The sequence below is a fragment of the Parasteatoda tepidariorum genome, chromosome 10 (assembly GCF_982258835.1).
Source record: "Parasteatoda tepidariorum strain Cologne lab strain chromosome 10, Ptep-v5.0, whole genome shotgun sequence".
NCBI lineage: Eukaryota > Metazoa > Arthropoda > Arachnida > Araneae > Theridiidae > Parasteatoda > Parasteatoda tepidariorum.
This window is the reverse complement of record NC_141764.1, coordinates 24,812,264-24,884,352: the sequence shown is the minus strand read 5'-3', so window position 1 is coordinate 24,884,352 and position 72,089 is coordinate 24,812,264. Positions and strand designations below refer to the sequence as shown.

At 28.0% G+C, this 72,089-nt stretch overlaps 1 protein-coding gene across 1 annotated transcript; it reads right to left on the bottom strand.

Moving 5' to 3' along the window:
* Positions 1-29,336: 29,336 nt before the first annotated feature.
* Positions 29,337-69,682, bottom strand: LOC107454200 (DENN domain-containing protein 1B). Its single transcript, XM_087154006.1, has 22 exons — positions 69,451-69,682; positions 66,487-66,551; positions 66,357-66,400; positions 64,430-64,479; positions 62,175-62,282; positions 60,613-60,682; positions 60,434-60,523; positions 60,295-60,348; positions 59,553-59,614; positions 58,797-58,895; positions 56,190-56,240; positions 52,373-52,418; positions 50,324-50,425; positions 47,951-48,178; positions 45,729-45,866; positions 43,916-43,954; positions 42,804-42,836; positions 41,585-41,647; positions 41,224-41,340; positions 36,542-36,618; positions 34,207-34,420; positions 29,337-30,294 (listed from the first exon to the last, which is right to left on the bottom strand). The coding sequence occupies exons 1-22, from the start codon at positions 69,465-69,467 to the stop codon at positions 29,488-29,490; spliced, it is 2,574 nt and encodes an 857-aa protein (XP_087010132.1). The 5' UTR covers positions 69,468-69,682; the 3' UTR covers positions 29,337-29,487.
* Between the last annotated feature and the right edge of the window lie 2,407 nt (positions 69,683-72,089).

The window sequence follows — 72,089 nt, the reverse complement described above, 5'->3', positions numbered from 1 at the left end:
GAAAAACTTGGGGAAAAAAAATTTGTTGACAAATAATTTAGCTTTAAAAACAACAAGTGTATTTTGCACAAAATTATGAAGATACAAATAAAAATATAATATTTTACGGTAATAAATTATTTTGCAGAATCTTATGATCTAATATATTACTTTTTTGCGATTTTTGGATTCAACGAAATCTTGTATTATGCTGTCGAATTCCAAACTAAGCAAAATGTCGGATTCAATAGACATAAGTGCGAGCGATGCCAAACGATCTTGATTCATTGTTGAAAGCAAATAATTTTTTATCAATTTTAATCTGGAGAAAGATCTTTCTCCTTCTGCATTTGATCCAAGAATCGACAAATATATTCTTAATGCAATGTGAACGTTAGGAAAAGTATTCACAAGTTTATCTTTAATTTGAGCCTTCAACATTTCTTGTGCAGATTTATGTTCATGCAAATTTGAAAATAGTAAAAATTCATCTACAAAGTTTTCCTCTAAATCGGATGAGTAAATTTTCACCAAATTTTGCGCTTTTAGTTTAATCTCAGATTCTGACAAATTTTTGTGAACAAGAAAACCGAAATTATCGTACAAATCATTGTAGGCTTTACGCCTTTTAGTCATTTCTGAAATTAATACATCTAAAATGGCGTAATACGTTTCCATACGAAGAAAATTTTAGCATATATTTCGAAAAGAGGGGAGGAGTGGGGGAAGGAGGGGAGGGCCCATAAACGGCTGTGCCTAGGGCCTACGAAAGGTATAATCCGGCTCTGCGTGCACCAGTCACCATTTAATACACAAGGTCTCTTCGGCCAGTGGGATTCGAACTCACGTTCTCTCGAACACGAGTTCAACATTCTACCAACCTGGTTATCCCAAACCACGATGCTCAATGTTAAAATACAAAAGGATTTTAAAAACTCCCTTGAGCTCTTGAATTGAACTTTTTATATTTCTAAAAATTTCATTTTAAATGTTAAGATGTTATATTTGGCAAAAACTAATCTATTTTTTTGTTAATTTCAACATAAACTCAAGCGCGAGCATATAAAATAAAGATCTCGGGAGAGACAAATAAAATTTTCTACAACAATAGATAAATAATCATTATTTAAAGCAAAAAGCATTTAAAATATCAATAACTCAAACAAATTGGGATTTCGAAAAAAGTCGTGTAAAAGTTGATGAATAAAAATGGTCTTTTAAGCATATCAAATTTGAACCTTTTAGTTATATGCTTGCTGGTTGTAGAGAGAAAGCCTCAGAATCGCAAAAATAATTTTATTCTTCTCATTCTAAGTTCCATTATATACCTTAATGTTTGTAACCTCATAAACAATTATATAAATAATTTATATTTATTCCCATTTCATGTTGGAAAACTCCTAATCTGCAGAAGGATATATATTATTTGAGTTCGCAATATCTCATACTTCACGATAAAATCGCCTTATTTTGTTACTCGTCCTTTTTTTCCCAACAAAAAAAGTTTTTTCTTTTTCGCTTTTGCACTGAGGAGAAAAAAAGTATTGTCACAACAATCAGAATATTTTAAAATATACCGTGTTTTTTTCGCTTTGGGAATGCAGAAAGGTCGGTAATGTTTACCGAAACGCTTTGGTAATGATTTTTTTGCAATGAATAATAAAATATGGCTTTAAAGTATGTGTGAGGTAAAATTTTGTGAAAGTGATAGAATTTGATAATTTTAGCATGATAGCTTAGATCATGACATAAAAATCATTCATTTGATTAAACTTACTTTTTAGTTTCGTACTTTTTACTTAATTTGTGATAAGAACTGTAATTTTGAAAACCAGAATTTCTGGCAAACCGTTACCATATGAATGAAAAAATTACCAAATGAATGATTTAAATATTGTAAATTTGACTTTAATTATCCAGAATTACGTTTTTTTTTCTTTCTAGATTATATAGTACGGAAACGTCAGGACCATACAGTATGGAAATTTCACCAAAATTTATTTTCTCCGTGAGCAATGGCCATTTTCGTTTACAATCTCATACTTTAATGTAAAATATTAATTGTTTTAGTGTTCTTTTTTTGTACAAGATCCTTCTCCGGAAATTGTTCTTTCGTTTGCAGTTCAGCATTCCAAAGTAAAAATAGATTGTTTTTATTTACATTACTTAGTATTTTTAAATATTAAATTTTGCTATTGTAGTTACGAAAAACTCTCTCACGTACGCCAACTATCCCTATCTATATCCTTAACTACAGCTTTTTGAGGAAATATAAGAAATGGATTATATTTTTAAACCTCTCAGTAACCCTAAATATCACGTTTCACGAATAATACATCAAAAATTATTTATGAATTTAACGTTAAATAAACTTCCTGGTTCATGGAATGGACCGTAAATATTCGATTCTTTTTTTTTTCCTGACAAGAAACATATGAGAATAGTTCTTAACGTATGTTCCCCACAATAGCCACTAAATATTTCTCAAACGATCTCATAATATTACCTTTTTACTCTTGTGCCCACAAAATAGCATAAAACAGGAAACAATGGACAAAAAAGACATTCACAGATGATTTTACTAAGATTAATAAAATTCGAGAATCACATACGAACAAAAATATAATTTCGTAAACGATACTAACCCTTCTTTTAAGGAGTCACGAAATTCCATTTTTGAAAAAAAAAAATTTGTTTTTGTTCGCTTGGATTGATTTTATGATCGCTCCGGAAAATGTTAAATTGGATTTATTTTGTCTTCTTTTGGCTGTATTTTTATGGAATATTTTTTTCCTTCTGGGAAAAGTAAATAGATATTATCGCTAGACTAAATGCTTTTTGAATAAAATAGAATATACTTTATTTTAGCCGATTCCAACCAGTTGAATAATCTCAACCGTGGCTAAAAAAGCTTTATTACGAATTGAATTTAGCGAGATTGAAATATTAAAAGTGTTAATTGTTTTAAAAATTAATATTTTTGGCGATTTTTGAAATAGCTTTTCTAACACTAAAGCACTTCATATGAAATATTGCGCCGTATTTAAGACGTCCAATGATAAAATTAAAAAGCTTTTTGTATTGACAATTCTAAAAAAAAAATAATTTATATTTGACTTAACTTAGCCCATGTTAAAACAAAATATTTTCATATTATTTTGGGAAAAAATGGAGAAATTTAAAATTAAATGGAGTAATTTCTGCTAGAGATTCTAAAATTTATTCCATTTCTTTATTTAAAGTTACTTCATACGTTAATCAAAATGTGAAATGACTATAAATGAAATAATCATTGAATTGGGTATACTATAGCCTACGTCACAGGTTGTGTTATTCCTACTAAATTTAACCCATGAACGGCATTTTCTGCGAGCCTAACTTCAAGCCACAAATAAACAAACGAAGTGTTTGATCGTTTAAATAGCTGCTCGCCAGATTTTATTGCATTATAAAGAAAAGTAATTGATATTCGATTTTTGATTAATAATTGATTTATGTGGATAGTGGCATAGAATTTAGCATTGCGTTATGGTAAATGCTATTCCTACTAAGTGGAAGTAGTTGTGCTTTTTTGTATTATACCCAATTGAAAGCAAACAATTTCTTTACCTTAAATTGAAAACGATTCTTTTTAATTAAACTGAAAAATATTATTTCTTTACGTTGATAACGATTATTTATTATTTAAAACGATTTTTTCTAATTAAATTATTTTCGATGCTAACGACGCCAATCATTTTATTATATGCATTTTTTGTTAACTGTTAACTGTGTAATCACACTGATTTTGACAAATGAGAAACACGTATTTTGATAAATAATGCTGACAATTGCTTTACATTTTCCATGTTATAACACATCTTCATGTTCAACAGACGCAAAGTTATTTACATATATTTTAAATTCTGAAATAATGTTTTTTATATTCATCTAACAAAGCTTTCCTAATCTTTATATTTTTCTAAACCAAACATAAACTTCAAAACAATCGTGCCTACAATTATCAGAAAAAACACTTTCTGGATAATTTTAAGTATGCGTTTTAAAACCTTTTTAAAATGCATTTTTTTTTTCAAAATCAAATATATCCTTTAATACCAAAATACCCAAAGTTTTTTTTTTTTTTTTTTTTTGAAAATAAACGCGTTCTTGATTACTTGGCCCTCAATTTATTTATGGCTTATTTATAAATTTTTCACAAGAAAAACTTAAATTACACATAGAAAAATCTAAATCAATCAAAATACTGAATTTTCAGTTTTCTTCAATTGCATTTCAGAAAACCTTAAATAAAAAAATTTAATTACTTTTCAAAAGAAAAAAAAATTCCTTTTACTAAAAATATGTATTTACTCTTTTTTCATTTTTATTTTTTAAGTCAAAACTTCATGGGAAGATAAAGTTAAAGCATATCGTTAAGCACTACGATCTAAAGAATTAGTTATGAATAAATTTTAAATCGAACCTTATAAAAATGCCATTTCTTTTGTCAGAAACAATCACATCACTCAATACGGCGTTGCATAGTGTTATTGAGAATAAAGGCATAATTGAATATCCTTCGAAAATTCTAAAACTGGTTGCTTTTGTGAGCTTTTTTTTTCATATCGAAAAATGAAATTGCATTTCACTTAAATATGAAAACAGGAAAGTTAGTCCAAATACATCTTCTACTTAACACATGTCACGAACACTCTTTATTTCAGAAAAGGCATTTTCATATTTTCTTCGAACATATTTTTATGTTCGGATATATGTTCTGTAATAACCCTTTCTTATTTTGTAGTCACTTCGAAAACAAGTGTACAAAGTTCGATTTACTTATTCATGTATATATGTCTGTATTTCATACTTTCTTCCCATCCCCTTTTCCTACTTTTCACATTAAAGAGAATTGCAGCTGCTTCTTGCAGACGATTCAAATTTCAAGCACCTGCCCCCTTCCCCTTTTACGTATACATGCATAACTCGTGCATTCTTACCCATATTAAACACGACGCAGCGAAATTTTGATTTTCAAAGTTGGCAGCGATAATACCATTTTCGATATTGGGGAGGGGGAAGAAGAAGGGGGAGTTGAGTTGTGTTTTGTTGTTTACATTTTAAGAGGAGAGTTACTGGGGAAGGCGAAGAAAAAATGCATGGAAGTAAGTGTACTTTATCAGTGAATTCTTTATCATATTCTCGTTACTTTCTCAATCGAAAGGGGTGGGTAGAGATAAAGTTGGGGGTGGAAAGAATTCAATATCATTATTATTATCCGATCTATCTGTCGATGAAGTCGGGATCTACGCGCGGTACAAAGAACGCGTTTGAACGTGCTGGGAGCGTTAGCAAAGGCAGTATTCGTAAAAAAAATTTCCATTTGTCTGTTTTAACTTCATTCTCTTATGATGTAAATATATTCGAAGATATCCTTCTATTTTGCGAAGTGTGTTTTGTTGGAACACAGGAAAATGTTCTATCATTTGCATACTTCCACTAAATACGAAGAAAGTTCGAATGTTTTCGATATTCTTTTTGAAGTTTTAAGGCTTTGTTGAAAGATAAAGAGTTCTATCTGGGATCTGAGTAATTTAGTTTCTGGAGAATGGCAACGTGCGAGATGAGGAAAAAAATGAAGTCGCTTAGTGATAAATGTAGTTTTATCTATTTGGATTTGACGTAAAATTGTTCGGAAGTTTGTGAATAAAAGATATTGTCTCCAAATTTGCATTTTTTAAAATAAAATATTAGTCTCATCTTTTCAGTTGACAAAATTTAACATCTTTAATATTTTTTTTAGTTTTTCAACTTATTATTATTTGTAGATCGTTTGTCAATTAGTGGCAAAGTGAAGGAAAATGTGTTGACATTTTATGTATTTAAAGTATCTTTAAGGTTTTCCTTAAAAGAAAATGTTTTTATTTTTTATCTTATTGACTTTTATTCAAATATATATGTTACTGCAAAAGCCCGAAGCTTGGTAAATACTAGATTTTACAGGTAAAACCTAGGATTTACCAGAGTGACTTGATAACTCCTAGGTTTCATCGCAAAGGCTTAGTAAAAGGCCGAAATGGAATCATACTAAAGCATACTGCGGTTACTTGCCAAGCCACTTTGGTAAAAAGTGGATTTTACCGATAAACCTCTAGGATTTACCGAACTTCAGGTTTATATAACATTTAGTATAGCATACGAAAATGATATTCATTGGCATAAAGCAACGTGGGAACACAAATTATTTTTGTGTCGAAAATTTAAAATAAGGTGTAGATTATTATTTGCATTATATTTTTATATTTATTTGTTTAAGCTGGATGACGCAACATGAAAATCAGGAAGAACAGGAAAAAAAAAAATCAGAGAATTTTAGAATTTAAAGTTTATAGAAAAGTTAATTCAGGTGTACCTACAGTAAACCGTTAAGTTATAAATACTTAATTTTTTTCCTTTCAAAGAATGGAAGGGCAAACAAATTATTACAGGATTACTTAATTATTACAGGATTACTTAATTATTACAGGATCACTTAATTATTACAGGATTACTTAATTATTACAGGATTAATACTTAATTATTACAGGATTACTTATTTATTACAGGATTACTTATTTATTATAGGATCATTGCCTAATCTTGAGCAATTCTGGTATAATTTGTGCGCATTTTGATATTTGGAAAAAGAAATTAAGCATTTGAAACTTAATGGTTTACATTAAGATAACGTAAACTCAACTTTTCCATACTTCAAATTTTAAATTAAATACGTAGATGAAAGAGAATTAGCCCTGAAGGATTTCACCCGCGATATAGCGTCCTTTTAAAAGTGCACCTAAAAAGTTTTGGTTAGCTAATGTCCGTTTTATTCGGAAAATATGTGCATATAACCTCTATCTCACTTAAAAGTTATGTCATAAGAAATACCGATTCTAAGAAAGCATGTTTTTGTTACCAATTTTCTTTCTTTTTTGTTCACGCATCTTGCTTTTTTTTTTACAACCCATGTTGTAATTAGATTGACACAATAAGAAGCAGCAGAAATGCAATGGCCAAAAGGGGAAGAAAAAAAACCCCAAGAAGTTGTAAAGAAGCAACACATAAATGAGTATAATACAATAAAGTAAATTATCACTTACTGTGTGACAGTTGTGATGCGCAGAACACTTAATTGAAATTAGCATCGTTTAAAAAAGGCGCGTGAAAAAAAGGTAGGAGAGCTACCGGGCAGTTTACCTGTCCGCCTAGATCCGATTTGAATTGACGGCCGGTACAGGCATAACCAATTGCCTATTACGAGTGGCGCCGAAAGGTTCAGAACGTGGAATTTCAAAGGCTAATTTCAAAACTTGCGTATCTATTTTTTTTTTTATGGTCGCTACAATGTGGCAAACAACTTATATAAATTGAAAAAGAAATGGCTGCATGCTTGTCGTTCTGTTAATGTCTAATATGAATAATTTATATTCAATTTAGCTACAGTAGCTCCGTGTTATAACGCTCATTCGCACATAAAGACGGAACGAGATCATAAGGAGCTCAATAAGGGGAAGTTATTGTAGTTATATTGAATATAATTATCGTCCTCTGATGTTCTAATATGAAATGAAATTATGTTCAAGTTAGCAACAGTAATGCTAATGACACCCATTACGGCAAAAAGTAAAAAAGATGAGGCGTTATAGCGCAGAACTACTGTATTTAAATTGAACATAATTTAATTTTCCTTATTGTTCAATTAGAAATGAAGTTATATTTAATTTAACAACCATAGCTCCGTGTTATAACGCTCATCTGGACATAAAAAGAAAGAAGTCCGAATGGCGCTATAACGCGGAGTTACAGCAGTTAAATTGAATATAATTTTAATTCCATTACTGTCTAATATGAAATGAAATTAACATTCAATGTAACTACAGTAGATCAGCGTTATGAAACTCTTTCTTGATTCTTTGGGAAAAAAAAGGGGCTTCAAATAATATAATGTCAAGTCACATTTTCAAATGATGCAAAACAGCGTTTTTAGTAAAGATGCTATGATTTCTTTGCAAGCAATAAGATGTCTCTGTGATTGTGCTATTAAAATTAAATTTTTATGCTGCTACGACGGCATGGAAATATATATTAACTCATACTAAAGAGCTGTAAATTCAATGCGATGATATTCCATTCTACCATATTGTGTGGAGCCGAAATAAAAGAACACGGTATGCCAAACGATTTATAGAACAAATCAAAAATTAAAGCTGGCAACGGTAACACGAATTACAGACATAAAAAAAAAATCAAGTTACTGGTTATTTTTCTATCTAAACGTCGAATAATTCAAATAGGTTGAGAAATAGCTCTTTTATTAAAATTTAATTACAATTTTCAGAAATCTTGACAAGCTCGCAAATTCATTAACTTATTATATATCGATAAAAATAGCTATTTCAGAGCCAATTCGAATGAATTTTTTAACAATAGTTATTGGAAAACATATAATTAACTCAAAATTAAGATAATTAAGAAAGTATCTGTGGAAAGGCACATGCACAGGAAGTTCATATCAGTTAAGGACTGACGGTATTCCAACCACGGACTGCTATACAATTCTTTGTGCCAAACTGTAATTAATAATTTGTGTTCACAACCTCAGTACATATTGATAAAAACACCTACTTATGAGTGAAATTTTCGACAATAATTAAAAATTAACATTAACTTAAGGTAAATCAGTAGAAGTACCTGTTCAAAGAAATACCAACAGGAAGTTCATATTAGAGAAACGCTTCGAGTTGCTTACGATGACATTTCCGACTATGGGTTGCTATGTAAATGGGTACTTGCTTGCAACTCGAGAATAAGTTAAGTGATTATGCATAACAATGTCATTTTAAACAGATTTAATTGGATACCTCTAAGCGACGTCACGCGTTACCTTCTGAATCAACAAAAGCCCTTATTTACCTACGATGACGTCACTTTCAGGTAAGCAATGCTACTCTATATCATCTACGGGTTACCTCTAAGCCCTTTGGCAGAATTGTTTTGGGCTATAGGGACAAAACTCTCTAGCACTAATATCTTTCTTCAAGATACTTTTAATAATAACAAACATATATGTTACTAATTTAAAATAACAAAAGCGCTGTGCTTACAACAAAAAAAAAAAAACTATATAATTTTTTTTTTAATTGAACATGTAATAATTTTTTATTCTAATATTATGGGTGATGTTCTCGCATTTTCTTGGGGAGGGGGTGACGTACAAACTATTTCCTTCTTCGAATTTTTTAAATAATCATCATTGTAAAAAAAAGTAATTAAAAATCATGAAATCCAGTAATTGTCCAGTAAAAAGATCGATGACGAAATCACGCGAATCGGACTCCTCAAATGCATGTTTCGTTTTGAGATTAGATTATTGTATTAAATAATATTGTATAAAAAATATCCAAAAACGATTCTATCGAATATGCCAAAAATTCGATAGAATCATTGCCTTAAAAGGCATATACTCAAATGCACGATTCGAATTTTCCATATTGTTTGAAATATATCGGGATATTTGAAATCCACATGGAAAATCAATAACAATAACTGCCTAAAATACAATCGGAACATTACATCGATTTACGATACTATCTGCACATATAGAGTGCATCAAAAAGTGATTACCTAATTGCATGATTCAAATATTACGTGTAAATTTCTGAAGAAAAGTAATTATTGTTACTATGTCGCTCTGATTTTGCCAAGGGGCCTCTAAGTTAGTAACTTCTGTACTAAATCCCCATGAATGTTACTTCCAAGCAATATGGATAATAAATGACTAATATTAAACACTTGGAATTAAAAGGTAATAGACTCTTCTAAAAGTATTAATATTCCATGTCTGAGTAGTATCATAAATTAAAAAAAAACTACGAAAAATTAATGAAGTACTACTACTCCATTGAATTAAGTTGTCAAAATTATTCATCAACTAATCTTCTATCGCCATACATGCCAAATTTGTCCACAGATTTCTTTTAAAAACTTCATTCCGCTATTTTAGAACACAGCGGGATGAAACGAATATTCGACGCTGCTACAAAAATTAATAACTTCTTAGAGAAAAAACGAAAGCTTAGAAACACAGCATGCGCCATTTTTTTCCTACCCACCTTAAGTCTTTTAATTTAGTTCTAAAGTAACAATTCAACCTGTCAATCAAACAGTCCGCAAATCAGTGGGAGTATCTTCGCTACCGGGCATATTCTGTCTGCTTTTATTTATTTCAGTTTTTTGAGTTATTATTTCCTTTCTCACTTTTATACCTAATTTAGCGAGGGAACTTTTTGTACTTTTTTTTTTTACACGATTCTTTTAGTCGAGTTGTGTGAGAATTTAAGAACGTCTTTTGAAATCTTTCTGTAATTGAATATGTTGGTCTATAATTAGTGGGAAACGCCGTCAAACTGCTTTCTTTATCTATTATTTTTGGCGAAAAAGAGGGTTTTTTCTCTTAAGTATTCAATTAATTTAGCACGCACATAGTTATCACAATAGCAAAAAATGTGAGCAAATTATCCATTATATATTTTTTCTTCTGATTTTTGTTAAAAATGTGTCTTTAATGTTTAAAGATAATTTGTGTCAAATTCAGATGGCTTTTTTTTTTTTAAATGTCATTTTTTTTTACAAAAAAGGAAAGAAAAAGGATTTGTTTTAAAAAATTTTTACGGAAAAAAACGTACAAATTTAAGAATAATATAAAAAATTTTTTTTGCTTTTTCTTCAACAATTAACTCTAATTTTTGTGAACACAACTCTTACTTAAGTGTTATTTTTTAAAGCAAACTGTTATTAAGTAATATAATTTTAATTAATTTTTATGAATTGAAAGGATATTTTGTTTTTATAATTAACACGATTTTTGTAACTGCATACAACACTGTTATTCTACTTAACTACATTTATTTTAAGCATTTTTTTCTACATTGTAATTTGATAAGCGACATAAAAAAAAAAGTTTTTGGAATAATTGCTACATTACAGTTTGGACAATGACATACAAAAAATAAAAGCTCTCGGAATTTCATTTATGTATTAATTTATAATTTATTTAATGTGAAAAATTAATATAGTTTTGTTAGTGACTTAAGCAGAATATAAGCTTTGTTTTCTTTTCTTTTTGAGGAATTGCTACATTGTAGTTTTGTTAATTACAAAAAAAAAAAAAAAAAAAAAAAAAAAAAAGACAAACTTTCTCCTTCTCTTTCTCTTCCTCGTATTCTTTCTTTCTTCATCTCTCTCATTCTCTCTCTTCATCTCATTCCCCATTCTTTCTTTCTTCCTCCTTCTCTTCCTCGTATTCCTTATTCTTTCTTTCTCCCTCTTTCTCTTCTCCTCTCTCTCTCTCCCTCTCATTCTTTCAATATCTCCTCTTTCTCTTCCTCTCTCTCTCTCCCTCTCATTCCTCATTCTTTCAATATCTTCCTCTTCCTCTCATTCCTCATTCTTTCAATCTCCCTCTTTCTCTTCCTCTCTTTCTCTCGAATTTTTTATTTATTTATTTACTTACTTATTTCAGGTATAACTGTATAGCAGTTTTGGTTAGTAACATAAACAAAATAAATGTTTTATTTAATTTTTTTATTAAAGTTTTTTTTCTTTTCTTTTTAATTTTTGCATTGGAGTCGGTGTGTAACATAAACAGAATGAAAGATCTTTATTCGTTTTTTTTTTAGAGAAATTAGTTTTACTACATGAATATTTTCCACAAAAGTGACAAAATGAAAATCAAAAATCTGTTTTTCTTTTTATCATTTTATGAGTGACTGAACTACCTGTGGATTAGGCATTGGTTAAACCGGTTTGCTATCCAGAAAAGCAGTCAGGCTGATTTTTTGGAACTAACTCATTTAGGTTGATTATTTTTTCAGTATCTGCCAAATCAGTTAGTTTTAAGTTAAGTAGCCTCAAAAATATAATTATTACCTCTAGTATACATAAAAATATAATTATTACCTCTAGTATACATTATTATAGAAATATAATTATTACCTCTAGTATACATTATTATAGAAATATAATGATACTAGAAAGAAGCACTTATAGATATAAAACTATGTTTCATCAGTGGAAGTTTAATGCTGTTGTTGTTGTCGTTGGTCATTAAGGCAGAGGAGCTGCGATTGCTCTTGTTTTTCAGTGGCGCCATCTATGGCCAAAAATTCGACATCTGCCACACCTGTTTATAGAGCGGACCCATTCATACATCCATCCACAGATCGTAATTTAGACCTGAACCAGAGAACGATCAATCTGAAATTCAGTACTCCCAGAGATATAATTTGTTATGGGAGGATGGAGCACTTTGTGACCCGACAGATTTAACGTGCTCCAGTCACAATTTACTACACGGAGAGTTATCGGCCGGCTGGATTCGAACTCCTGTTCTCACGAACGAGAGTCCAGCGTCCTACCAACCAGGCTATTTCGGATCAGTTTAATGCTTGTTTAATGATATAAGACTGCAGTTGAAATAAGGTACTAAACTAAACTCAGTGGCACGACAGCCCATAGAGGACCAAGGCCTACTATGCTCATCTCAGTTTACTTGACCTTTGACGCTGGGATGCAAGAGCATATGTTCCGGTTAGGTGGTCAGCCGAACGCGAAACCTCCAGTGTTTAGTTCCCAAGCATGCTCGGTACTCATTTATCGACCCACTGAAGGGAGCTGAGTCAACCTTGCCCGGCCTCAGGATCGAACCTAGGACCTGTGGCACGGCAGGAAATAAGATACTCTGTTGGATTAATTTTATCTTAAACTGTTGGTTCAAAATTATTGATACTAAAACAACTTCCTTTTTCCTGAAAAAAACAACAACTTAGGAATTAATGTACAGAGTGCAAAATTAAAAACGAACCACCTTGACTAACTTTTGATCTGATGATCACGTGATCTAATGATCCAAGACTCAATCTTAAAAGTTCAAGGACATGATTTCAAATATGCTAGTTCACTAAAGCAGACGATAATTTAAGTTAAAAATTCAAGCACAAAAACGTACTTTCTCTGAATAAACATAATTTTTTTTAACGGATTCGGATATCTGATCCTCAAAATATTGGGACTAGCCGGAATCCGGGAAATATGCTCTCCATAACTTGGTCAGGAGAGTTGTTCAAAGTTTGGCCCCTTTAAAGTCAATTTTTAAATTTTTTGCGTGTTTCGCCAAGTCGAGAACTTCTTAAGCGAATTAAGATTTTTGTTTACACAAATATAAAAATCGCTGAAAAATTTTGAGTCGTAAAGTATAAAATTTTTTACATCATTTTAAGGAATGCAATTATACACGGCGAAATACATAATTTGAGTGAAATCGGTCGTATAAGTCCTGAGAAATCTAATTTTAAAAATACAGCTTCTTTAAAATTATGAAGAAAAAAAATTTTATAGTTTACAATACAAATTTTTTTCCAAATTATTAAATAAAATAAGAAAATATAATAAATATTAATTAAAATATTTCTTGTAAGGAATTATAATTGGATAACAGAATTTAATAATTGTGTTCAAATTTTTTTTAATTCGCTTAAAAAGCTCTCAAGACATGGAGAAATACGCAAAATTTAAAATTAACATTGAGAAAGTACGTTTTTGTGTCTGATTTCGTAACTTAAAATATCGCCTGTACTAATTAATTAGCACACTTGAGGTCATCCCATCGAACCTTTAAGAATGAGTCCTAGAAGGTAAAGATCCGATCATTAGATCAAAATGTATTTAGGTTGGTCCATTTTTTATTTTGCGCACTGTACTCCTATACATGATTTCTTCAAAATTACCGTTACGAGCCGTGATGGCTCAGGGGATAGAGTGTTCGCCTTCCAATGAGGTGAACCGGGTTTGAATCCCACGATGGCTGGTCGATATGAATCCGCATCCGGCTTGCACCGACCACAGTACTGACATGAAATATTCTCAGTGGCAGACGGTTCATGGGTTAGAGTCACTTTGTCGTCAGGCTAATCGTGGGAGGTTCTCGTGGTTTTCCTCTCCATGTAACGCAAATGCGAGTTAGTTCCATCTTAAAGTTCTCCACGAAGGAAAACTTCTCCCAATGCTTGATCCAGGAGTTCCCTTGTCTTCTGGATTGGGTTCAAAATTACAAGGCTACGGAGTTGAATATTTGTAGTCGTAAATCCAAAAATTGGGACGGCTGTTCAACGACAGTTATAAAATAAAATATAAAATAAAATTACCGTTACAGCGCTGTCTATGCTTATTTTCAAAATGGCGCAAGAAGTCAATGCGGAGAAAAGTCACATTTTTCTTAAAAACGAAAATCGTTTGTGGTCCAATTTTTTAATATTTGAAAACTTACTCCAATGCTGCATTATCTGGGCTCATAAAAAATTTGCGAAAACTAAGAATAAGACAACGATTTTGATCATTTTAATCTAGGTGAAAAAATGTCGCCAAATTTGAGATTTTTTAAAAATATTTAAGTCCGTTCTAAGGCGCAGATTATTCTCCACAGCAAGATGATATATATAGTTTAAAGTCATCGTTTTTCTTTAAGTGTGAGGCAATTAAATTGTGAATTTTTTCTTTTCTTTGGCGAATTTAGTTTGAACTTGGCGAACTTGGTACGTGAAAATCCAATAAAAAATTATAAAGGTTTTGGTCTTTTATTTCGAAAATGCATATAGCTAATTTTTGTCACATTTTTATCAGAAATAAATTGAAATGTCGTTTCTAAAACTTTGATTGAGGTTTGTATTGCGTATAAGTAAAGATAAAAGCTTATATAAAACTGCTTATTAGATAAATAGAGTAGGTAGAAGCTAAAGGTTGAGGTTTTGTTGTATTAGAATAATAATTACATTATTAATTACAAAACGTTCTTATATTACATTACAAAAAAGATGAAATCGCTACTTTCCAGGGATTCGGTGCAACTTTTAATTGAGAAGAAAATTAAAATCGGATCTGAGCTTTCGGAAAAGTGTGGAGTAAAAGTTGGATTCGTACGTTTTTGCTACCGAAACAATAAGGCTACTCTAATCACATGTGTATAACAGCACGCTGTGATATTAGGTTTAACTCCTAATTGGGCTATGGACTCATAGTTTTCCTTCACTATTTAAATATAATTTATAAAATTCGAAGTTAAGTGCCTATTCTTCGTGCGGAGAGCAAAAAATGGTAATAATCAATAAATTAGTACTAAACAACACTACGAACTCATGCACAAAACTGAAACTCATGTATCGAGACAATTAATAAAGCACAGAATTAATATTACCCTTCCCGGCGGCTTTACATTATTAGATTAAGCAAAAATAAAATTTTTTAGAAGTTCATTCCATTAAAATAAAGATTAACTGTAATCAGCATCATTTGTCATGATACTGTTGCTCGAGGCCAACTCATAAATCAAATTTTACCACAACCAGCAATTTTCTCCGGTAAAAAATTGTTACGTCAATATCTACAGTATAGTACCTATATTATATTGATATCTACTAAAAACAGTACTTATTACTATAATTCTAATATTACTACTTACCAAAATAAATTAGTCATCACTAGTGTCAGCATTAGTATGGTTATTATTCTACTGTTTCTCTGAACGACTAAGTACCGTTTGTCATAAAATTTGCTTTCATTTTTACTTTTTCAGAAACGTGCTTTAAAAACACAATTATAAACAAAACGCGTGATTGCAGATTGCTTTAGAAACACTAATTCGGTGACGTAGTCTCACATGCCGTCCTAGATGATCAGTGAGCTCTTGAAAGAAAATAATTATTAAAATTAAAGAGTGAGCAATTTTTGATTGATTATAGAACTGTAAGCTAGCAAACATCTCTGGTATTATCTTTTAAAGATTTGAGAAATAAAATCGAATGCAGTTCAATTCATAACAATGGCTAATGTTAAATCAATATGAAAACATCCCTCCCGAACGGAATAAGTTTTTTTCAAAATTTTATTTTATAACCGTCGTTGAACAGCCGATTTTTTGAGTTTGCGACTACTAATGTTCCGTAGCTTCGAAATTTAAAACTCCTGGATCAAGTATTGTGAGAATTGATACTTGACGGGCTTGGCTTACTCGAAATAGAATGGAAAGAATAGTTGCTAGCGTAAACAAATGCCGAGTTTCAACAACCAATCAGGGTCGAGATACCCACACTATGTCACTTGTAGGTATCCCATTGTTTATTATCTCGTGTTATGATTTCATTAGATTCAATATGAAACTTAAGTAGAATAATTATTCTAGCTATTCTAGTAGAATAATTAAACTTGAATAATTATTCTAGCTCCTCAAAAAAAAGCTTTCTTCAAATAAGTTAGATATTCCGAAGTGTGTTGAACCATAATATCGTTTAAACTTGTCTGAATAAGGTGTTAAATGAAACCATTGATTTTGATAACATTGTATTATAATTTAACATAAGTAGAAACCTGGTACAATTTAACACCTTATCAATTTGATCATATTATGGTTTAACTTGAGCGAAAACATAATTCAATGTAACACCTTATCAATGAGATAACAGATTTCCGCTGTATTATGGTTCAATTTGAACGAAAATCTAGTGCAATTTAACATCTTGCACCTGCTTTGCACCTTATTATAGTTTAACTTGACGGAAACCTGGTTCAATTTTCACCGTATTATGATTCAACTTGAGTGAAAACCTTGTTTAACACCTTATGAATTTGCACCATATTACGGTTCAGTTTGAACAGAAAAATGATTCAGTTTAACACCTTATCAAGGTTGCAACAAATTCAAACTCTAGCATGGCTTAACTTGATTGTTTCAAATTTACAACTTAGCATAGTTGCAACAGATTTGCGCCGTAATATTGTTCAACTTGAATGGTAGTCTGGTTAAATTTTACACCATATCCAGGTTGAAACAGATTTACACCATATTTGGTTTAATATGAATGAAAATCTGGTTCAATTTAACACCTTATCATAGTAGCAAAAGAACTGCAGCCTAATATTGATAACCTTGATTAGAAACTTTTACAATTTAACACATTATTGATGTTGCAACAGATTTTCACCGTAATATGCTTCAAATTAAACGGCCACATGTAGATTGTAACAGATTTGCACCGGATCAAGCAGCAAATAATATGCTTCAACCTTCAATCCATTTTTCTGAAAGTGTACTTGTTAAGAATTATTTTCAAAAACAATTTTTAAAATTAATTTTACAAACATATAGGTAAAAATTAATAAATGCGGTATTGAATATTTTTTTACAACATGTAATTCGTTTTGGTTTGAAAAAAATTAACCCATCAAAAAGTTAATTTGCTTAAATCATAGACATCAGAAAATCTTTTCTGTAAGCGAAAAAATTATCTTTATATCAAACGGACAACATCTTAGACCATTTTTAAACATCATAATTTCCTTTAATACATCCTGTATTGCTCACAATATCAGGAGTAATTATTAAATCAGTTACTTATACATATCAAAATGCAAGTTTTTTCCTCCTGTATCTAGAAGTTTACGATTCCTTCCAAATCATTAATTATACCTTTATAAGAAAGAAAAAACTTCATTAAAAAGATACACGCCAAATGGCAAATAAATGAATACACGCTGAGTTTCTTTAATTCTTTAATATTCCAAATCACATTTGGAAACAAACAGCTGCGATGTCCATTTGAAAACCTAATGAGTATGATCTTTCTCCATCTCTCAAATGTCAATCAAAACGCGCCGTGAAGTTGACATTTTCATTTCAAAATCGTACCTTTCAGTCGCCAAACAACAGCCAAATCATTCAATTCACGCTCAAGTCTTCTAATAGTTTATCTTCAATATTGGATGTGTTCACAGATAATAGTGGATACTTTTTTTTTGTTGCTTGCGAATCAAAGCCAAGGACTTTTAATATATTATCTTGTCATAGTGTCTTAAATAAAGGATTTGTGAAGTAGCGCATTTATATTTCCTCATTATGTTTTTACCTGTTTATACTTATAAACAGGACAATATTTCTGAAGAGGGAAAATTAGAGCTTTTAATAAGGAATCTTCTGGGATGGTGGTATTATATCTGTCAGTCATAATTTGACAGTTATTCATCGTTCTGAAGGGAAGTATAAGACAACATTTATTCAAATTATTGATTGACAACGTCTGTATCTGGTTTTAAAATAGAAATTGTCGTTAATGTAGTATTAAGCAAAGGTTGAAAAGGTTTTCTTTTCTTTTTGTGATTTTTGCAACGACCTAGAAAAATGAAAAAAGAATTTTTTTTTTAATTACCACAAAAAGTTAGGTAATGTTTGTCAGCGATTTCAAGATAAAATGTGGTTTATACTTGAGGAAGTGTCATTAAAAAAATTATATGGCCACAAAAGGTTTCTAAAGAAAATTTTAATATGAAACATCATTCTGATATCAACATTAATAGTTTTGATCTGAACTAGTCAGGAATTGTTATGCAATTTTGATGATATTTTTTCTTAAAATTATAAATTTTTTTAATAATGTGGCAATTGTTTTCATTTTCGGAACTTGACATCTTCAAATATTTTTTCCGATTTAAAACTTATAACATAGGAACTTTAACATACCTAAATCTTAACATAAGAAGATTGGGCAGTTATATAAGTTGTCTCTCCATGAACGTCCATAATATATATATATATATATATATATATATATATATATATATATATATATATATATATATATAGTTATAAGAGATTTGCACATTGGTGATCAAAAATATCAAAATATACACTAACGTGCTTAAGTATTTGACCAAACTCAATATTATTGATTGTTTATATGAAATATAGTAAAATAAGTATAATAAAATGAGCATAGGTTTAGCATATTTATTTACCGAGTCGTAATTGTGATTTTCTAATATATACTATTAGTTTAATATTGACATTTATTTTTGTTGAATTTGTTCTTACATGATTCGAAATAAGAAAAATATTAAACTTAACTGCGTACAAAGGTTAAAATTTTTCCACAAGAAGTTTTACATTTACAATTAAATAGAAAGAAGATTAAAAATTTTGAAATCATGTGTGAGATATATGTTGATACAATTAGGAACAATGGAAAAAAAATAATATTAAAAATTTTTTAAAAATAAATAAATAAAAAGCATCCATGGAGGTTCAGTTGCTTTTCTCAGATTGATCAAAAACTTAATACGCTAATGTAGGAAGAAAAAAAAATAATTGAAATCCAATGAATTATCACTGAGGTCTGAAAATATAAAAATCTATTTGATTTCCGGAAGTAAGGAATATCTTGAAAGGGGATTATTAAAAATTCCACCAAATTCAAATTGGTGTGTCAAACAGGTTTTGCTGTTTTATATCCCGTTTTTCTCAGTAGAAATTCGAGAGATTAAAGTTTTCGTTTCTTTCGCGTTTGAATATTCTTGATGTGCATATTTTTGACCTAATATTTTACAAGGGTTTCAAAAATATACATTAAGGGTGGTATGCAGAACACTAGATATCATAAGATAAAACGCAAAATTCCATGCTTTTTGTAACAAAAATTTTCGACAAGAATCATTCTCGAAAGTGGTGCAATATATATGATATGCACTATATTGAAAAAAATCCTCACAAAAGTTTCGTTTCTTACGCTTTTAAATAGTCTTAATGTGTATGTTTTTGACCAAACATTTTACAAAAATTTTAAAAATATATATTAAGGGTGGTATGCAGAACACTATACATCATAAGATAAAGCTCAAAATCCATGCTTTTTAACACAAAAATCATTCTTGAAAGTTTTGTAATACATATAATATGCGCTATATTCAAAAAATACTCACAAAATATCGAAATTCAAACATATTATTATTGCAGTACTGTTTCCTTACTGCGTAACCTAAGTAATCCTGCCATAATTGATTTGCATTTTCATATTTTGCAAGAAAAAAAAATCAACGCTTGAAACTTCATCGTTTACCTGAACTTGCTTTCCTCTAAACTTTAAATTGCCAATGGAGGTGGAACGGAACTTGACATGAAAAGTTCTTTCAAGTTCAATTATCTGTAGTGCAAATTAATCCTCCAACTTACACGATACTATAATATATGATTCAACCGTAACAGAAACAAGAGTCAAATCAACACCTTTTAATCGTCGCACTGAATTTGTATACGATATGGATTGCTTGTAAGTGTAAACAATAAACAAAAATGATAAAATCGGAACGTAATTTTGAAAACTTCCGGTGTATCTTTCCGCTTATGCTTACGAGACGTGTGAACAGGCTTGATATTCTTGGAAGTTTTATTATTGTGTTAAAATTGCTCATAATTTTACCAGGATAATTAATTTAAAGATTTCAGCTGTGGTGTAGCGTCTTCTAAATTGTCATAGGGATGGAGGCAAAAGGGGAAGAATCTAAATATGCTTTTAATCCTGTTTATTTAATTTTCATAAATAAACTGATGCTGAATATTTATTCCACTAGGTAGTTTCTTTCGAATAGTGTGAATTGTAAGACAGTCTCTCAATCAGTATTTAATAAAAATAGAGCCTGTTATTCTAGCATTTTTATTCATATTTTTTGACGAAATTATCGAAACAAAAGTTTGGAATTTTTGATAGTTAGGTGAATATTATGGGTCATTCTCCATAAAGTGATGTCACTTTTATATTTCTGGCCTTTATTCATTTAATTTTCTATATAATGATTTATATTTTATTTATTTTTGGAAAAAAAAGCTATTAAAATCCTCCAGTTACACGTCTTTAAAGCAATAATTATTTATTACATAAAAAAAATTAATACATATTTAATAATACTTTTGTATAAATTAATTGTTTTATAAATAATATGATCAACAGCTAAATTTGTTAGTAAAATCCTTAAAGTTAGAAAATCCTAGTTAGGAAAATCCTTAAAGTTAGAAAACATACACAATTATAGTGAAAAAACATCCAAAATGATAGGAAAAAAATTAATAAAAATAACAGCATTGTCACACTCAGAAAAAAAAATAGCCTTACTTTGCTGGATTGATTTTATCAAATTTCCCTGATTTTCGTAACCGGTGTCATAAATTTTATTAATAATTTTTCAATTATATTTTATACTGAATTCATAATAATGTTCATAAATTGAATTATAAACATTAAAAAAAATTATTATTACAAGAAAAAATGTTTGTGTACTCAAATTATTTTCCCTGACTTTTCGACTATTTTAATTAAATTCCCCGATTTTTCCATATTGATAAAATTCCTTTTCCTGTGGATACCGTGAGTAAAAAAAATTTCAGGGCATACTGGATAGAAAATATGAATTTTAAGGACTAAATACTTAAAAGGGGGGTAATAGAAATAAAGAGGAAAAATAGGGTGCACTGACAAAAACCCTGCCAGAATTAGGGAATATCAGATTTCACTTTGTCGTATTTCTAAAATAGTGGCTAAACACTATCATTTCCACTTCGATTCACTGACGATTAATGTTAAATAAATAAATAAAATACTACGATTTCTCCTCATTTACAACTTTGACACCAGCACATGCTAGTTGTTGATGTTTGCAAGTTAATGAGAGATAAATAAATACTTCACGCATATTTTGACATACACCAAAGAAATACGTGAGCACAATATTCACAGAAAAAATGTCAATATTTGCCAGATTTGGGTCAGTCACAGAAATTTTTTAGAGTTAAAATAAACTGGGTGTTACGTAATCATCTCCCTTAAGGGACACAGGACCTTGAAATCATAAAATTTTCAAAAAAAAATTTTTTTTTGTTAAAAATGTAAAGATAGTCAGCCTGAATCATGTGTTGTTCAAATTTTTTCGATACGATGATTTTTTATGATTTTATAGCTATTTTTCTGAAAAGTGGGCGTGGCACTTTTGACGTTCCATAAGCTGTCTGTTTGTTTACATTGTAGTTATCAAGCTTATTTTGATTTTTTTTTATGTTCAAATCAATATTTCTATAAAATATCTTTTAAATAGTATAATGTGACACTGTTTGGCAACGCCAAATTAACTTTAACCGTACTTTTGTTTACATTTTCGCATTTGTTTATGTTTATTTTTTGCGACGTTTGCTATCATATTCGATCTCGTATAAAATATCTTATTTGTTGATTTTTTTCGTTGTTTTGTTTTATTTTCATTATATTTTCGTTATCTTTATTATATTAAGAATACATCGGAAGTTCTTTTTATATTTTAAGCATGATATTATAGCTATTACAGTGAGTTTTAGTTAATTTACACAAAAAAAGTAGTTTTTCTGCGTTAACTTTTTTTGCATAATTTACTTCTATAATTTGTCCCTTGTGTCTGAATATTTGAAAATTTTGCCTGAAAATTTTTCATATGCTTCATATGACTGTTATAAAGACAATGTAGCATTGTTTTCACGAAATATTAATTATAAAGTTTTTTATACAACTTTAACTGTAGGAGGAAATGAAAATTTTCGAAAAAAAAGCGTCGGAACTAAAAAAATTTTTTTTTCTCAAAACCTAATGAAGTGAAACAATAACTGATGCTAGAGAGTCTTTATATCATCATTATCTATCTATAGAAAAAATTTTAAATAATTTAGATGAAATTTCAGGCGCAAGGGACAATTTTTGTATTTTTTAAAATTTTCATATTTTATTAAATTTTAAAAAAAATTTTGACCAAAATTGTTTTTACTTGGCCTATTTCCTAAAATATGCTAAAAAATAAATAAATTATGTTCATAATGGTAAAATTAAATTAAAAAACAAGTTTTCATAAATTTTCATTTGAAAGGTCCTGTGTCCCCTTAAGCGGGAAGGAAAAAAAAAAAAAAACACACAAACATCACCATCATTATTCTTTTGAAGAACATTTCTCCCATGCATTGTACTTCATCGTGCAGCAAGATCTTAATAAATAGTTCAGTATTCTAATTGTTTTAAAATCGTCATTAATAGAGTCCAGCTCTAATAGCAATTGGCTTGTGTTGGGCTAGTAATATCTAAACGGCAAGTATGCCGCACAAATCTCAATTCTATCACTTCATAAATTTTGAAAATTTCCATAGCTGCTCTTTTTCAGCAAAAAAAACATTACAAAAATATGATAAATCCATATGGAAGTCAAAATAAAAAACAGCTAAACTAGCTTGATTGCCAGAAGAAATTTAGGAGAGTTTGAAAGGATAGTACCTTCTATTTTTTTACAGCAGCATTACTGGTTTTGAGTTGTTTAATCTCGCTCACCTCAATAGTGATTCCTCAGATGTTTTTCTTTCACTTAAATATTATTTATAGACTTCCAATGTGCAATTTTTTAAAATTTTCAATTTTTGAAAAAAGGGTGGCATTGTAGAACCACCAGCGTTCATGTATATAGTATTTTACAAAAATACCCTTATTTACGATCTTATCAGAGTAAATGACAATGATAACTGGATGAAGGTAATCTAATTATTTTCTAATGGCAAAACTACTAGGACCTATAGTGAGGCTTTGACGAGAACTCCTCGACTAAAAGTTTGGGTCTGTCAACTACTAGGACCTATAGTGCGGCTTTGATCCTCGACTAAAAGTCTGGGTCTGTCCGCTGCTATGGTAACAAGGAAGAACACATCTCTAATGAGGGTGAAATGGAGGAATGAAGGTGTCGATTGGTTTACTCACGCCGACATATGTCAGTATTAAGACAAAACTATTCATCCCACACCCCTATTCGAAGTGACTTTTCCTCGTTACCATAGTACCCACCGGAACGCGAGCTGGGTCTGGAGAAGTTCTCCTGAAAGCTGCACTATATTACTTTTTTTTATCAACCTGTAATCAGGGGTACCACACCAGAAGCGTTTCAAGACAAAACATGTTTCTTGACCAATTAACACGATGTAGCACTATTTTGAAGAATTTTTCAGAAATTTATAGCCCACTTTCCATGAGAATGGCCCACATATTATGCAAGAAAAAATTTCTTAAAAAAAAAAAACCTGCATATTTTTTTTTTTTTTTTACATTAATTGCTAAAATACACTATTGATTTTTCTTTCTTTTTTGGAGCCATGCAATGCATATTTACACTTCATTATTGGTAATGCTTTATCATAGATCTATAAATTTGATATTTTAAAAAATAATCTTAATTTAATAGGGTGCATAGCCAAATCTCTAAACAAAAATAAGCACATTTAAAGTACTTTTTAAGCTCCATATACATTAACAAAATGCAAAATAATTTTCAAAGACTTTACTTGATCATGATAAAAAAACTAGCTTCTGATAAACTTTTTTCCTGATTATATTAGCCACCATTAAAAGATAGAAAGATTTTTCTGTTCGATTTCAGAGGGTGGAAAATGAAGCCTGAAATTGAGAATACCGTGCAAAATGCAGCAGAGTAGCACATGAGTGCAAGAATCTCACCAAATCCAGCACAGTAGAAGCACATGTGGACTTACAAGTATCTCATCAAATATGTAACATGATTGGCGCTATCATACGTTACAGACTATTGTTATACGCCGAAAAGGATTGTAGTTGAATAAATTGTAAAAACGTTAAATAGAACAATGTGAAAACCACGCTTTTGCATAATACGCAGCGAAAATCGACATGGTAAAGCAAAAAAATTCATTTCCGAAAAAGGAAAATTAAGCACTTTTTAAAAACACCCCATGAAAAAAGCACTTTTAAGGGCTTTAAAAAAAAAGCATCTTTAAGTACTTTTTTAAAACGCTACACACCATGTTTAACTTTGCCCACAACATCAAAATGTTGCAGGAAAAAAAATACAAACTAGAGCAGATTTACACTGAACAATATTTGTTTCGATAAGCAGATCTTGAAAGTCGATCAATCCCATTCTTTCATTGTGGTGCGACATCATTGCATCATAATTTTGAAATAATTATGAAAACAATGTCTTCATAAATAGTAATAATTTATTTATTTATTTTAACATAAAATAATTATTACATTTTTCAAAAAAAGTTAAATTTGTAAATTAAAGCTGAACTTGAAAATAAATATTTATTGGAGGACGGAAAATCATTCCACTGCGCTTTTCTCAAGACTAATTTCAGTCCTCAGGACTGAAGAGTGGCACCCATATGTAACGTAGAATTAAAAAAAAATATTATAACAAATTTTTCAAGTGGCTAAGATATTACCTACTTTCAAAAAGTAAAAAAATAGATGTTTTGAGATTTTAAATTGAAAAATAATCACAGCGGAGATATTTATGATGGCACAAGACTAGATGATATAGTTTAATTATATATTCATCAAATACAAAGTTAGAGACAAAATGTACAAATAACAAATGATAACAATAAATAAACTCAATCTGGAATAAAATTCTCAACAAATATGCAGAACTATAGAAAATAATTTATTTACAGATATTATCACAGAAAGAAACTGATATATCCTCTTGAGACCTAGATCATACTGGATAACATACTGCATAGTAGCTTATTTCCAATGGATAACATGCTGCAAAACAGCTCGTTTCCAATGGATAACATACTTAATAGCAGCTTATTTATACGGATAACATCATAAATGGATAACACTTCATTACCAATTGATAACCTTAGAGATATAAACATTTTAGGTGTTGATTATAATTACATGAACAAATAAATACCTAAAGAATATTTTTCAGCTTGTACATTTTTCCAAATGTGTAAAACTGCAATCGATCTAATCTTTGACACCTCTGATTTTAATTTCAAGAACTAGATTTTCGAAGCCTGATAGTTTCTTTGCATGTGCAAATCAATAACTTAAAAAAAAACTAAATTTCATTCTTCAAAAGAAACATACATAATTTAACCCTAAATTGCACAGTTTTGAATTTCATGAAAGATTTGTTAAAAAGTGAAGTTTAGAATAGTTATTTAGTAAATCAATATAACTTAAGCAGCCTCATGGTTTTATTGTATCTGAAAAATATAAAGAGCAAATTTAAGTTTGAATTAAAAAAAAAATAGACACACAATTACTTCCTCCAAAATTAAACTCTAGTGAATTTCAAGAAAGGATTGCTAAAAAGTTATAAGGAAAAATTTTATAGCAAATAAACAGTATTTTATTAGCCTAATTTTAATTGCAAAATTTAAAAAAATAATTTGAAAAATTATTATGTCTTTACACACAGGGTTACATTATTGCTTATCATATAATAATATAAAGATAATAATTTTAATAATTTAGAAGCCTAATAGTGTTTGTTGCACAATCACATAATGCATATAGATACGTAATATTCTTGTTTGTTGTTTGATAAAATTGTTGAAAATTAGAATTTACATATGACTATTCAAATAAAAAAAAACTTTTATTTTTTTCTCTAATGACTAAAGACAAATATTTGCTGCAGTCAGTAAAATCTTAGGTCTCAAGAAGAAATGATGTAACAATATAAATATCATAAGCACATTTAACAAACAACTAAAAATCATAATAGACACAAAGCATTTGAATTAGAGCAAATGGAAATATGCAGCACATTTTTCAAGCACTGAAGTACCTTCATAACTCAAATTTTATGGGGCAAGGGGAAGTCGGAAAATTGTAAGATAGAATACTTTAGAAGAATAGAAAAATTTAGATATAATTGTCAATAGAACTTTTTTCAGGTTCACTTTTTATTGTACAAATAATAAATTATGGGTAAATTTATAAAGAACAAAGTACAATTATCTGAAAATAATACAGTACCATAAATAAGTACTCATGTCATTAATAATAATAAAAAAAATTTTATTCCTATTCAGGAAATTTTTCGAATTGTTACACAAAGTTGAAAATACAATAAAAATGTAATTTAACGATATTTTTATCGCTTCTCAATTTTTGAGAAAATATTGTAATAACATAAAATAATTTAATATTTTAAATAAAGTCACAACTATTAGATACGTTTGATTATTGGTTTAGGATGTTGGAAAATTGAGAAAGTTTATTAAATAGGCATCAGAAATAATTAGGATTAAACTGTAATGTAAAACTGTTGATAATAAAGCAAGAAGTTTATATTAACTTTTCGTTATGAGAAGCCTCTTTCAATCAAATAACGTTGGGAAAAACCAGTACCATAAGTTATTTGATTGGAAGATTTTTGTGATATTTATTAGATTCCAAATTTTTTTGCTCTGCTGAAGAAGAACAAAATTTTTCCACTAAAATAACTGATGGAAAATTTGCTTTTTGCCCCCTAAGCAGAGCTAACATATATTGATACATTTTCGCCATATGAATGAAATTTATTCTAAATGATATAAATGAAAAAGTTATTATTTTCTTAAAAAAAATATAGATATTCGTATAAAGGAAATTTTCTGCAATTCTAGAAAGAAAATAAAAACTTTTAATGGTTAAAAATAGGAATATGATTCTTTTTAAATGGAAGTACATTAGCAAAAGATGGGTATAGTATACAAAGCACAAGAATAATTTTAAAACAGGAATGATTTAAAGATGGATAGCACAAAAGTCAGTAATTAAAGATTTTTTTCTACCTACATATTTCATTTCATTGTTTAATTTCAGCCAAGTGATGTAATTGTGACTACGAGATACTTTATTTTTAATTTTGTTACTGTAGTTAAGAAATATTTTTTAATAAAGGAACAAAATTAAAACCTAGCTACTACAAAAGTACTCAAACTTGGATATAAGGGTTCATTTCTCAAGCTGTCCTAACCCCTATTTCATTACCCTTTTTAATAAAAATATTAGAGATTGTTTAAATTAATCATGTTTATTTTTAATACTTTGAAGCAGGCTCAATTCCAAAATTTCTAAAGGCAGAATAAAAAGTATTATATATAGCAATATCTATAGCAAACATGAAAATGTACAAGATAAAAAAACTAAAAAAGAATTATATTTTGTTCAGTTGGATTTACTTATGGCACTTTATATGAAATAAATATATATTAAAAGATCCAAAAACAGCATCAAAACATACTTTTTGATTAGATGTTACTAAAATGTATTTAGTTTAGTGAAAATATATTCTATAATTTTGCAAAATTTTGATATAGTTAATATTTTTATTAGCAATGTCATATATTACATTTTGTGAGCAAAAAAGAAAAAAAAAAATCATTGAATCTGGATGGAAACATGAAAGATTTCCTAAAATGCAGAATTTTTACAGCAAACAACAGTAATGGATGTTAGAATTATTTAAATTGAACTTCAATAACTGGTTACTGATACTGACATTTCTAAGACTGGTTATTTTACAGAATTTTCGAAAAAAAAAATGCAAGCTTATCTGTATATTCGACGTTTTTTACATTAAAAAATTCCCTGACAATTCCAGGTTTTCCCTGGCATATGGGAGCCCTGCATAAGTGGAAACTTAATCTTACATTAAATGCATAATTAACTAATAGAGTTCATTTTAAAAAATTGTGACTAAAAATTTAAGCTAACAGTTTATCAAATTTCTTTCTTCAAAATATTTTTGACATAATATATATATATATATATATATATATATATATATATATATTTTAAATAGTAAAAAGCAAGAGAAAAAAAGATAATTAAATCTAACTCAACAAAATCAAAACTCATTTTAATGTATGAAATAAACCCAAAAAAAATATTTAAAAAAATGATCATCTAGTAAGCCTGCAAAACATAACAGTACAAGAGAAATAAATGTAATGGGTATAAGTGTAAAATTTAATACTCTTGAAATACTTTGCAACTTTTTTTAAACCTTAACTGTTAGGCCTATCAGCAAAAATAAATGGAAGTTTCTCTTTTATATATATATTTCATATACTGTAAAGAAACATAGTTTCAAAGTTTTTTTTTAAATAACTTGATAATAAAAAAAAAACTGCAGGATGAAACAAATAACATATATTATAAATTTTAGAAAACAAAACAAAGTAACATATACAAATAAATGTCATAAGATAAAAAGAAATTTACACAAATAAGTGCTAGTCCACATATATAAACATCTCATAATATACACTTCTTGCAGAGTAGAGAACATAAATCCGTTGTTGTACGAACCTGCCTCGATTGCTTATTTAACAATCATACAAATGTAATCTCAATGAGCAAAGAGAAAATGACGCTGCTTTACAGCAACGTCCAAAAAGATACTTTGACTTTACAAGCAATGCACATTTTCTTTTTACAAGTTCAAATATATTTACACATTGCCCTCTCCTTTCGAATTATTGCACAGAAAATCAACTTCAAGCAAATTTTTGCCATGCTAGCTGAGTTTTTTTTTATTTCTTTGCGTGTTGGATTCCTATTCAGAACAGGGGAAAAAAGGCCCAATTCTTTCAACCTGAAGGCAAGTTGCATATTGCCTCTTCCTTTCAATTATTGCACAACAAATTAATTTCAAGTAAATTTTTGCTATGTTAGTCGAGTTTATATTTCTTCTTGTTTTTGGGCTTTTATTCAGAACAGTTGTAAAAACGTCTAATTCCTTCATGCAGAAAGCAACTAACATATCACTTTTCAATTATTGCATAATAAACCAACTTCAAGTAAATTTTTGCCATGTAGGCTGCGCTTTAATTTCTTTGTGTTTGGTTTTCGGACTCTTCTTCAGTACGTTGGCAAGGGGGTCTAATGCTTTCAAGCTGGAATCAAGAATGGAGCTTACCTTTTGTGTTTTCTCTGTGCTTGAAGATGCACTTTTATTGAATAAAGGTGAATTACTCAGTCCATAATCGTCCAACAAACTCCTTTCAGCATCGCTCAACACATTGCTACCATCTACAAAAAACTTTGAGGAGGACTTCATTTTCGGTGGAAGCGGTGGCTTCACTTCAGTTGCTGCGCTTTCAAAGTTGCTGCCACCATTCATTTGTAAATTAGCCTGAGCTGGCACAAAATTTATGACCTGTTGACGATACTGGGATTGCGCCGGGAAGGGAGGTACTACGATGCGTGGTAGAGCAACTCTTGGAGCACAGTAACTAGGAACTTGAATATAGCCAACTGGTTGATTAACCACTTGGTTTCCAGAGCTTGTGGATAAGTTTTGAATTGTGTTTTTCAACTCCATAACCCTAGAGTCACAGGAGGATTTTGGCGCCAAGAAAGACAAAAGATCTTTATCGTTGGCATTAGTCTCCTGTAATGGATCGAAAAGAGTGACATCATCTAATGACTCCAATTGTATGAGGTCGGCTGAAGTTTTTGAAGCACTTTGAGATGTTTCATGGTTCATTTCAGTATTAGCCTTGTTATTTTTAGCGTTTTTCTTGACTCGAGGTGGAGGTATTGGAGCAGGCAATACAGACTCGGATGTAACACAAAATGAATCATCAAATCCAACAGTTCCCTTAAATGAAAAACAGAAAATTATCACTTGCAAATTAAAGGCACTGTGTTGAAGTTTTAAGTATGCCAACTGTCTAGTAAAAGTCTGGAATAATGAGTAGTTATTCCAGATCTTTTTGTGAAAATCACAAAAACCTGTGGTCCATTTAGACTTATAGCAGGTTAATATTTGTGAAATTAAGCCGACCTGGAGGCCGAATGGTTAGCATGCCTGACTGCGGAGCCGCTGGTCGCGGGTTCAAATCCTGCTCAGGGCATGGATGTTTCTTTCTCTCTTTGTGCTCTATGTCATTTCTCTTATGTGTGTGATTGTGACCCGCCCTATAAACGGGTTTAAAGTTGTGTGATGTGGGCGATGCTGCTCCACCGCCGTGGCTTCGCCACAGGTGCCCACTGGGTAACGAGAAGAGAGTAGCAGTTCTGGCATTTCTGTGGCCAATGGGACAAACCCCAAGTACCCGCCATTAAAAATATATATATATATATATTTGGGAAATTATGAAATATTTCCTCATAATTTTGGAAATTTGTAAAAATAGGATTTTATTTTGATATAGGATATATATTTTGGTATCAAATAGGAATTTCTATAGAATTTTTACTATTTCTAAAACACAAAAAATATGTTTTTTCATGGAGTTTTAGTTTTAAAACTATAAATTAAAAACATCACTGTCTGTTTTGCACTAAAATAATTTGTGAAGGGTTTATTTTAACAATAAAAAACTTTATGAAGGGTTCGTTAATGTGCCAAACTAACCAGAATTTCTGGCGAAATAAGCAGAATAGCTACAGTTTTTACAGCACACAAAAAAAGGACATCTTGCATAAGTTTTGATCTAATGATCAGATGTTCACATTCTAGGGCTCAAACTAGGACTGGTTCATGTGGCTAATTAATCATCAAGTAAGCTAATTAATTAGTGCAGGCAATATTTTATTTTAACTATCCTCTAACTCTCTCCATATTGTTTTTTTTCTTTCCTTTTTTTAGGAGGATAAAAAAAACAGATTTGAATTAATGACCTTCAAAACTGGAGGGGGGGGGATATCTGTAATTTGCAAAATATGGACCCAATAGTTTAGTCAGAGAAGCAGTCTAAAGTTTGAACCTCTTAATGTTAATTTTTTTGGTGTGCATATTTTACAATATCTCAAGAGCTTTTAAGGAGAATCAAAAAATTTTTTATACACAATCATTTAATTTATTTATCCAAATTGTATAATTGTGAGTACCAAATTTTGAATAGTTAGGTACAAATTTTTTTAAAGAATGTAATTCTGTATGGTAAAATACAAAATCTGTCAAATAGTTTCTATAAAATTGAATTTTAAATACAGTGGAACTCCAGGTTTACTTTCCCCATTTCACATGTTATCCCACTTCCTTTATTATTTTCTGCTGGTCCGTGAAAATTGCCTGTACCAATAATGTTAAATTAACTCATATTTTACGTTACACTTTTTAAGAAAATCCTGCTTTATAAGTTTTTCCAACAGATCAAAATTATTTTTTTTTACAAAGTTTGCCCTTTTTCTGAGTTTTCTTTTCCAAGAAATAAAAAAGAGACTTGTTTTTTGTAGCTTTTCTGACATTTTTTCTATTCTATTTTATTGTTTTTTGTCTGTGAGAGTAGAAAGGAAGTAAGGGAGCTTAATTGTAATATTTGGGAGTGGAATTTTTTTTAGCACAATTCAATCTTAAAATATTGTTATTATCCAATCATTTAAAGAAGGTTACATTAAACAACTGGTTAGGTAATCATTTCTTTTTCTTGATTCCGATAATCTGCAAGATGCTTCTAAAGCAAAAATAAACAGTCAGGGAGCTCTGAATTTGATATCCACAACATTGGACAGTGTCGACTCAAATGCATTGAAAGCTTCTCGTTATAAGATGGGAACATTGGCCTGTCGGAAATAAATTACATGTCTGAAGATCTTCCAAAGTGGATGATGCGCATATAAACTGTAACACACATCATATTCATTTTTAATTCTTTCAATATCTGATTTGATACTTGCTCCCGATGATAGTGATGAAAACAATGACGCTGAGTTAAAAATATCAGAGGATATATCTACAACTGATCTAGAGTTTGAAAGCATAAAAACTCTGAAACATTTGCAAATGTAAACCATAAAACAAACAATAGTAAGTGTTAAGAGCAATATTGTTGAAATTGTGTCCAAAAAAAAATGTAAATATTACACACTTTTCAAGTAGTTCATCTTGTAAACGTTAATTTTTGAAAAATATACAAAAATTTTTTCTCCCCGATTTTACGTTTACCCGTTTTGTGTGTGTTGAAAACCTAAAATCAGGTTTCCACTGTATATGACTTTTTTAAAATTTGATTCCTCAGGAACTATTCAACTGATTTGTTAAAGTTTTTCCCCCCCTTCCACTAAGCGGTTCAAAGTATTAAAACTATATTTTTTAGATTGCGACTTCCTGTTCCAGATTTTGAGGGTCAGGAATCTAAATCATTCAAATTAAAAATATGTTTATTCAGAGAAACTATGCTATCGTGACTGATTGATATAACTTAAAGTATTGTTTGAGCTAAATAATTATCATAGTTGAGGTCATCCATGTAAATAATTCAGATTGAGCGCAAGAAAATGCAATGAAAAGTTATTCAAGATATTCGTTTTTTTTTCTTTCTCGCATTGTATATGAAACTAAAGACAAAAGGGTTAACTGCATAGAGGCTCACCATTTCAAAGAGTCTGTGCATGATTAATAAAATAAGGCACACCACAATTTCTAATTTAAAATTTTAAAAGTATAAATTTTTAATGTGATTAAAATACTAAATTTTAATTGTTTAAGTTTACTATAATTAACTTTTTAAGATAATTGACCCAAGACATTGATACAAATGACAGAAATATTATCGATATTTTTCTTAGCTGAATGCAGCTTTTTAATTACAACTGCTCACTTTTCCATAACCACTTCATTATTTTTAATCTTTGGTTTAGCATTAGAAATCACAAACAAGCATTTTTGCACGATTTTCTGTCTTTAACCACATTTACTGATGGTTATAATGATGTATCATGCACAAAGAGACATTTCCTTAAATTATTCCCTTAATATTTTTACTTCAATAAGCACTTAAATTTGAATTATCTATATTTTTAAACCTACTATTTTAGCAAAGAAAGGCACAAAAGTAATTGTTAACTAATCGATTAAATATAATAATTATTTCTCCTCTATTTATATTTTATGATTATTGTTAAACTTATCTTTTTTTTGAGAAAGGGTCTGGTTGATATTTTTACTTCAATAAGTACTTCCATTCAATATCCCCTTTTATTTTTATACCTACTATTTTAGCAAAAAAAAAAAAAAAAAAAGGTAATTAACCAAGTAAAAATAATAATTATTTCTCCTCTATTTATATTTTATCATTATTATTAAACTTGTTTTTTTTTTTTGTTTGAGGAAGGGTCTGATTGCAAAGTTGCCCAGCATATAAGTCTTATGTTCTGTTTTGATACCACAGAATAGTGGGATATAAGTTTCATGGGGAATCCTAAACATGATATGTCCCAGCAGATGAAGAAAATTATCAACTCAAATACCATGAAAATTGTAAGTTATTACCCAAACGATTTTACAATAAAAAAAAACATTTAATATTACATTTTAAATTCTGCATATAAAATAAAATAATATAACAGGAGATGGAAAGTACATATTACATAAAAATTAAATTTTACTTCCATTTTAAGTTACTTTTGACATGTTTTTTAGAAATTTTTTTTATCATTATTTTCCATGGTGAAACAGCATAAGAAAGTAGTTTTAAGCCGAAAACCCAAAACACGTGTAGTTTACTGTGTATATATATATATATATACATATATATATATATATATATATAGAAAAAAACCTTACTTCACATTTTATGTCTTCAATAGTTTCATCCAAGAGACCAAATGAATTGATATTATCACTTGAAACAGAACATCTGCGATAGATGACATCGTGCAAATCTTCCATCAAGTCTAGATCAATCTTTTGCAATGCAGGACTATTTCTGCCAGCTTCAAGTGATTCTTCTGATGGCAAAGATATTTCATCCACGGTCAACATTTTATAACGACGGATACTAAAATTAAGACAAGACATAAAGCATTTTTTTAAAAAATTAAATTCAAACAATTCTACATTAACAGAAAAACAAAACTGAAATAGTACAAGGGTAGTCCAAATAAAAAGTGAACAAGTGGGAATGACTATTATAAGAAAAATACATAACAATAGCAGAGTCACAATTCAGTGTCATAAAGGAAGGTAAAGGGAGTGCACGGCAGATTGCTAGTAACTGATTAACCACTTCAGATGAGAGCATTTAAAGTGAATGTAAAGTTGAGCTAAGAAGGATGCTTTTGGAGAAGAGTAAAACAAAGTAGTTAGACTTTTAGTGACAGAAGATGATTGCATCATCCTTTTCATTCATCTCAGTTAAAATGCCATACAGATGTTAAAAGATATAACTCTTCGATCATTTATAGTAATTTCAGGAACAGCAGCAATGAATGATTTCATACAAACTTGCTAATAAGTTACACAAACTGACTGTTCTTTCCTTAATTTATAACCCTAAAGGATCACACTGCGATTTGTATTTTTCTACTGCTACTATATCATGTGTACACACTTTTTGTTTGGGCAACCATTATATATTTAGTTTCATGAACAGGGTGTGCAGCCAAATCTCTCAACAAAAAATAAGCACCTTTAAAGTACTTTTTAAGCACTCAAAAAATATTTTTAAGCACTATATACATTAACAAAATAGTTTACAAAAACTTTACATGATCATGATAAAATAACTATATCTAGTTTCCGACAAAGAATTCTTTTTTTGATTGTATTAGCCACAATAAAAAAAAATCGAGATTTTTTGGTTCAATTTCAGAGGGTGAAAAATGAAGTTTGAAATTGAGAATATCTTGGAAAATGCAGAAGAGTTGCACATGAGAGTGCAAGAATCTCACCGAACCCAGCTCAGTAGATGCGGACACCCAAGTATTTCTTCAAATAACTATCATATGTTGCGGGCCGACGGTACGCTAAAATGGATTGTGGTTGAATGATTTGTGAAAACGTTGCATAGAACAAAGTGAAAATCACGCTTTTGCATAATACAAAGCGAAAGTTGACACGGTAAAGGAAAAAAATCTCATTTTCAAAAAGGAAAAATTAAGCACTTTTTAAAAACACCCCATGAAAAAAGTACTTTTAAGGGCTTTTAAAAACCGAAAATAAAAAAGATGCACCTTTTAGCACTTTTTAAAAACGCTATGCACCATGATGCAGAAGTTGAGAAACATTAACTGACTTTTTAATAAATTTATATTTTTCAATATTAATCTTGTATGAATTTTTAATCAATGTTAATAAGATATATATATATTTTTGATAGATTTTGACTCATAAACCTTAAAACATGAATGATTTTTTGCTCTGTTGATTAGTTTAGACATGTTCGAAGTCAAACTTGAACAGAGATAAATCAAGACATGCCATTGAAGTTTTAGAAAAAAGGATTAGCTGTGTGTAGTAAGAAAAATTTCAAAATATGTTTTCAAAGCTGCAAATTAAAACTTAATGCAAGAAAAAGACAATTATATATTAAATAAAATATAAAACAAAATGCTTCTGTTAATTGATTCAAAATGCTATCAGTTATCAAATTCAAATATGGAATCTATTCTTACTAAGAGCCCATCAGAAAATTTAATATTTTCTTTAAAATTATAAATAAATTAAACACTGAATCAGAATTTAATATTTTTGTTTAATGTGTCACTAAATTTTTAATATGATTAAATATTTTATAAAAAAAACAAGCATCAAGCAAGATTTGATAATCTTCAGCTTCTAAAAATAGTAAATAAGTTTATGACCTCCAATTTACTTTAATAAAATTTCCCGACAGAAAAATTTCATAAACTTTTTTTTCCTTCATGATATTCATAAAAGTTTTATAAATTTTGCAACAACAAATCGGGTAGAATAGATAAGGTATTTCAATCACCTAGTACAAAACAGCATATCAAATTTTTGAAATTTTAAAATTATCAATTAAATCTACATAGATTAGGCATAAAAAGTGGAATTTCGAAAATCTTCAAAAAAATGGCAGATCTGTAAATATGATATAAAAATATAAAAATGCATGATTAATAAAAATAAATTCATAAGTAATGAAAATATTGTATACCCAGTGACAGCATCAGCTAAATTCATACCATCCAGTACACCAGATTTTAATTGATCAGCATGGTTATAAGAGATGTGCTGTAACATTTGTAGAATGCAAAATATAAATATTGCACAAACACAACTGACAAACAACATTATTTTAATCATAAATATTAGTCACACATTAAAAAAATTAAATTTTTGATAAAAATTTTTTTTTTAAATAAAATTTTAAAATCCTTTAAATTTCTATTAAGTACATAACCGAATAAACTTATGTATTGTAACGCATGGGTTGTATGCACTTAGTTATCTCTTTATACATAATTTTTAGATCTTCTATTTCTATAGGATGTAAATGATAAATGCATTGATTTTTTCCCCTTTATAAGGCAATATTTATGGATATTTCGGGTATTATTATTATTATTTTTTAATATTTGTGATTCTTTCTATTTAAAATATTTTTGTTATGAATTTCGAATCATATTTTTATTTTGCTCGTGAATTAGTTGCTCGTTTTTCCTTTATAAATTAGAGAAAATTTTGTCTCGAATTTAAAAATTTTAAATATCTTTCAATCATAAGTATTTATATTTTTCAAGATATAAGAATTAGTTTTCAATCAGGCAATCTTTTAAATTTAGGAAAATTAAAAACGTTTGATAATAAACACAATTTTGATGTTCTTGAATATTGTAACTATAAATTAATAAATTTTATTTTTGTCAAGTATTTATGGACATTTTATTTTCTACATAAATTATGTATTTATTTTAATTATTGACTTGATATTTTAAAGAAAGTTTAAATAGAAGTTTTGATTTATAATTAAAGCAAGCTTTCCAAATTTTAAAGGGCTTTTTTTTATCAATATTTTATTATCAGGGTGTGTAGGAAAATTATTCAACAAAAAATAAGCACTTTTCAAGCACTTAAAATTTTTTTAAGCACTTAAAAAAAATATCATAATTTGGCAGGGTTGGAAAGTTTTTGACAATTGGCGGTTCTATCTTGTTTTAACCCTTATATAAAAAAAACAAAACAACTTTTGGCATTGTTTTTGACAATTGTCAAAAATCATGAAATTTCGAATCATGCAAAATGAATGGCGTTTTCAAACGCTACGGACTGACAATACGCTGAATTGTGAAAACGTTGAATAGAACAATGTGAACTGTGTCTTTTTGCATAATTCGAAGTGAAAATCAACTTGGTAAAGAAAAAATCTCATTTTGAAAGAGGGAATATTAAACACTTTCTAAAAACACCCAATGAAAGAAGCACCTTTAAGGGCTTTTAAAAAACGCTACGCACCCTGATTATATTAAGGCCATTTTTTGATGAATTTTAGAAGCTTTTTCTGCATTTAAAAGCATTTTTTTTTTTAAAAAGAATTTTTAAGTTATCAATATTCTAGACTTGATAACTAATGTCAGAAAACTCTCGTTACACTTTTTTGTCATACAATTAAATTCGTTTATTGCTACACTTGATTTAAGAAGAAAATTTTTACTCAATGGTTGGTCTAATACTTAAAACCTAATGGGCTTTCAAAATTCACTTAATTCAAAATTCAGTTTTTCAAAAATTTTAACAGGGTTCTTGCTCAATTATTTCAAAAAAAAATTAGGACTTTTTTAGGACTAAGAAAAAAAAATTAGCACTTGATGTAAAGTAAAAATAACATACTTAATCTATACATGATATTAAAAATATACAAATAAAGTGTTTCATGATTCATGAAGTAAAAATTACATAATTAATCTATATATGATGCAAATTGCAGCTTAATTTTGTCACAATTTCCTCAATTTTCTTTTTTTTGACTTAAGTAATTTAATATGTTTCTCATTTTTAGAACACACTTGCTTTTGTTTTCTGACATTAATTTTGGATTGATGCAAGCAACATTTCCTACAACAGAATAGTTTATTGGACATTACTTTAGTAATGTTTCTAACATTTTGGTGATAAACTTTCTGCAATCTTTCTTTATATTCATAGGATCCCTGTCAGAAATAACTTTTGAGGCCAATAGCTGCTTTAAAATTTGGTCACCTTTAAAACCTACACTGATTTTTGTCAGAAAGACGTAATTCTTTTCATCACAAAAATTAAAATGGCACAGTTTCTCCAGAGAATTTAAGTTTTCTATAGATTCTGGCTTCAGAATGTTATATAATTGCACACTATGTAATACCAAATCCTGGATATCTGCAGCAAAAAATAGTAAAAGTGGCCGATCTGCTTGATAAAGTTTCAAAAATGGTGAAACTAGCTCCGACACATTTAAGAAAAAGTTCAGCTTAACAAGAATTAATTTGTCTTTTATTGCTTCTTGTAAAGTTAAAAAGGATTTACATTTCACTTTTCTAAACTTGCCAACATTTTTCACATAAGATTTCAGATCATCCCAAAGCAATATTGCTCCTTCAGCTGCAGGTGCATTTTCCAGCCAACGGTGGTTACAAAATTTTAGTGGTAATTTGTTCTCAGTTGATTGATTAATAAAATCTTCTTTTCTTGTGGGTGAATCTTTGAAAAGATAGAAGATTCAGCTCAGGATGGAACCAATGAGCCATTCTGTTTCAGATTCACCTTTGTAGAATGCGTTATTTAAAATATGAAGCCCACAACTTCCTATTGCATTGCATTGAACACCATGTTCTTTTAACAAATCTTCTTGAATATTATTATAAAACTTCCATTTGACAGCAGGACCGTCCATAGAAATCTGCAATAATTTCTTCAGGTCTACATTTTTGACTGATGCATAAAAGCAGGCTAAAAGGTCATCTGCTGTAGAATGGCCCAGAAAAGCTGATGTTAAGCATCGCGTCTCTACAATGTTCTTATCTGGGTTGCAAAAGTGGATATGTATATCCAACTGCTTCTGCTGTGTCACTTTGTTCAAAGACTCATCAAAAAGCAATGTATAAAACTTGGCATTATCAATGCACTTCAGAAGTAGCATGCTAAAATGAGGTGCAAGTTCAAAATGACAGAGATATGCACACTTAGTTTCACTGCAGGTGAAATGACGTGCTAATGAACTGTCTGGAAACATTGTACTAAATAATTTTCCAGTGTCTTTGGAAGAATTGTAGGAGTAGTAGCTTTCTACAACTTTTAAAGCCCATAAAATCTCAGAAGAAAGAACTTCTTTCCCCAAAGCCCAAGAATCTTCTTAAAAGATGGAGGCAGCAGGAGAGCTGAAGGCAACAGAATTTAAGGATTTAGGGAAACCGATTTAAGGAATCAGATCACTCAACAAAATTACCAAAACGCCAAAATACAAATTATTTAGCACTTTTTTAGCACTCAGAAGAAATTTTAGCACTTCTTAGGCCCTAAAAAAGTTGGGAAAAATTTTAGCACTTTTTTAGGACATTTTAGGACAGCAAGAACCCTGTTTAAGAAAAAATTTGCAACAAAAAAAAAAAAAAAAAAAAACAGTTAAGAATAGCTGTTATAGCAGAAATAGCTGTTTTCTAGAAATTTTGAAAATAATTTGAATTCATAACCATACTTAACTCAGTTTGTTATAACTTTTGATTCAAAACTTTAGTACTACACCCATAACACATGTTACTGGTCTTGTAAACAATTGATTTCAGAATACTGACAGCAGTAAATGCATGAATTATGGATAATATTTACTTTGATGATGATAAAGCTTAAACTTAGGGGAAAAAAGACTGATTTACCAGTACTTGAAATAGTTTCAAGTAAGTCTAGGAGCCTTGTGTCATTACAAGTAAAACTCAAATGAAATGTAGAATTTAACACAACTGCTTTACAATTTTTCAAAATGAAAGGGGAAGTGAAATCAGTAAATGTATGAGTTATTTTCTAGTTCATTCTACAAGAATTAAAGCTGGTTCATAAAAGTACAACATTTTTAGTTATTTTCGAGCATAATTTAACAAACGAATTGCTTTGGTTCTTAATATCTCCTTAGAAACAAGTTTTCCTCTAAAGAGTTGTGCGTTTTCTTTTTTTCTCAGTTGATCAGACACGTGATCTCTGGAAGAAATTATCTGAAATTTTTTTCTCAATACATTCTTAGAGCAAAGGAAAAAAAAAGGGAAGAAATTTGCCACATTTTCTTATCAGTGTCTGATCAATAACTTTCAGAGATTTTAATATTATAAAAACCATAACAAGTTTTATGATTAATTTAAATCAAACTATGAAAACATGCTTTTTTTTTCAATTAAATGTTAGTTCCGCTGAAACCAAATTTGACTACGCAATTTTACAGCACTTTGCTCATTTGAAATAATCCATTATAAATCTTAGTCCACAAAATCTATTAATAAGTTTTATTGATAAGATTTTCAAACTGTAATTAATAAAGATTTGAAACAAATTATGTGAAAATTTTTTAAATTACAAGTTAAAATCCAGATCAATGAAAAACTAGATATTTTAATAATACATTTTTCCTCAATAGATAAAGAAATTTAGAAAATCAACTTAAATATAATAATAAAATTTGCACTGTTAAAAACAAATGAAAATAAATTATATAGATGATTTTATTCTTATTAAAATAGACAATTAAATAAATTAATTGATTATAATTCATAAGAAGAAAAAATAGATCATAAATCAAACCTATTTAAAAAAATTGATTGAAATGAAATGTCATTTAAAACTTGGTCACAAAAATGTTTTTTTAAAAATAATGTATACCTTATTTTTACTTCGGGCTTTTGGAAATCGATTTGCTCTAATTGAAGTAGGGCTCGATGGAGCACTTTTAGGTTTCTCCAAATAGCTATCAAAAGTCAAATCAGGTTGGCTAGGATGCTAAAGGGAATGTATTAAGTAGTTTAGGAGTTATGATTATTGTTTTAGTCACAAACCATATTATTGGATATAAGCAACACTCAATCAAAAATACTTGCAAAAAAAAACATTACATTGCATAACATAATTAGATAATACAAATGTTAAAAAAATTACATTATAATACTTATATTATTGGATGCATATAAGCGATGAAAACAAACAAATAAATGCAAAAAATAATAATGATAATAAAAAATCTAACTTTTTGAATATCTTGAATTTTGGATCGAATATCCTTGTATGCTCGTTTTCCCTTGTCTTTCACCTGAAATTATTTTTCAATAATTAGACCAATTATTCTAATACTAGTGAAATATTTTACAAATAAATAAAAGAGGTTGTTTGTAATGGTTGATTTGGATTACTTTGAATACCAAATTTTTTGACACAAAAAACAAAGATGGCAATACTGTGCCAAACACAAACAATTTAATTACATAATGAAGGTAATAAAATCAAACAATGTTACTCAATTTAACAGTCTGATGTAAAAACTAAACAAATACGAAATACAAGAAAGATCATAGTTGAATTTTGGGTCTATATTTTTGGGAAGAATGTAAGCTATTTAATATGGAAATCCTGGTTAGTAATTGCTAAAATAAATATGCATTAAGTAGTATCATGCAATTTGGTTAAATTTCAAGAAGAATTAAACCAATTGTACTATAATACTCATATTGTACACCCTTTTCTACCCAATTATTAAATAAGGCAAAAAAGAATGGGGTAATTGATATAAGAGTTGAATAAATAGATTTAAGCACAGTGTTAAAGTAATGTAATGTAATAAAAAATATCATAATATGATTTAAATATTTTTAACAACGTCAGAATCACTAAATTAGTAAAAATAAAAAAAAAGACTTAAATAATACACATATAAAATTTGAAATCATAAAAAAAATTAAATATAATTATATTTAATTCCATTTTTTTGAAAGTATACATTCTTCCATTATTTAAAAACTGTGGCAATAAAGTGGATTAATTTTCTTTATTGCATAAATTATTTTTCAAGAAACTTATACAAACCTTTTATCTTTATTACTTATAAATTTTTTTAATAATATGCAGTCAAAATATTGCTATACATTTTTCTACAAAAACTGTATTGAGATACACAATTTTATTTAATGCAGCTCTGATAAGTAAGGTCATACTTTGTTTTTAATGCCTAAATGCAATAGTAAAATAAACTTCAACATGAAAGAGATATGTTGACTCAAATATCTGTAGCTGGATAAAGAGTTTAACACCCAGTTACAGATATTTGACTTTACAAGTTTGAATGCATTAATACAAATAATTAAAAATACAAAGCTTGATTAAAGATATTACATAACATACTACGTAGAAATTAGCTATTTAAAAAAAAAATTTTAAAAGTGAAATAAAATATGTACAGATGATAGACTTACAGATTTATAAGCATGCTTTACTGCAGGATTTGTCTAAATGCAAAACAAAGAAAATAAAATGTAATTAAAAATATTTATTCAATATCTAAAACTCAAATAAATGAAATAAAAATGACAAAATAATAATAAAACAAAAATGATTTACAAATCAAAATAACTTATAAATCAACATAACAGTAAAAAAAAAGAAAATAACATGAGTTATAAAAAAAATGATATTTAATATCGCAAGACATGGAACATCTTATGAAGGAGAAGAAAGCTTTCCTTTTCTTAAAAATGTGTTTAGAAGATTTTTTTACATTAATAAATGAACCATTCAAATCAATTAAAGCACTGATAACATTATTTAATGATAAACATGTTATTAAAATTTGTATTTTTCAAACACTGTTATTGATTAAAACTTTTTACAATTGTCAAAGCACAATGTTTAATTTAATGGTTTTATTCAAATACCATAGTAAGAACCCCCATAACCTTAGACACAAGGGTATATCAGAAAATGCATCTGATAATTGGGGGACCTTTTTTAAGTGTAGAAACATTACAATGTAGGTTAATTTACTAAAAAACAATAACGTTTTACACAATAATGTAGTTTTTATACAATATCATGAAAACATATCATAGATACAATATTGTTTTCTGTTTTATTGTAGTTTTCCTAGAGACACATTTTAGAATCATCATCATAAGGGATCGTAATAATGGGAACAACTGCTGTAATATTGATGAAGTATGCACCACAAGCATGGTAGAAGGGGTGAATAACTAAAGAGCCATATAATTGATTACTCTCAAAATATAAGTTTAGCTGCAATCTGGAAAATATATATTCAATAGTTTTGGTAACAGAGCAGAAAAATTTTTTATATCTCAATGTTTAATTTGATTTTTCTTCAAAATTTTGGAACCAACGAATTGAATCAAAATTTTTTTCCGCACAATTATAAAATGTGTTTATCCAAAGATAAAAAAAATTTTTTTACAAAAATTTATAATCTATAATTATTTAATTTACTAATTTTATTAAAAAAAATGCATATAAAATTTTTTAATATTTGAACATTTCAATTTTAATATTGGAATAGTTCATAAAAAATACTCACTTTACTTTTAACATTCTTCAAAAAAGCTCCACCCTCTTTCTAGAATAATTATAATAAAATAATTAGATCATTAAAACAATATAAATTAAATAATAATGTTATTCAGAATTTAGCATCTATTCCTATAAAAACTTAACTCTCTAACCTTGCTTTATTTATATTACAGGCAATGTATGAAATGTCAGCGAAAATTCCTTTTAGAATCATCAATTGGAATTAATTATTTAATTAATTCATCTATTGGTATCAATTAATTAATCAATTTAGAATTAACTATTAGAATAAATAAATTTTTCAATAAACCACACACATTGTACTATAAGTAGGCAATTTTTATCTTTTTTAAAAAAAAAAAAAATTAGTAAAAATATTACTGCCACACGTTCCTAATAGTTGTACAATCATTCCACACTTTGCTGGTCGACTTTAAGCATTGTATGCAGTGCTGAATTTCAAGCTCCACTAGTAAAATATAAATTCTTTTTTTCTTAATAGGTGATAAATTGGTGGATGATAAATTATACTAGAGAACATTTTTTCCCCTGTTGTATGGGATTTTTTTTTTAACAGATCTTGGGTATTATCACGTCACTGATTTCAATTTATTTTCCAAGCTGCAGTGTTTTGTAAAATGACCTTTAGTCTATTTTTTTGTCAAAATGTACAAGTTTAAAAACCTTATGTATAACAGGGAGTTGAATAAATGTAGCGAGAAACTTCTAGGGGAGTTAGGGCACATCATTAGGATTAAAATTGAATAGGAACTCATACTTGGAAATGTGCAGTTAGGGGCCCTTTCCTATTAGGAGTTGTTTCATGTATTTCTGAACAGGTTTTTCAAATGAGGATGCACCCGTATATGTGTATAACGACATTTCCAGGCATTGGTTCCTATGCAATTTTAATCCCGATGATGTGCCCTAACTGCCCTTGAAGTTTGTCACAACATGTACGCAGCCTCTGTAATATAATGCTTTTAAATTTGCACATTTTGACACTAAATAGACTAAAAATATCCTTGTAAAAAAATCTGTAGCTTTAGGAGCAAAACTAATTTCAGATTTGAAATTCCCACACCTCAATCAGGCAAGATCAAGTACTTTTATAAATGTATCAAATTTTTTTTCCCTAGTGTTATTTCTCATGAAAAGAAAATAGTTTTCCAGCAGATGTTAAATGATATATAAAATAAAAGTAATACAGTCGAACTCGTATATAACGAGCACAAAGGGACCGTAGCATTGTACTCGTTAAATCCGAGTGCTCGTAATAAACAGGTTCTTAAGGCAGGCGTGCAACCAGAAAAGGAGGAGGGGGGGCTTGGGAGGTCAAATGATTGAGTTACTTAACATTTAATTAATACTTACTTACTTTAATTACATTAATTAATTTAATTAAATAATTTTCTTAATTTAATGACAACTTGCTCCCCCTCAACCAGCAAAAATTTTCTAGTTGCGCTACAGTCTTAAAGGACAATTAAGTTTCATTTCGCGTTTTTATTTTTATTTTGCGCGCATTGTCTTTTCTTATCATTTTGAAAAAAAGATAAGACAGAAAGACTAAAAAGATGAGAAAAAAGATTGAAAGACAGAAAAATATTGCTCGCTAAAACCGGGTCTTGTTCTTTAAAAGCGACTTCTGTTCCATAGACTTAACATTGATCAAACCAAATATTCTCGTTTCCCTCGTTAAATCTGAGCTCGTTATAAACGAGTTCGACTGTAGTATAAATGTATAAAAGGTACAAGTTATAAAAAAAAGGAAATTGACACATATTTAAAACATTTTAAGCACAAATATCCATACATACTTTCATTGTAGCCATCCACTCCTTGTATTGCATTTTAAGATTATTATTTGAGTTCACTTCATAAGAATTAACTTCAAACTCAAATTCATCACTAAAACCAATCCCTGAGTTCAGCATGTCCAGTCGATTTTCAATGAACTAAAAAAATGGCATATTAAAAGATTATAAAAATAGAAGATGTTATTCAATTAAATAGAAGATATTAAAAGGAAAAAGGTAAATATTTTTTTATAATTAAATTTAATTGAAAACAATACCAATACATATCTCACAGTCACAATTGCAAATTTTGCAAAAATTTCTAGGATAATGGAAAATATATTATACATATTATAGTATACATTATTCATACAAAATAATTATATATATTATAATGGAAAATATGGTAGTTGGTGTAGATGACTAATTGAAGTATATGATGAAGAAGGATAATAATCATTATGAAACTTTTATTCAGTAGCTGTTGTAGAGCTTGAGATACAAAATTAAAAGGATATTTTATCGAAATGACTTTCTAAGTAAAATAATAAATTTTGCATATTCATATTAATGGGGACCGGCTTCAGGATATAAATTCCCCACCATCTGCCTGATCATAAGCCAATTCAAAAATAAGCATTTAATCAATGGTTTAGAAATACAAGAGAGATGCATTATAGGCATGTTCTTGTAAAAGAACACTGCCAAAAGTCAAGCCAATTCAGCCAACCTCCCAATATCTAATTTTTAGCATTTAAATAATTTAGATTTAAGTTAAAAAAAAGTTCATTAGAAATTAAAGTAAACTAAATAATGTACATGCTAATGTTTAATATGATTGAAGAAACAAAGGTTGCTTAAAAATAAATTTTGATATTTATTTGATGTAACATTGAATGATAATTAGCTATACATTTGCAATGAAATAAAAAGTTAGCCATAAAATTTTTTAAGAACAGAAATATTTGCATTCACTCTATATGAAATTGAATTGATTTATTTATTTAAAGATTACTTATTTATTTAGTTAAAAATAAATTCATGAAATAAAGAAAACTTAAAAGGAAAGAAATGTGAAAAGCCTATGTAATTACATTACACACATAATACCACAAAAGTTTCTTAAAAATCTGTTGAACTGTTAATTGCCCATTCATTTTCAATAACAGTACATTTTTAAATGTTCCTTTTATCCAAAGGAAAAAAGACCGAAGTTATTTGGTTATTTTTTAGAAAGAGAAGTGTAATAGGTTTTTCTTAGAATAGAAACAGAGACATAATTGTTTTTATGTTAAATAATATGCTGTTTGATATAGGCCAAGATTAAGAAATTTCTTTTAGTGGCTAGTAGGAACATTTTAATCAATGGCCACTTTATCATAAATTTTAAACAATAAAATGTTTTTTTTTTTGAATTGCTTAACATTTTTAATAGTTGATAGTTAACGTGAAACATTTCTAATAATATGAATAATGTAAGGAGTTTCTTTTGAAGCCTTTCTCAAAATATGATAAACATAACAAAATAAATTCCTAAAAAGAAGAAAAATTTTAAGAAATAAGTATTGAAATAATGTATTTTTTATAATACTATAAACTATTTATAATAATTAAATTTTTATTAAAAAAATAATAAATTGCACATGCGGATCAATTTCAACGAAAAAATTGGTGATAAAAAGACAATTGCCAAACAATATTTTAACCACCATATGTTATATTAAAGCCCTGTGGCTGGATGTGGCCTTAAATTTTCCCCAATACAGTTTGATAATCCTCAAACACCTATTTATCGTAAATAAATAATCCCGAGAAACTGAAGGGGATTATTTAAGATATATAGGTGTACATTACCTGATTAAAAAACATAATTGACTTTAAAAATATACAGATGGTTACAAAAGTCGACATGTTTCAAGCGCTTAAAAATAGGTTGGTTGTTACTGAAAAATTGAAAGCAAATGCTAGATTCAAAATTAGAAAAAACCGCAGTAGCCAAGAGTGAAGCAAAAATAAATACTTCAGTTTTTCTAATTTTGATTCTCACCTTTACTTTCCATTTTTCATTGGCAACTTTACGTTTTATATTTAAAATCATTCTAGTTTCTTTTCATTCAAGCCTGGCACGTCTTGAAAATAGACGACTATTTTTAAGCGCTTGAACCATACATACTTTTATTTTCATCTGTACATTTTTTAAAGCAATGAAACATTTACAATTAAGTAATACCTATTGATCCTACCTGTTGAAAGATTTGCAAATGTAGCATAGTTTCAAGAAAAGGCTGAACTGATGATGAGCGAGTTTGGATAAATGCATCTGCATCAAAAGTAATCTTTTTGCCAATCTCCATCTTCAAAGAGTCCCTGTAACCACCAATCAATTTGACTAAGGCTCTCATGAAAGCTCTAGAAACTCCATCCCCGAGCATCATGTTTGGATTTTTCAAACTTCTCTTCAAAGAAGAAACCTAATAAATACGTAAATAAAGAGCAAAGTTAGGATTTTGCAGATTAAGGAATTTTCAGTTGCTTTTTCCTTTAAGAGGACGCCCAAAAACGGGAGAAACTTTTCGTTGCTAATTTTCTTTCCAGGAGTGATTGTGACAGGAAGTGAAAAACCCTGAAAATTTCATGAGCAAATTTTATGATGTAATATTTTTAATTGCCTGAATACGATTCACAATGAAAGATTTAAATCAAGAAAATACGAAAATGGATTTTTGATATTAAAATGATCGCGTGGTTATGAATCCCGATATTAGTTTTAAATAATAAAAGCGATTAAAATCCGATACACCAAAAAAATCAAAATTGCAGAAGAGTAACTTGTTTTGTTAACAAGATTTAGCGAAAGTTTCAAAATGTAAACTTTAGAACCTAATTCAATAATTTTTTGATTGTGGTGAAAATTTCGATGGATTGTAAGTCTTGATTCGCGAAAGTTCATCAATCAATAGTTTTGAGATACGTGGAATTTCGTAAAAAATCACATGCCCTGCTCCTAGTTTCTAGATCTGGACAGGCGATACGAAAAACCTGGAATTCTGGGGTACACCCGGAATACAATCACACCTGTCTTTCACCTCCATTAAAAAACAAAATGTGATATCAGGCAAACCTAGAGTAAGCCATTAAGTTTCTGTTGCTGAAAAAAAAAAATCCAAATATAAAGATACAAAGAAATTATTGGAAGTGAACATCTCCATTATGTAATCTTAAGTTATTGTCACATAATTTATTTTCATTTTGATATTTTAAAAATTTCTTTTCAGTATTTGAAACTTCATGGCTTACTCTAAGTTTGTTTGAATTCACTTTTTCAATACTTTAAATTTTAAATTAGTTACGGAGGTGAAAGAATTTGCAATGAAAAGTTTCCTCCCGTGGTATGGCTTCCTCTTGAAGGTATCATTTATAATTTTTTAGTTATCTTCAACTACTTTTCGATCCTTTTCTTTTTTTAGCCAATTTTTACCAAGTTCAATTGATATTATTAGTTTTATGAACATTTTGCTGGTGGATTAGATTTTTCTTTATAAATTAATATACATTTTTCACTAAATCTTGTATTTTAAAAAGTCCGAATAACAAGTTTTCATACTAATCAGAGTTTTGAGTTTTTTAAGACCTAAGCAAGATCTTGAACAGCATGCCTTCTTTTAATTTTAAAAACATCAGAAAACATTTGATAATACACAATTCTGACATCACTGAAGATTGTAACAAAAGACTAATATATTCTTATATATCGATATTTACTTATTTAAAAATTACACATTTAATTTATTTACTACCTTAATTTTTTATCAAATTTATAAATGCAGGTTACAATTTGTAATACTTTTGTTTAAAAAAAAGGCTAATATAAAACATGAAAATATAATCTGATATATTTTTCCTTTTAAGTTAAATTTCACGGCTTTTAGAGTCTTTCTTTTAATTTTTTTTAAACATTTTTAAGGACACTTTTCATGAAATTTTAGCTTGTCAATAACCTAGCCCTGATAACAAGAACAATTATTCATGAAATATTTTAAAAATCTAAAATTTCAAGAAATAAATTGTCACAAAATGAACCAAGTTAAAAGCTTATTAACATTTTTAGCAATATTATTAAAAGAAAATAAAATTATTTCATATTATTTGTCATAGAAACATCCTTAACATTTAGAATTTTTGGTTAATTTCATTTTAAGTTCATAAAATTTCTACAATATAAGGTACAAATAAACAAATACAAAAATATACTATTAAAAATTTATAAGGAAGAAATAACATTCATTTCATCGACTACCATACTAACAAGTTTTGCAAAGTATATACAAAATATGCTGATAAAAATTCAAAAGAAAAAGTTAAACATTAATTTAATTCATTACAATACTCGTAAGAATCGAAAAGTAAATATAAAATATATTGATATGAATTTAAAAGAAAAAAATAATCATTTGTTTAATTAACTAAAACAATAGCAAGTATTGTGAAGTAAATACAAAATATATTGATAAAAATAAGAAAAATAAACATTCATTTCAATGATTACAATACTTGCAAGTGTTGATATCAATACTGATACATGCATGAACACAAATAGTAAGAGAGAAGAAACTTACTATTTCAGGGGGTAAAGTTTCCAGATCCTTAAAAGGTGTTTTGACTCTGTTATAATCAGCATCAAGAACAACAACTTCATTTAATTCACTCTGCTTAAATTCCTAAGAATGAATAAAATACATTTAAATAAGAACATAAAGGAGAAAAAAGAAATGTATTTCTTTTCAAAAACATAATAATATTTAACCACTAATCTCAGTTGGCTTAACCTCTTTAGACATGCGTCAAATTTTTTTTCTCAAAAAGAGACTTATAATACTATCTTTGAAGCAAGAGCAATTTATGTAATTTTATGTGTTTTATTTTTAATTTTTAACAATTAATGAACATTGCAAAATGTTCGAAGTATCTGTATCAAATTTGGAAAATGATTTAGTATTTTTTTAATTTAATTAAAAACTCAATTGTTTATATACAAATTTTCGATTAAAGTTTGAGTTTTATTAGGAAGTGAAGTCTTAGTAAATCATGGAAATATAATTGTCAGAATATAAAATATTATTCGTAAAACTTAATTGGCAGCAAAAAGTGGCTGGAAGGCAAAAATTCATAAATTGTCAAATGCAGAAAATGAAATTTCCTTTTTTAAATTTTATTTATAACATTAATAATGCAAAACTAAACTACTTTTAAAATTGATTCACTGAATACTATTTTACTTTTGTGTCCCAAAAATTTTAGTACTTATTGCAAAATAAAAATGTTATCCTAAGTTTAGTTTCATTTTATTTTATTTTTTTAACTGTTCTATAAACTAAGTGTATTAATTATTTTTTCTTAGTAATTGTTTCTTCTTTTCTTTTACTTTTTGAACATTCAATAAAAGAAATATAATGTTAATTTTATGCCATAAGAGTTGTGTCTGAATTTAACTAAATCCAAAATAAAACAATTACTGTGTTAAACAGAAAATTGATAAGGATGTACAGCCAGCCTGTACAAATATTTTATACTACAGTTATGTATTTTAGTAAGAGAATAGATAGTTCTTTTTGTCTCATGCAATATCAATAATGCAAGTTAAAGCTTACAATTACATCTAGATACAAGATAAAATAACTTCTCTTTTAAATTGTTAGCTTGCTGAAAATTTATAAAACCCTAACTCAGTTATTTAGCAGTATAAAATAGTATGATCTTTACTTTTCTTTATAACTTTTTTTAATTATTATTCTAGAAGGTAGGTTTCCTGAATTTGGGCTACAGATGTAGTTTTAAACAGACAACTGGCAAATGACCGCTAAACTTAAATTAGCACAAGTTGCCTAAAGGAAATTTAGTGCTTTTACTCAGAAAATATTTGACTGTTATTTCACAATTTTGGAAGATTTATTTAAAATATTGAGAAGTCTCTTATTTTAAATTGTTTAATTAAAGAAAAAAAAATGCAGAACATCAGTTTGCTTTTGCAAATTTTCACTGCTTCATAAAAAAATCAAAATAGTTCTGCTACTAATCCTATTTAAAAATTTACAATTTTTTTAAATATTTTTTTTTATAAATCAAGCATAAAATATTAAATTTTGAGACAGTTTATAGCATTAAATTATAATAGCAGTTTTACTAACTTTAGAATGACTTTTAGTTATTATAACTTTTGAATCCAATGATAAATTTATAATTAATTTAATTTTCTTGCAATTAATGAAAAGATACGGAGAAATCTTCAGAGGAAAGCCTTGCTCCACATTGGGCTGTCTGGCCAACTATGGTGAGGATGATGAATTAATTTAATAAAACAATTACAAAACTGTAATTGTAAAAGATCTAGTTCATTGGATCTGTTTACCCTAGTAGTTTCGTCTTAGAAGAAGATCTAATAGATCTAATATTTAAACTCATTACAAAATAGATGACGACGTATTTGACTAGTCAATTTCAAAATATTATGTTAAAACTTTTCTTAAACTTCATATAATAACAAGACACAGAATAAAAACGAATTCACAAATGTTAATCGAGTTTTGATTAAGAAAAAATCTGCTAATCAAAATATTAATAACAAATTCAAAGAACCCAACAAAAATATTATTAAAAAGTGAACTTACCATGTAAGTTGTATGTGGTACACCTATTAGATATGGCATTGGTGCACTAAAAATAATAAATAAGTAAGTATTTAATCAAGGTATGAAGTTAATTCTATAAAACTAAATTTAAATCAGTGTTAGGGTAAAACTAAACATTTGACTTACTAGGCTATATTTTTAAACTTCCATTAATCACCTAACTTATGCAAAATATTATTTTTAAATTATATGATAAAAATTTTGTAATTTTTAAAAATGTTAATAAGTTACAGTAATATTCTTAATTTTAAAAATTGATATTAGTTATAATGAATTTGAAAAATCGAATTAGTTATGATAAGTTAGGCCATCTAAGTTTTTAAAAAATTGAGCAAAAAAAAAATCACAACTATTAAATTTTGAAGAAAAAAAAGAAAAAAACTAATAATTTATACATTACATATTTTGATAGTGTGAGAACAATTTTCTACAAGCTTAAGTCACAACTCATATAAAGCCTTGAAGTACTTTTTGCATTAGCTTTTGCAAACAAAAACACATCTCATTCTCAAAATTTTGAACCTCAAATGTTGTTCAAAAACAAACATTTTCACATATCTGCATTTTTCTTATTCTCAAACAAAATTTTCAACTATTATATGAATTATTTGACAATTATTATTATTGGCCAAATTATTTTACTTCTTATTTTTTGCACAGAGAGTGTTTTTAACAGCAATTATTATTTTTCTTAAATTAAATGTTAAACTACAAGTACTTTTAGTGCAATTTGTGCCCAATTTGCTGCTATTTTTATACCTTTGTACAACAAAATGAAAACCACAAATGCTATTAAAGCGGTTAAATTTTGAAGAAAGTCAGGTAAAAATTGAAAGTGTTATTGTGTCTGCTGCTTGTATATCTAAAAAAGTGTCAAACATTATTGGTTTTGTAACATTCGATTTCACGTTTCTTTTTTATTTATTTACTATTTAAAGTTTAATTCGAAATTTCTAAAATATTGTATGTTTACAAACATTACATGCCTAGTAGCAGAAAACCTCCAGCATGGCAGTGATTGCTACAGTTTATCACAGCATTCGCAGATCACTTTTCATCTCAGGCTATTAAAAAAAATATGGAAACGAACTGCTGAAACTTTTTTGAATTTTAAAAAATTTCCCTGAACTTATTTCAGTCAGAATTATAGAACTAAGTTGAGGGAACATTGCAATGAACAAAAAGTTAAAAAAAACTTTTTCTGTTATAATTTTAAACTCTTATACTGTATAAGGATTTAATCCACTTTTTAGTATCATTATTCATTTAGAATAAATTCAGGTAACGAAGTTTTTATGTATATCTTTTCAAATTTTGTTACATATCTGAATTTTTACCATAATAATCCTTGCCTAACTGCATTAAGGTAGCAGACTAAGTTGGAATTATGAAAATAGAGAACCAGGTTTACTGTATATTTTCTATTGCCGAGATATGTATACATAATAAATGAATAACATGTCATAATGTAACACATCTAATAATTATAAAATATAACAAAATCAAATCATTAACACACAAAAATATATGTTTACAATCATGTGATCTAAATATATTGTGCAATCTAAACTTCAACTGTTAAAATTTTCTTGTTTTGTGACAATCAGTTTTTCTCTTAAACAAGAAAGATTTTGATAACATATGAAGCATTTGGCTTCTAAGTCAGTTCAAATTACTTTTATTAATTTTTTTGATGTATTTTTGTATGAAGTCACCTCTCAGTTTGTCTATCACCAAAACATGTAACAATTTAAAAAAGAATAAATGTGTTTGATTAAATATATATATATATATTTAAGTATATATATATATATATATAAAGTGTATATATATATGGGTCATTCTCACGAAAACAGTCATTTTTCAGTTCATAAAATCCCAACTTTTCCTTCAGTTCATAAAATCCCAACATCCTGAAACTTTTTATATTAATAGAAATATGTAATGACATTATAAAGAAAGTATATATCCTATAAATTATACTTAATATTTAAATAAATTAATTTTTTAAATAATTAATTTATAATTAATTAATTAATAATAATTAATTAATTTAATAAGTAAATTAATTAATTTAATAAATTAATTTATTAATTTTTTAATTTATTTTTCAAATTAATTAATAAGTAAATTAATTATTTTCACTATTTAAAAAGTGAGGGAATGACACTAATAGTGAGGGAATGATATTTTATTTTAATACATGTTTTTATCTAAGTTACATCTACCTAAAGTTTGAAAATGATAACATACTAAGTATATCTAATATTTATTATAATTTAGTCTTATATATTTAATAGTTTTTACAGGTTTGGGAAATAAATTTGGCTGGCACGATTGAACAAAAAAAAAATTTAATAATATACTCATCTTGAATCATTCCCTCACTTCAGCGTCATTCCCTCACTTTATACACTAGTGAGGAAATGACGAATTTAATAAAATTTAAAAATAACAGTTAGGCCTAATTAATTTCTGAAGTCAATCACATACAATTATATTCATACAAGAAAGCAACATATAATTATCCACTTTCTCGATGAAGTTGTATTTTATTTTACTCTAAAAAATGACACAAGGGAATGAGGGAATGACAAATGTAAAAAATTTTACCTGGTTTGATTCATTCAAATTTATTCCACAGCAAAGCTTCTTTAAGTTGAAGATGGAAACATACTGCAATTTTGTTCTATGATGCCAGTTGTTAACTTCTGAAGTTTTTATTAAAATATTTTTATTCTAAGAAGATTGCAGGTGATAAAAACATTGTTGTGAGGGAATGACGCGAAACACTGGGGACAAAGTTTAAAATAGTGCTGTGTTAATATTTTTATCAGAAATTAAATTTAAAATTGATTTTCTGAATTCTATATTTCAGTATTCTGAAATAAAAAACACGAATTTGTAAAAAAAAAAATTTTTATTTCAGAAACAATTTTTTTCTTTTTTTAAATCAGCAGTGAGGACAAGTGAGGGAATGACATATTGGTATATTTTAATTACCTAAAATAAATAAAAAATAAAAATTGATAATTTGATTTTTATTCCTTTGTTAGCTTGCATTCTGAAGGACACTTTCCCTGAATTTTTTTTCTTCGTAAGCTGTAAAACAAACATAAAATATACTGGGGACATGAAAATGACTGTTTTTGTGAGAATGACCCATATATATATAATCAAACGCGTACCTGCCAAAATTGGAGAAATAAAATAAAGAAGATTTTACTAGCGACATTTTTTAGGTTACGAGTAAAGTTTTGATACATAATACATAATCATGTAAGTCAAAAGAGAAATTCAAAATTAGAAATAATATGAGCGAATTATTCGAGCATTTAGTCAATTAAAAAATATGTATATAAATCTTAACCTAGATAATATTTCTTTTTAAATCATTAACTACTTAAACTAATTAACACTCAACATACTGTAGTACTGGCAATAGCACCATCTGTTGAGGAATAAGAGAAGTATTTTAGCCATCAGCAGATATTTTATTGTAAAAAAAATTGTTTTTAAAATTTTTTTTAAACAAATACAGAGAAATTTGAGAATATACAGGTAAACAGGAGATAGTCGTAAAATACAGGAGTCCTTGTTAAAAAAACAGGAGACTTGGCAGGTATGCAAATGCTTCAATCACAGAATCATATTTATCCAAGAAATATTTTAAATTTCTGAAACAATTATTTCAAAACAAATATATTTTTAATTTACACAATTTTGTTATCCATATAAGCATTACAGTTTAAATTGACCCAACTGCAACATAAAAAAAAAACAGCTTTCAATTTACCTCATGTAGTCAATAAGATGCTTTGGAAGAACAGGAATAAAGATATGCTGCCTGAAATAAAGAATAATAAAGTTAATGAAAAAAAAGCATTGAGGAGGGGAAATAGTTTTAGAACCCTCTCAATAATTAGAAATCTGGAAGCTCTGCCTCAATCTTTCGTGACGCTAATATTTCTGCCAATGGGATACCTGTAAGTGACGTAGTGTGGATATCTCGAACCGCTGTTGAAACGTGGTGTTTGTTTATGTTAGCAATTGTTTTTTCAACTCTATTTAGAGTAAACCAAGCCCGTCAAGTATCAATTCTGGTAAGTGACACATTCCAAATTTTTTCAAAAAAGATTTTAATTATTTCCCAATATATTTACACAGAGACTTAACACAAAGACATGTATGAAGCTAAGTGGAACATTAATTAATTATGCATCAAAGTTACCAGGTACACAAAACAAAAATATATCACAGTTACAATTAAATAAATAAACGATTAATAAATATAAACTAAGCAAAAGAAGTAGATGAGAAAGAATTATATTTCAACTAATTTGATGTGCGATACGCCTCTACATTTAATTAACTTATCGTAAATTTAGATTCTAACTTATGTAGAGAAACTTAGCTCAACTTTAATACGCAATTTTACTGACAAAGATTAGCTGGCACTGACGTCATATGTCACACGTGGAAGACCTTCATGAAGTGCAAGTTTTCTTGAATTATCAATGATTTCAACACTAACGCCTAAAAGGTATCTGCTTGATTTAAAATTTTCTAATTCATGACTTTTCATGGCTTAATAAAGTTACTATTTTCTCGACAAAAACACAACAAGAAATTTACAAAAGCATTATAACAACATAAATTGAAATGATAGGTATAACCAAAACTGTTATACTTTGCATTTTCATATTTAAAGAGTTTAAATTTAAAAAAAAAACAGAGTAAAGAAAGAGTTGAAGCAATAAAATAGCCGAAAAAAATACAAAAGCAAATAATTTTTCTCTGCAGAATTATATTCTAAACATACTTTTCTTGTTCATTCGAAAGGAAAGAAATACTCCTGATTTTTTATGTTCTCACTTCGGAATAAAAAAATTCGCCAATGACTAGCTTGCTTCAGCTAGAATTTTAAATTGATAAAATAAAAAATAAATAATAACAAAAATTCTGAAATCACAGAAGTTCAAAAGATAATTTGCTCCAGAAATGATGTTTTTTCTTTCATTTTTTGAAAGAACACCATAACTTTTAACGAACATGATAAAAACATTTCATATTTTAATAAAATATGACTGTGAGTGGGGATTTTATTACAAATTCAGAACACCATGAAATGGAGGGGGGGGGAAGGTATTTCTTATTTCCATTTTAAAAATTAGATTTTTTAACCACCTAAATCCATGACTTTCCATGATTTCCTTAAAGAAATAGTTAAAATCATGACATTTCTTGACAAATTTTGTTCAATACTGAAATTCATGACATTCCATGTGCCTATTAATAAGCCAGGATATAATAAATTAATAGGCCAGGATACCCTGCGCCTATTAATTTTGCACAGTTCTTCACCATTGTTATTTCAGCTTTTCCATACACAGAATAATAATGAACTCTTACATGAATACAACCTTTAACTCAACAGAGACATATTTCATTATAAAATTTTGTATTAACAACATTATTTTGCTTGAAATCTTCCCTTAGTCACAGTAACTCTCCTTTAGAATCCACACACACTCATTTCATGGGTTAGTTTGTCCAAACTTTTTGATCCAATAAAATTGAAATTACATTAAGTCACCTCCCATAGATGATTTTGGCTTACCTCTGAAACGCTTCTTTAAATGAAACATTTAACATTGTGTGTATTTTGCATAATAGGATGCAGAGAGCAAAACTTTACCACAAAAGTTTTGTTACTCGATCTCTTGCTAAAAATGCATTTTTATGAACAATGTTTGATAGAGTAATGAGTAAAGCAATTTTTCAGGTCACAAATACTTGAATTCTGTTACATGAATATTACACGCATACTTCTAATGAAAAGTTAAGAAAAAATAAACAAAATTTTATCCTAATGATCAGTACTATAGGTTGAAAATAAGTTAAGTGCATAAAAATTAAATAACACATAGTAGTTGATATACAAGCACAATCATTGTACAATCACATCTTAGAAAGTGATAATGTTCAAAACATATCACTTTCACATAATTTTTGAAATTAACCAAAATAAAAAAAAAGAAGTAAAAAAAAAAAACATTAAAATATTAGGTAATTAGCAATATTCATAAAAACTGTGAGAAAGATTAAGAAATTTAAATAAAAAATTCAGAATTCAGCTATCAAACTTTGACAACAATAAACTTGTTACAATGTTAAGGTTTCAGTATGAAATCCTTTATATGAAAAAAATGGATAATAATGTTAACAAAATCATTTAAAATACTTTTTTTTTTTACAGTATTTGAAAAATAAGCAATCATTTTGTTATTGACAAATTTTTTTTCAATTTTAATAAAATGAGGTTTGGTATGAAAACATTTATTGGATAATTATTGACCTTTATTGAGAGTAATAACATAAAAAAGGAAGAAAGTAAGCTTACCAATGCATTGGGTATATAAGAGAATTGGCTGCTTGTACACAGGCACTCAGTCGACAAAGATTTTTTGACTTAATTATTATTCTACGTTCGTGAAGCATACTGCAATAAATGTTTACATATTAGAACAAAATTTCATTTATTCCAAATCGCTCATTTGCCCTTGAATATATAATACAGAAAAGGCACAAACTACTTTAAAAAAGTGACAAAACTTTTGAAAACAGCAGAAACAAAAATTAAAATCAATAATTATTGATATCAACCTTGTTCATTTCTTTAAGAAAATATTTCAGGAGTAATTTAAACGGCAAAATATATGGCTTTAAAAGCTGTTGAGTGGGTTTTCAATCAAGAAGTAAGTATTTGTGATAAAAAGATAAAGAAAGAAATCAGAAATTTTAAATGGGTAGAAACTAACACAATTCCTAAACTAAAGTTTTGCAAACTAGATTAATGCAATAAGAATAAAATGCAAGTTCAATGAAACAAACTAAAGGAATTTTTTGTTAAAATATCTTTAAACGAAATTTTTATTTTAACAAACATAACAAATTATTTAGGTTAGTTTCATAAACCGAAGATCTCTGTGAACAACTACAAGCATACAATTTAATAAATTATACAATAAAGCTTTTCTAAAATTTCATAAAGTTTACATATTTTTTTTATATATCAATCTTTTGGTTTAAAGTTGTTTGGAACATAAAAAAAAGTCTGGTTCTGATTTAAACTACTACTATAAAATGAGATTTATACCTGGCAAATATAACCATCATGTTGTGTGCATCAATGGCATTAAAATACTCAGTTAGGTTTCTCTGAAACAGAATAAAACATATTTAAATTTATCACTTTACACAAAATATGTTTGCGATAATGAGCACATAAAACTGCAATAAAAAAGTAAAATCAACCACAGTAGATATCCTAGCAACTAACAACAATAACATTTTGCTCTATTTTTAAGGAAGAAAAAAAAAATTCTCACAGAAATTAAGAGATAAATTTAATTTGCTGAACTCTATTACTAGTACATAGATTAGGAATATAATATAATGAAATGTTAGAATGAAGATTAATTTAAATAACAATATCCTCCGTATTACATAAAAATATTAATATAAATATAAAATTATAATATTATATGAAATTATTAATATAAATATGAATATTAATATAATAATCGACACAACTTATAGTATCACTAAATTAAAATAGAGAATGATCCTCTTATATGCTATAGTAAAATATTCAAATTGCCATAACATGACTTCAATTTTTATCAAGTAATTCATTTAATTAGTTTCGATACATTTTCAGAAGAGTGTGAAAAAAACTTTTTAACAGTATGGTTACTTTACAAGATCCTCCAATATAGATATAATAAAAAGAGAAAGAAATGGAAAAACAATTAAAAATAAAATGGTTAATCTAACAAAAAAAGCTATAAACTGTTCAATGATGTGAAGATAATGAGTAGCATAAGTAAATTACATACATTTTCTGGAATGCTGGGAAGTTTTAAATGATTTGGGCAGTAAACAATAAGTTCCTGTAAAGAAAAAAAAGAAAAAGAAGGAAATAAGCATAAGAATTCGCAGGACATGTTTAATAATTTGTTTTAACAAGATACATACTTTATCACTATATGAAATATGTAAATTAAGACCTGGATCAGGTACTGGAGAGTTGTACAAAGATTCCAAAAAGTTGGATAGCAATCCAGACTAAATAAATAAACATATCACATTAATTTCTGATAGGCAAATCAAGAAATACTATAGCAGAAAATAGCTCTTTATGAACAATAACTGACCTCCCTTTCATTTGTGAGATTTGAAATCTGATTTAGAATTTTGTAGAATGTTTCATGCCAAGGCAAAAAGCTGGAATTATAAATAAAATTATACATAAATGTTATTTGGAGTAAAAATAAATACAAAATATTTACTAAAGATGTGGTTGTGTATTTAGAAACAGCTTAAAACAATAATTCTTACACTTTTGAAGTTCAAGTCATATATTTTGAAACTGTTAGAAGCAATAATTTATTTTTATTTTTTAAAGAAAGAAAAAAACAAATTTACTGCATTAAATTTAAAGCAGGGTCAATAATGCAATGTATTCAATAGTTATATATAATGCAAAATTATTCAAAAATGGAAAGAATATCTTTAACATAGCACATTTCATTAAAATTTTCATACTATGTCTTAAAGTTTTTAAGGAAAATTATTGTTTTTATTTGTATTTTAATGAAATATTAAGATATTTTAAATAAAACACTTTCATAGAATATTAAGTATTTTAAAAATTCAAAAATCAGCAATAAAAATTAATATTATAAGTTAGTATGCAATTTTGTTATAGATAAATGAGAGTTTATTATTATTATTACTTTTCTCTCATGCAGTTTCATGAATGTATTTTATGAGAGGTAAAATTTATCTACTAAGAAAATTAATTTAAAATCTAGTGTGGTCAAGTTTTTCTTCAACACTATGGTCGATGATTTTAATTTTGGTTCAAGAGAACAATGTATTTCAATAAACTATCGTAAAAAAAAAAGAAAATTTGTAAAAATTAATTTATACTTATTTGATCATTTACTCATCGTAAAATTAAGCTGACAAATATTAATGCATGCTAGAAAAACATAAATGCATAGTGAAATGGTGATTAAAAAAACAATTACAGTCTCTTAAGGACCAGGAGGTCATTGAGGTTAAAGCTCTCCAATTATTTAACCAACGTCATAACAGTGGAGATGTGGATTTAATTGTGCATCTGTTCCCTATACTTTCCAGACAAGCTGGTAGAAAAAGTAAAGCATTCCTGGAACAGCCTGTTGTGGGCCAGGGGGTTAAGGCTCCACATTTATGTGACGAACGGCATGTTTGTGGCAATGTGGTCAACAAACTTCCCAAACAAGGTGGTACCCACAGATCCGTAGCTGGGTGGGCTTCAAGCCGCCATTGGGGATCGAATCCCAGTTCTTCACAATAACAGTTCAGTGTCCTTATCATAGAGCCACCACGGCTCTAGACAAGCTGTTACTCATTTATTTTAGGCAGGTTGGATTTCACGTCGTAACCAGGGATAAAACCCCTGACTCTTAACAGAGACAGTGTCATGTCCTAACCACTGTGCCATCAATTTCAAGCAATTATTAATGCATCTGAAAACCACTAAATTATCTTTAAAAAAAATTTTTTACTCACAAATACATGAACAAATAATATATTTGTAGATAAAACATCCAGTTTAAAAGCTTGTGAAGTAAATATAACATCAAATCAGGAAATATCATTGCACCAGATTCAACTATTTGGCTTCAAATTGAATAAATTAAAAAGAACTATATAAAATTCAATATACCTGAGCAAAACAAACAAAGTTGGAGTTTTGGGAACACTTCTACAATAACCAAAACTCCATTTGCTGTCTAAGCTGGTCAAAACAAAGGAGAAGTGCTGAATGTTTTCACTAGAAAAGAAACAAAACATTTATAATTCATCTATTAAACATTTACACAATACCAGGGGTAATTGTGAGCCCAACTCAAAAATCATGAAAATTTCTTGAGTGAAATCATTAATGACGCATTTCAAAAAATGAATGTCGAAATTCTAAATAAATTATATGCAGCATAATTTAAATGGATAATTATGTATAAGTTTACTTTTATGTCTAATCACATTTACTATTATAGCAGAAAAAATATTTACAAATGAAAGAGCTGCCAAGTATAAATTCTAATTCTAATATTTCTAAATAAAACATAAAATAAATTTTATACATAAATGTGATCGATGATTTCTTGAAACTTCTGGACCTTGGGTTTCCGAAAACTATCACAATTAGCGAAAAATCCGGAAATCCGGATTTTTTCCGGAGCATAATCATGTCTGCAATACTTATTGTATTGCACTTACTCACACTATTCAAAAAAAAGTTTTTTACAAAAATAAATAAGTTTAAAAATGTTGCACGATTGGACCGAAAAGAAAAAAAAGGATTTTATTCTTTTCACACAAATTACCTTACATCATTGACCTTCATAAAAATTTTAATTGCAGAAAATAAGAGCAACAATAATGCTTCCACAAATTTTGAAAATAAGTTGTATTTTGAATAGAAAAAGCAAGGTTGTTGACTGGATATTGAGGACTATTTTGCAAAAGTTGGAGTCAAAAAAATTTGTTCAACTCCAGATAGTTATAAAAGCTGCCTTTTAATAGCAGCTGTTCTTTTTATAACACACACATACATATGTGAGTATATATATCTATACATAAATCCTATAATATTATTCATTGAAGATTAACTAGATTGTTAATATTAATTGAAAATGTTACAGCACAAAATATTGTAAACCCTACTATATGTCTGATACTGAAGATATTTCTATATTGATATTTGTTAACACCAACTGAAGTTGCCAAGAAATAAATAAAATTGCCAGATGTTTAACTTTAAATAAATCTTTAAAAAAAGTTATAGAAACTTGTTTGGCACAGATGCTAACACAAAATTTTCTTCATAATACAAAAAAAATTGAAAGAATGAAAAATGCAAGATAAAAGAAAGAAAAAAAGATTATGAGAATTTACATTAATCACACGACTATAAACAGATTTAAGAAACAGAATGAATTGCCATAGTAAGTATACAAAATATTTCTATTTCATGTTTTAAACATTGCAATTTCTATATTTCAACTTCTCTAAAAATTTCTTCAAGAAAAATCTCCCCCATAAAAAAATGTAGCAATATGAAAATTAACTTTAAAATCCACTTAAAGGCACTTTAGGAGGAGAGAGGTATGTGATTTGCTTATTTATGCTGACAAAGGTAGAGGAGTGGTATAAGCTTCGCTTATATAAAACACTAAAATCCCTATAATAATTTTCTTTTTCAAAGATATAAAGTAATAAAAAAATCACAAAAAATTAAACTTGGAAAAATCTGAAACATAAGTTACATTCGGCGAGAGAGAAAGTCGGAAAAATGTCTAGAGTTTCAACAAAAAAAAGGTTACTAAAGAATAGAAGACTGTTCAGTAAAAGAACAACATGTGTAAATAAATATGTTAAAAGAATAGAGGATGCAGAATGGATAGATAAAAAAGTGGCCCAAGATTCATACCCAATTGAAGAAATGTTGATAGATTTATGGGGAAATGGATGTAAAAGCTTAGGAAAGCATCTGATCAGATGTTTATGGGCTAAATTTAAATCATATTATACCTAAGTTTTTCTGTTTAAACTATGTTAAACTGAAAAATTTTCAAATCATTCATTTCATCATAAAATGAACTGAAATATAATTTTTTGTAATGCAAAGATAAATCTTATATTTGAACTTAATCCTAAAATTAGATTACTACAGTAAAAGAAATATACAAAAAGAGGTGTTGTTACTTTCTTAAGCAAGTATAGAAGGGGGTTCAATATTTCCAAAAATATGCATATTTAATGTTTAATGCCCCATATCATTACTTTTTAGTAAATCCTGAAAAGCACTGACTGAACTCAAACTCTAATAAAATCAGATTTATTTAAAAAAAAAAACAAAGTTAATATAAAACGGGGAAAAAACAGAGAAATGTATAAAAAAAAAACATTTATTACTTTGTGAAGTTGCAGGGACAAGAAAATTCAGGAACAGACTTCAACACTTCCTAAAAGTGAAAATAAATTATAGAGTTATGTAATAGATAAAAAATACAAATAAATGAAATATTACAGATACATAATGCTACGTCATAATACTTGAGACAGAATAGAAACATTTGCTACAAAACCATTGAAATGTTTAAAAAATCATGAAGAAAAAAACTCAGCGAAAGTAAAAATTTGCATAGCAGGTGCAAAGCAGTTAGAAAATAGAGTAAAAAGAAAAACTCACTCAATGTAATGAATGCAGTATAGTTCGCTATTACGAAATATTTCTAGGTCTCCCTCAAAATGCAAATATTAAAGATACAATAACTGAATGCTTATAATTAGTTAAAAATTACTATCTGTTATTACAACAAAAAGTGTTTTAGGGAAAGACATTTTTCTGCTGCTTAAATGAGCAAAACTATATAAAAAATATTTAAATGAAAGACATTTTTAATTTATTAATACAGGAAAGCAAAAAGAAAGTTTTTTTCCTTATAGTTTAGACTCTGTATTCTTGTAAAGCAAAGTGTGGGCAACCATCAGCTAAGTTATCTTTTTCCTAACAAAAGAAAAGTTCCACCACAATTGTGAAGAACTTTGCCCAGCGCTTCAAAAGAAGGCATATTTTGGAGATCACATGTCTGTTAATCAATGATGTGAAAAGGTATTGCACGCCATTTCATTATCTTCTGTGGAAAAATTATTACGATTATTACAATTATGAAACTTGCTAAACATTTCTGCCTTTCAAAATGTAGTGAGTTACGCATTTCAGCCTACAATCTGTAGGCAAAAGCAGTCTACTAAAGATATGTACTTTAAAATTAAAATAGCTGCTCAAAATAAAAGAAGTAAATATGTCTATTTCGTATCTGCTTATAATGGTAAACTCTCTATAACAACAATTTCATCTATTATGTATTATAGTTATAAAACAGACTTTCACTGTAAGTAATTCAAACTAAAGGCATAGTATGCTATTGGCTAGAAACTAAATACTGAAATTAGATACAAGGCTAAAATGAAACAATACATTTAATACCAGACCAGTATAATATACACAAGAGAGCGGATGACGTTTCAGGAAAATTTTTTACTATTACTAAAATAGAAAAGAAATATTGGTTTTTATGCTTTTTCTTTCGAATTCAAAAGAGATTTAAAATTATATTCCATGATTTCAAATCACACATCGTGATTCCCATTTACACAACTTAAGATCCCGCTTCAAGCTTTCATGATTTTATATTAAATATCGTGATTCGCATTCACACAATTTTAAAATTAAACATTGAGATTCATATTCATACGGTTTTAAAGTCAAACATTTAGATTTGCATTCATGCACTTTTAAAATCAAACATTGAGATTCATATTTACACAGTTTTTAAATTAAATGTTGAGATTCATGTTTCAGTGATTTAAAAAAAACATTTTGAGATTCATATTCACAGTTTAAGTAGATAATAAAATCTTGAATCAATATTTTCATTAAAACATTGATACATTTGGTCGATAAACATTTCCTACATACTTTTTTTTAACTTAAATTTCCTAGGTATTTTTTCAATTATTTAAAAAGTGTTTTTGCACATAAAATTTTGCTACTTTCAGATTTTTTGGTTTTTTACCAAACTTATCTCTGTGGTAATAGTTAAATAAGAGTCTTATAAAAATAAATTTTTTTAAAAAAACTCTGTGATTATCAAACAAATTTGCCATAATAAGGGGGTTGAAAGAGTTAATCAATGCGTGCAGAAAGTTTTGTAACTGAGATTTTGTGTTCGCTGAAAGTTTTTCACTTCAGCTAAGTCTGTTTAATAAATACTGCACTGCAGCTTCACACTTAAAAAGAAAATTAATTAGAAAAGAACATTAGAAAAAAAATTACCTGATCGTTAAAGTCTTCAGGATATTTTTGAAGTATCCATGCTTCTAAAATTCAAAATAAAAATAAACTTATATGTTAGTCATTCATTAGTAATACTGGTATACGTATCACAATTAAAAAATAAACTTACTTTTTTCATTTTCACTTGGAATGACGATTTCAAAGAAACATTCAAAGAGATGGGAGGGATTTTCCCTAAAAAATACAATAAAAAGTTTAAATTTAAAAGAAAAAAATTTATCAAAATTTTTGAAGACTAAACAAACATTTAAAAAGAAAAGTTATCACCTTCTCTAATTGTGTACTGATGATTAACTTTAATCAAGTTTTAAATGTGAATTTGGAAAACGTCTGAATATATTTAATAGACCATGTCTTATACATTTGCATTGCTTATCAAAAACGTTTGCATGAGTCGTTAACTATTGAAAAAACAAGCCAAAAAATTACGAAGTCAATATCATAGAAATTTGTTTTTGTAAAACATAAAAAATCTGTAGGTACTCTTTAATTGCAATAAAATTTTACTTCGCAATAAAAAAATTGCAAAAAATTTTTCATTTTGAAAAAGCAATAAGAATTATAAGATTTTAAGAATGTCCTATCACATGCGCTGCTTTTTTTAACAACTTCTTTATTCATTAAAAACAAATGTAGTTCAAAGATTTATTTTAAAATTATGAATTCGATAATTTATTGAACAGCAAAAAAAAAAAAAAAAATTAAATAAATAAATAAATAGAAAATCTATTTTTCTATAGAAAAAGTTAAAAATCAGCTACAATTTAAAATTTTTAAGGATGAAAGAGCTAGCAAAACTTTGAATGTTTTATAATTTGAAAATGTTATGAATTATACTTTTAACATTCTTTCCTTATAACCCCAAAGAATAACTAAATTGCTGATTTAGTTTTTATATAAATTGCTAGATAAAAATTAAATTTATTGCAGTCTCACAAAAGCTAAATTTTTATTCCGTAATAATTTTCCAACAATGAACCGTCATATGCAAAACTCATTTTGAAGAGAGTATTCATTTAGAACAAGAGCAATCAATAATAAATCTAGAATATACATCTATAATTTTTTATGAGAATTTTAATTATCTATTCTAGAGGTGAATAATTTTTCTCTACTATTTTTTCGACTTCTTTTCAGCCCAAAACCCAGATTTTATAAAATTTATTAGCAATTTTTAACTAAGAAATGACTATTACATATTTTGAAAATATTTAATATGAATATTGAAACTTTTCGATAGATTCATATATTTGTCCTAAAATTTGGCTTTATGTTTGACTGTTATATTTTGCAAGCTACAAGTGGCATCAAATCTAGCTGTGAATTGATTTTTGGTATATGTCTAAGCTGAATAGAGAATAATCTTTTGGATATTTGCTGGTATGCACTCCCAAAAACTAAGTTTCATAAGAGATAAGAAAAACATTAAAAAGAACAATAATAAATAAATAAAAAATAAGAATAAAAATTAAGACAATTTCCTAGCAACTTTTTAAGTTTTTGAATTGAACACTTGAAATTTAATTGAAAAGTATTTTCACAACAAAATTTTAAAAAGTGTTAAGAAAATCAGAAATAAAAAAAAGCCATAATAAAAGAATTCAGACAAAATGAAAATTATTCTGTAGTATAATTTTTAAGAATTCAGGACAAATAGTAAAACTGAATTAATCTAGAGTATGGACGGTGTTTTCTACACTAGGGAAAGCTGCAAGCTCGAGACTGCCTAAATATCCGGGTTACTGTTTCAGTTGTATTTAAAGGCATTTGGCATCATTGTGTTTTGAGATTCTTGCAAACAATGTATTTGATTACTTATTACTTATGTTTACAATGATAACAATACTTGTGTTTACAATACTAAAAGTGTTAACACCAACGTAAGATGGTGCACAGCTTGCAACACGAACAAACAGTAATAAACAAATGGAAAGAGGCCAAATCAAGACTGCCAAAAAAGCGAGATATTCAAAATCTAGCAACCATGTCACCTCTTTTAATAATAAATAACAAAATAACTAAAACAAATTTTCACTCCAAACTACCCAGAATTACATAATAACATTAATATCTTATGAAATACGGCAGATTTGAGCTCAGAAATTATCTAATTTATTTCTTTTATTGAAAACAAAATTATCCGTTTGAAAACATCGCATATCAGAATAATTTGTAGTAAGCAGCTGCAAACTTTTTAACCGGAACTAGAGTAGGTGCCGAGCTCGAGATTGTTATTGTTCACATTCCTATTGAAAACACCATTCATAGTACTAGACAGCTTTCAATTTTTACTTATGAGTTTCCCAAAAATTAAGATTTATAAGAGATGAAAGAATAAGGATGTGGCACACAAGCAATTACTAAAATGTTACATATATTTAAGAAATACTTAATCTAGAATATAAAACTACAATTTTTTACTTGAATTTAAAATTAATTACACTTTCAAAAATTCAGTTATTATGGTGGCGAGAAAAAAAATTTAAAATTACAATCAATTATCTAAGCATTATTTGTAAAATTAAATTAATCTAGAATATTAAGCATAGTATTTAGGAACAGCAAAATTAATCTAGAATATAATAGCAAAATTAGATTAATCTAGAATATAAAGCTATCACTTTCAATATTAATTTTAGCTGTCCATAATCCTAAAAATTGAGTTTCATACGAAATAAATGAATGACAAGGCTGAAAAACTATAACTATGACATGGCATAAATATAAGTTATTTTAAATATTTCTTTTATAACTGTTGGATGAAATACAGGTCGGTTATCAATGAATTGAGAAAAAAAAGGAATTTGAAATTATGTTTTAGAGAGTCTTAATTTTTATAATTACAAATGAGCTTATTTTCGTCAAAATTTGAACATCGACCTATTAAGGAAAACAAACTTTCCTCATAATCTAGGAAAATGCCACAATTATTTTCTAAAACTGCACACACACCATAAAATAATAGAAATTGTTGTAAATAAAAAAAATATTGTGAATATTTATTTATTTAAACATGTTGATAAGCAATAAATTGTTTCCAATTCAAGAAAAACTACAATTTTCAATCTGTCACCTTAGTCTAGAACCCATTGGTCACGTGAATATTGTTAATCTTTAGATAAAAATGTCATTTGTCACACAGTAAAATGCCACGACAATAGATAACAAAATCATCATTGTAAAGAATTAGTTTTATAGTCACTTTATAGCAAAGAAACAAATAAACATTATGGAATTAAAGAATAGGATATATCAGCTGTTTCAACTTCATCCCTCCCCCGCTAAAAAGTAAATAAATATGTGTTCACTTTCTGTGTTGCCAAAACCAAGTTGCGTAATACTAATCTAGCAATCCCATCTCTATAGGGTCATTCTTACTGTATGCGGTTTACGCACTTTTGATTGCTGTTGAAAAAAATCGACAGTGATCTGGCGAAACTTTCCTTCTCCTTTGGATATCCAAAGGAGAAGGAAAGATATCTATGTCTAAATTGAAGAAGTGGCCTCACAAAATCGTGATGGCATGCCTCCTGGACGTAAATAAAGTACCTACCTATCAGATTATTACTTTACCAAGCAATTCATTGTTTTGGAGTTTAGGGTCAAAATTTTCTTCTATGTTGTACAACTGAGTGAAAAAACCTCTGCACTAGGAAACAAGTTTAAGGAACTTGTTTGAAGAGAAATTTTACTTAAGGAGAATCACAGCATGAGACTTCTATATGTGATCGCACGCCATGGCCATCCACGGCTTGCGCTAGCAGCATGTCTTACATACAGTTTCTAAACAATCGCGGGCTCGTCTAGAGCTAACCTTACTGTTCCGTGGAAGAGTGAATGGGGTACCGTAAGTTATAGTAAGTATCTTTTATATCACTGAGGAATTTTGAAACATTTAGATACAGTCTGTAATTCAGGCAGGGTGTAATGTGCAGGGTGTTTCTTAATGAACACCCTGAAAATGTATTTGAATGAAGGCAAAAAAATTTACTTATTAGCTTTCCCAAGTCATTATGTAAGGGAAGGTAAGGTATAAAAAAAAAAAGCTGTGAGAATCTTATAAATTACTGTTAAGGATGGCAGGTGCCCAAACTATCAAAACCTACTTCATTGTCTGATGAAACTTGAAAGTTTTTCCTTCGGCAGGTCAAAAGTTTTGACTTTTCTTCGCTTAAATATTAATTTGTGACTTCTAAGATTAACTTATCCTCCTCAAAAGTTACTTATAGTTTTTAATGTAAATACAACGAATTTCAACCCCAAAGTAAAATATTTCAGATCAAATTACGTTATAAAGTACCGACATTTTCGTACAGGTACATCCTTCGTAAAATCCATTTAACGAAAAAATTCATTTTTATCGTAAAATGTTATACCGTAATTTTTACAGTATTTATTTGATTCGAATGATTCAGTGGTTTTGCTGTAATTATTACTGTGAAAAGTACGGTATTTTAAATATTTTGTTCCGTAACATGTATTCCTGTAAAAATGGATTTCGCGGTAAAAAGTATGATGCACACCAAGTACCGGTACTTTTCACCGTAATTTGATCCGGAATTTTTTACATTGCAAACAAAATAAATTTAAAACACGTTAATAAAGAAAAGTAAACTTGTTCAAACAATAAATTCCTATTTCAAATAATAAATTCATTCATACATATATATATATATACTTATCTAGGAGCAAACTGTCGTTATTTTTTTTATTGTTGGTTATTAAAAATTAATAAAGCATTTGATAGTATTACTTGCGTAAAATATTATCTCATTATACAAAAAAATCGTAGCAGTTTTGAATGTTCAACTTTGTCTTGCTACACAGAAACTGAAAAAGGATATGTACCTTCAAAAGGATACTGAGAAAATCACTTAATAGCGGTAAATTTTAATTATCATGAATTGATGGTGTGGATGGCATAATGTTATCCCCGAATAGTATCATGCCAAGATATGCTAAATACATTTTATCCTTATATATATATATATATATATATATATATATATATATATATATATATATATATATATATATATATATATATATATATATATATATATATATATACAACAAAATAAATGAATACAAGAAAACACGAAGACTATGTTTTTACCAGTTATTTTTACTTATTGTGTATTATTTTATTTGTTGTAATTTTTGTAAAAATTTTTTTGAGTGCTCCTCACACTATTGCATTAATATACAGTGGAACCTGTAAAAGTGACCACCTGGGTAAAGTGAACGCCTGAGTAAGGTGACCATTTTCTACAAGTTTTATTTCAAGAGTCCTATTTAAAGAGTCTTCGTAAAGTGACCACCTCTATATAGTGACCCTTTGACTTGGTCCCGAGGGTGGTCAATTTAGACAGGTTCCACTATTTTGCTTTGGCTATATTGATACAATATTAGAAAGCACTCTTTTTTGCGGATATAATCGTGTGGGCTGATGAAAAGATTATATCTTTTATTTTCCGTTTTTTTAAAATTCATCCTTTTTTTTAATTAGTTTTTTTTTTATTATTATTCCCCCCCCCCTCCTTTTTCATATGTCTATAATTTTCCTTTGTTTCATCTTCGTTTTGAATATATATATATATATATATATATATATATATATATATATATATATATATATATATATATATATATATATATATATATATATATATATATATATATATATATATATATATATATATATATATATAT

Coding starts and splice junctions, on each gene's coding strand:
- LOC107454200 (XM_087154006.1), bottom strand. Junction 52,419..56,189: donor CATCTTATTGACTACATGAG/GTAAATTGAAAG, acceptor TATTATTTTTAG/TGCACCAATGCCATATCTAA. Junction 34,421..36,541: donor TTAGCTGATGCTGTCACTGG/GTATACAATATT, acceptor TCTTAATTTTAG/TATCCGTCGTTATAAAATGT.